The 72,089-nt window shown below is 40.0% G+C and overlaps 1 protein-coding gene and 1 long non-coding RNA gene across 7 annotated transcripts in view; one reads left to right on the forward strand and one right to left on the reverse strand.

Annotated features, from left to right (window-relative positions):
- The first annotated feature begins 13,292 nt into the window (after positions 1–13,292).
- Positions 13,293–47,393, forward strand: LOC121933209. 3 transcript variants are annotated; one of them, XR_006104481.1, is made up of 4 exons: positions 14,173–14,292; positions 14,660–14,717; positions 35,169–35,338; positions 47,020–47,393. It is a non-coding gene; the product is annotated as an uncharacterized LOC121933209 (long non-coding RNA). The 3 variants fall into 3 exon arrangements; XR_006104482.1 differs by lacking the exons at positions 14,173–14,292; positions 14,660–14,717 and adding an exon at positions 13,293–13,389; XR_006104483.1 differs by lacking the exon at positions 14,660–14,717.
- Positions 47,394–63,594: 16,201 nt separating this feature from the next.
- The window catches only part of EIF1B (eukaryotic translation initiation factor 1B), a 12,658-nt gene continuing 4,163 nt past the window's right edge, over positions 63,595–72,089 (reverse strand). Inside the window, exons 2-5 of one of the 4 annotated variants that reach the window (XR_006104480.1) lie at positions 71,725–71,888; positions 69,882–69,983; positions 64,288–64,494; positions 63,595–63,843 (exon numbers count right to left, since the gene is read on the reverse strand). Coding sequence is in view for 2 of the 4 variants with exons in the window: in XM_042472620.1 (XP_042328554.1) it covers positions 68,785–68,829; positions 69,882–69,983; positions 71,725–71,888 (311 nt within the window). In the remaining 2 variants the exon portion in view is untranslated. Of the gene's footprint in view, positions 64,495–67,849; positions 68,830–69,881; positions 69,984–71,724; positions 71,889–72,089 lie in introns of those variants that run through there. The other 3 variants (XR_006104479.1, XM_042472621.1, XM_042472620.1) reach the window with 3 other exon arrangements.

Below are 72,089 nucleotides of genomic sequence, written 5' to 3' on the forward strand. Positions count from 1 at the left end.
TGGAGTCAAAGGTTAAGGAAGAAATTGTTGTGCTTTTTGTGGTAAAGGTGAGGCTATGGTTCTAAATGCTCTTATTTGATTGACTGCTACGGATGTAATTAATCTCCACATACTCTTATCAGTCTGTACAATCCAATTTATGAGACTTGAGAGAAACAGAAAACATACAGTGGAATATGATAAAAACACATTTGGCTGTAATGATAATGCTGATGACAATGATGATAATCTTTTCTCAGACTATATAAAACAAGAGCAATAATGGAATCTGCTACATTTTAAAGGGCTGATGGTTTATATACTTCTTCACAATTGTATTAAGAATGTAGATTTCTTTAATCATTGCACATGCGGGTTCAGATATGACATGTTAGATTAGATTCATCTTACTTTAGCTCAGCTTTCTCAAATAAATGCAGGAGGCAAATCTAGACTTGTCACAGGCAATTAACTTGCTATTGGTCATTTATAGCTCTGCATTTAATTTCTTATTGGATATATCATTGATAGGTTCATTTCCTGAATACATTTGCCCTGCCATTGTGAGGCAAAATTAGCAAAGGGCCCAACAGTCCAAGCTGTTACAGTCCAAGCTTACGTTAGCAAACACTGCCTCTGAATTTTCTTTGATTCTCCTATCTCTGGGCTCCTTCAGACAGCGCAAATGTACCTGGAGGTTGTGGTATTTGTTGTTTTAGTTCTTGTGTGTATAGTATTTTAACACACCCACCCATCCACCCACACACAACCCACACACAATATTGCTGTTGTCCCAGGCAATTTTTGGGAAATTCCTGGCACCAGCTGCATGCAATATTTTATTCTTATCCTCAAGTGGGTTTCTTTTGAGACACAGTGGAATAATATATTCAGTTCTCTCCTCCTCCTTTTATTTTAAAATATTTTAAAGAGTTATAGTGGAGCAGTAAAATATTACTTTTGCACTATAACTCGACGACGCTTTGAAAAAAATCCAGAGAGGAAAACAATTGTGAAGGGTTGCCATTTGCCCCAGTGCAGATCTAAGAAGTTGCTACAAACAGCCCCTGGAAAGAATGGAATGATTGCATGCAAGTTTATAAAACAAACAAATGCAAAATGCAAGGATCTTTATTGTAAGAACTCACACTTCTTTAGACCAATTTGTTTAATTTGCTTTGATGCCATAGTGGCACTAATTAGGCAGATTTCTCATGGAGCTTTCATTAACTTGGCTGATTTGATTTCATTAAGATGCTTGCAAGGTTTGACCAGAGAATAACTGTAGGTAGTGAATTATTGAGAGTGTGGTCCTGGAGTGCAGAATGTGTTGATTGCTCTCATCCCAACAGTTCTAAGCAGCGTAGCCTATGGTATCACAGGATGGGAGCTATATTTTAGTACTCTCTGCCTTAGATTTTGAACAATTAGGTCTATGAAGAATATGGTTAAATGAATATCCTTATCTCTGAGTTGCTATTTAAAAATAAATAAGTTTAAAGTGTCTTGAAATAATACTTTGTTTGCATGGCATAGTGGGACGAGTGTTGGACTACGATTCTGGGAGATTAGGGCCTTGTTCACACTATGTTATAAACCAGTTTGCAAACCAGTTTTAAAAAGGGTCATTCACACTTGCACCAGTTTTTCCTCACCCAAATTCCAAATTCATGAGATGGACATGAAAAATCTTTCTTTGGTGGATACCTGAAACATATACCTCTGTCAAGGTAGCACATCACATAATCATGATACTTTACCTCTGCTGGCACTCTTAGGGCTGTGGGCCCAAATTTTCCATCAATACTAGCAGCAAACAGCTCAGCAATACTTTTCTAAGATGGGATAGCTTGACACTTCGGATATATGTTGAGAGCCTCAAATTCATTGGCTGCTAGTATCTCCAGAAAAGAATCTCAGAAACTATAAGGTTGCTTATGCTTGAAACTTTGGAGGCCTGTTGCCAGTTTCAATGGCATGATTTCTGTATACTGCAGTTCATCTGTATTCTACCTGTCTAACCTGCACAGTTTATTATTCCATCTAATTACAGAGCCAGATACCATACATCCTTTTCTGCTGTTCATCTCTTTCTTGTTCTACAGCGTTGAGATGGTGTTTGGACCACAGGCAGGGAAGCCTTTAGGGAGGCTGAAGCAGTCACCTCAGGTTGTAGGTGCTAGGAGGCAGCAGCTAGGTTTTTGGGGGGAGAGCTGGGCTTCCATTTCCCAAGCCAGCTTGCTGTCCTCCAGTACAAGGAAGTATTCTGTCCCATTCCCAGTGTTGCATTTGTTGTTACTATTGTGTGCCTTCAAGTCATTTCCAACTTACAGTGACCATAAGGAGACCCTAAGAGAGATAAAGAAAGTATACGCTGAAAAAGGTGGAAAGGCCTGATCTGTCTTGTGATAACCCTTCAAGAGGGTTACCACAGGGGTTTTTGGGGCTGAGAGTGTGCAACTTGCACAAGGTCATCCAGTGAGTTCCCATGGCCAAATGGGAAATCAAACCTTGATCTCCAGAGTTGCAGCCCAGTGCTCAAACCACTGCACTACACTGGCTCTCACGCTGTCAGTGTTTCATTCCCTCCAATATTTCACTGAAGGAAACTGGGATGTGTGTGCCCAAGCAACATCAGAATGTGGCAAAGATGGCAAAGGTTAGCAGTGAAAAAGAACACAAGAGCTGAGACAGCCTGCAGTAGTCTGCTTTTGCCTGAGCCTCCCCACCTTGCTAAGTTAAATGAGCACAAACTACTTTTGCATACTGAACTCAGTCTGCAGCAATTGAAGTAAGCTGAAGACAAAGAGGGAAAGTGGGAGGAGGAGAGAAGAAACTGGGGCATTTTAAAAGCAGTTGAAAAAATGGGACGGCAGAGGATTAATTGTGACTGTCCCTGACATATCAGGACAGTTTAGAGGTTATGATATTGGCTTCAGGGGTCATCGTGCAATTCTTCTAGAGCTGGCATCTATGTCAGTACAACTGATTATTCACCACTGTCTTCCAATGGCAGTCATACTTAATCAGTGTCTGTTACCCTAAAAGAGGTGGAGAAAGTACATAAATATGTGCTGAAAAGGGGGGGAAGACCAGATTTGTCTTTTTCCTGCATTTTGCCTGACTGATTATTCAGGCTTAAGATACAGACCCCTCTTCTGGTTACTGTTGGAGGAGGAATGGAGTGTAAGCCATCACAATGTGAAGCAGATTTTCATAACTATGTGCAAAACTAGTCCCAAGTGCTCCCTTCATGTTTCTGCAGTGTTCCTGCTACAAGCTAGCAATGAAATATCTGGTCAATAGAAAATGCTAATATTGTTAAAAATTAATAGGGCAGGCTACCTGCAGCAAAGCTGTTTGCAGAGAGCCATCTGGATTCACTAAAATAAAATCATCCTTTGCATCCAAAATACTGCTTTACATTGCTTCAGTGCAGCACAAGTACCTTCAGAACTTTTAAACTGTAGTTGCTTTTTTGGTTTGTTCTTACCTTGTAGGAAATTATTCCAAGAATAATGTTTCCATTGTACTCAGCAGTGTAAGACACAAGGCTTTTCATGCAAATTAGGTGTGAACAGAATCCTTGGCACTTGGTACAATTTCGAAGTTGAATTATTTCAATAATACATGAGGGTCAGGGAGTATAGTCAAATGAACCTCACTCCATCCCTCATTCCAAGAGGACATGCATTACATTTGTGGGTATATGTAGTTATCTATTAGTCTTAGTTGTCAATCTCTCTACAGACTTCTACTCATTGTAAGGATGGAATATTTTCCACTTTATTTTTGTCTTGTGGGAAAATGTCTTTGCTCAGACACTTTGCTGCCTGAGGTGAAACAAAAAATGACACCTCATTTACACACCCAAGTAAATTATTCTGAAGTGGAAGAGCCCACATGTACCTCTCCCTGCCCTGCACCATGCATCGGAAAACAAAAATAACAAATTAAACAACCAGCCATGACACACCTGAGTTGGCTATTTTATTCTGTTTAATTCCTATTAATTCCACTGCTAGGCCTCATTCTCACAGTGCTTAAGCCAGCATTCCTACAATGCTGAAGCTCATACAAATACAATCAATGTCTGCTGGTGGCTTTCGTGTCACAGGGGAGATGTGAGTCCACCCTGGGTTTAAATCTGAATTTTTAATTTCATCCAAGGAGCTGAACATTTGGGAGACAGTGTTTAGCATCTTGGAAAACTAAAAACTAAAATATTCACAAGCTCACTGCCATGGAAGCCAACATCTACTAGTGCCTATTGTGTATCATGGTAGAAGGGCCTAGTGTTGCAATTCATTCCCACACTAATATTATTTTCCTAAACAGAGCAACTCTGGGAAGGTGAAAATAATGTCACAGTGGCCCTTAATCTTATTTGTATAATGCTGAAGGTAGTTTTTAAAAAAATATATTGAGCCTCATGGTGGACTGGGAAAACCTGAAGGTAACCTGACTTTTTCTGTCAGTGTAGATGCACCTTTAAAAAAACAATCAAATTAAGTCAGTGTAGTATCACATTAAATGTTAAGGGGATTGTGTCTTCCCTGAAATAAATCCATCTGTTCTCTCATAGTAGAAATTCCTAGGAGGTATTTGTCCCATTCATGAGTCTGACAAATTAAGCATATGTTTAACATGAAGTGACCAATTGCAAAATAAAGCAGGCTAATAGACTGGAGAAGGTGACCACACATTATGACAAATGTCTTTCACCACTTGAGGGAGTACCTCCTCTAAAATCAGGTTAAGCATATCATCTAATTTGACCCCAAGGTGCTGTAGAATTTGGTGGAAATTCAACACCAGAGGAACACAAGATAGGCCACTGCCACCATGACAAAAACAAATGTGGAATTGCCCAGATCTGATGATAGGACACTCTGACACCATTCTACTGTTGCATGGCAAGAAAATTAAACTGGGGCAGAGTTGTTGCCTGCATTGGATTGGCATAGGAGGGCAGCATACACATCTCCTTTCCTACACTCTTTTGATCATGCCTGAGAAAATAGTACAGCTTTAGCTTAGCGCTGGACCTATCAGTGAGACTTCCTCCTGAAATTCCCTTTGCTTTTGGGGACTATATCTAGATCTTAGGGTAGAAGAAGAGAAAACATTCAGTGATATACCTCATGCATATCAGACATAGCTGTGTACATCTATGGTATGGCAACTCTTTTATCTGTATAATGGCATTGCATTGTTTCCTCACCCCCCCCCCCCCCCACTTCTAATAAAATTGACATTTTGAGTTTCTTTGCAGTTCTTTGCAGTGATCCAGAGGACTCAAACATTCCAGTCCAGGACGTGCTGAACAAGAATTTTCCTTTGGTATTAATCAGAGAAGAAGAGGGCCTGACACTTTCTAGTTTGCCACGTTGCAAAAGTGTTGTACAAAAAGAAGAATGGAAACATAATTGATTTTGCAATTCATGCCATAAGCATCTCATACACTTTCAGGGATACGTGGATGAGAAAGAGTTCCCCTTTCAAGTGTTCTTTCTGAACCCCATTATCAAGTCTTAAGAATGGAGGCCCCATGGCACTCCTGTTTGGCTGAGTGATGAATCTTGTGAACATGCTTGACAGAACAGAATAGCTGAGCCATGTTCTTATATGTTTTTCTCCTTCCAGTACAATCCCTCTTTTTACAAAGAAACACGTAGGCGGCACCACAGGGCACGAGGGAGAGCAAACACATACATATACACTTTCTTGCACCAGCTGGCACTAACTCTGCAGTTTTTTAAATAAAAGTTAGTCAGGCTTTTAACATCATGAATATTATAAGCCTGCTTCTAACACTGCAGGTATCAACAAAGAGATCAGTTCTAAAATATATTGTTCTCAATGACTTGAACACGCTATCTTAAAGCTAAACTACATGCTATATTGAAGAAGGATCTCTTGCTTTGTTGTTGTTGTTGTTGTTGTTAACTGCCTTCAAGCTGACTTTGACTCATGGGAATCCCATGGATGAGACACCTCCAAGACTCTCTGTTCTCTATCGCTCTGCACAGATCCTCCAGGATCATAGCTGTAGTGTATCCATCTGGTATGTGGTCTTCCTCTCTTTCTACTACCTTTGACCTTTCCAAGCATTATTGTCTTTTTAAATGAGTCATGACTTCTTATGATGTGGTCAAAGTACAACAGTCTCAATTAGTTCATCCTGGGTTCTAGGGAGTGTTCAGGCTTGATGTGTTCAAATACCCATTTGTTTGCCTTTTTGGCTGTCCATGGTATCCTCAGCACTCTTCTCCAGCGCCACTTCTCAAAGGAGTTAATTTTCATTCTGTCAGCTTTTTTCACTGTTCACCTCTCATATCCGTACATGGTAAAAGGAAATATAATGGACTGGACTATTCTTACTTCAGTATTCAGTGTTATATCTTTGCTTTGTATGCTCTTGTCTAGCTCTTTCATACCTGCCCTTCCCAGTCTTACTCTTCTTCTGATTTCTTCACTGCTATCTGTTCTGATCAGTGATTGATCCAAGGAATGGGAAGTCTTTGACTATTTCAATTTCATCATGTCAAGTTAAAAGGGGAGGGAAACAATGGGAGGGGAGGTTCCATTTGTTGTTATATCAAAGTATTTTCTGGGGATTAGCAACTGCTTCTAGGCCTAAGTGAAGTCAAACTCCAGGCCATATATTTGACAGCAGAGTTGTGTCATTCTGTGCAGAGAAAGGGAAAAAAAGAAGCATGGATGAGCTTGAAGTAACACAGGAACCATTAGTGAATAATAATAATAATAATGATAATAATAATAATAACAACAACAACAACAACAACAACAACAACTTACGTCTATCCCATCTCTTCAATAAAGATTGAGGCAGTTTACAACAATATAAAACCATATACACTGTAAATAAATTGCACTATCCCCTCCTTCCTTAAAACAATCCACATAATTACAATACAGCAAACAATAATAAAATACAGTTAAAATCATTAAAACAATTATAACAAGAGCAGGACATCAAGGGCAAGTATTGGGACTGTCCATATCAGTGGGGGCGGTTGGGTCATTCAGTCAGGGAAGGCCTGTCAGAAAAGATCCATCTTCACAGCCTTTTTAGAGCTGTCGAGTTTGGTGATATGTCAGATCTCCTTCGGCATGCCATTCCATAATTCGGGAATGGCAGATGAACAGGCCCTCTGGGCAACTGCAGCCAGCCTGGTCTTTGTTGGCTGTTGTAAATTTTTCCCAGAGGACCTAAATTCACATGGCAGATTATATGGAAGAAGGTGATCCTGCCAGTAAGCTGGACCCAAGCCATGAAGAGCTTTAAAGCCCAGAAACTACTAAGCAGCCAGTGAAGAGATTTTAAAATCAGTGTTACAAGGTCACCTCTAGATTTCCCAGTGACTAATCTGGCTGCCATATTTTGGGTTAATTGAAGTTTCCGAATTTGGCATAATGGTAGCCCCGTGTAGAGCGCATTACAGAAGTCAAGCTATCCAAGGTCCTGAACCTCTTTTGGAATCAGCACCTTAAAAAGTTCATGTTTGGAATAAAATTTGTAAATTCTTTGTATCCTCCTGCACTCAAGATGAAATTTCCTCCTGTCACCTCAGTTTATTGCCTTCTACCCTCAGATCTTTTAAAAAAATCATGATTGTTCTGGTGAATTAGGGATGCTAGGGAATTCTACTCTCTTCTCTTCTCTTCTTTATACTCCACCTTTGCCAAAGCTGGGACTCAAAACTGGAACATTTGTTAGAATACCCAACACCTCCTGCACTATATATGGGTTTTCATATTTTCAAATTTTGATATCTAGAGGCAGGCATGTTTTAAGAGGTAATGATGACTTTTGGAACACTAGGATGTTTCACATGGGAAAGCCACATTAGCCTGAAGAAATGTGGAGGATCTTGCTAATATCCTAATAAAAGCATAATGGGTTGCTGATCACTCTGTTCTCTCTCTAGGCTTTCTGCATATCCTCTTGCACTGGAGACAAAGGTGATCCCATTGCACTAAGTTGAGTATTACTGTAACTTCTACTTTACCTCCTGCCAGGTTCCCAGCCACTCTTCTTGCCCAACTATCTTGGAACTGTCCCAGATCCAATCATGGTTTTGCTAATCTGGAGTTAAGACCATCAATCGTAATTGGCCCCTTTTTGTAGTCCTGTGGGAACTCTTTGTGTTTCATGTGGCCATGTTAAGATATCCTTCCGGAATAATTAACAGGATATAAATATCCACCCTACACATGCCCAATTTGCAAGCGAATGCTGGAGCTTTATCAAACAATCCAAAACTATTTCCTTCTATGTAATCCTCAGATGTTGTCAGTACCACAGTCCACTTTTTGTGGATTCCTCTTCAGGACTGGTAAACATCACCCCTCTACCGTAAACCTCCACTATCCAATATTCCATACATCTGTTTCATTCAGCCTTGTTGGTGTTTCTGACTGAATTGCTATTGTGTGTGTTGTTTGCACTTTTGCATAATTAAAACCACCTTGATTCACCAAATTTGGAGTTCTCTCATAGTTAGTAGTTGTATACATAGGTGAATCGATCCCTTAGTTACCCACTTTTTGCAGGCCTCCTTTGAGCTAAGCAATTTCCCCAGAATTTAAGGAGACAATGACATGATTGGTGGGGACCCCAAGTCCCCCTACCTTTTGGGGTAACACATTCCAACCACACTTTCTTGGATGTAAATCTAATTAAAATCAACATTATATCTGAGGAAATATGTTCTGAATTGAAGGATTTATATGAAATAAAGATGCTCTTCGCTATATGTAGTTCCCAGTGCCAGGCTTGGAACTAGTCCTGGTCTGCTTATGATATCAAAATGAGAAGATCAAAAGAGTTGGTGCCTGAATACAGTACATCCCACCCCATTTGAACCCAGGAAATTTACATAGTTTTGTAGACCAGTCAAATTATTTTGGCACTGCTTGCAGAAAATCTCACAAGAATGCTGGGTGCTGGTGGCTGCTCTGTAGTAAATAGAAAAGAGGCTTCAGTAATATGTGAGTGGTGAAAGGAGGAACCCAAAGCCAGCTCCTTGGTGGAGCTGGTTCAAGTCATGTTTCTATGAAGCAAACCCTGAGCAACTCTTGGGATTAAATTAAAATGGCACCTCCTTTAAATCACAAAGCACATTGTCTAAGGCAAGCCAAGTGACTTTGGCACCAAAGGCCGACAGTATCACAACTGCAGTTTGCCTTTCTTGGTGGAAAAAATACATTAAGAAATGCTTAAATAACAATGTACCCTTTCATGATGTCTACCGCTAGCTGTCTGGGTTGGCTCTGTCTCACTCATGATAGGGCCAGCCTTGACAACAATCCTCATGAAACGCATGGTATGAAATATAACTAACTGGCTATTTAAATCCCATTCTCAGTATTTCCCTTTTTAAGAAAAGGATGATTTATGACTTGTGTGACATTTGTTGACAGGATGAGAATGTCTCTACAGTATTTTTAAAATATCTTTCATTGCTTCCTACAAAGAGTAAGATGGACACTTGATTGTTGGAGGTGCAGGTCTGACAGTGACCACATTATCACTCCCTTACACTATGTATATTTTTTAATCCCAAGAGTTGCTCATGGTTAAATACTAACATTGCCATGGAATCTCATTATAACCAGGTGGTTTTCTGGAGCAATCTGGTCATTCTGCTTGCCCTTTCATAAATATTCTATTGCAGAGCACCAAAGAAAATGCTGCAGAATTGCAAATAGATTCTGAGCAATTATACATAATTGAGAGCTACAAAAACCAGAGGAACTAAGAGAGGGATGCATTCCAAGAACCATGTATAAACAGCAAAAACAGCAACAATAATAACAACAACCCATTATAAACAATCTGTTCCTTCTTGTCTATATCACCTGCTTTACCAGATACTTATATATGCGTAAATTCCATTAAACTCAACAGCTCTTACTTCTGAGTAGGTATGTCTGAAGATCTGGACCCAAGTTATACTTCCCAGACAAATGTACAGACTTGGAATGCAGTTATCCTTTGCATTTTGCTCAACTTCCAAATTTTACACACTGTTTTCTATTCAAGTGGACTATTAAAATGTACATAAACTACATATTTTAGGAGATATGCAAAAAGTCAAACTTCAGGAGTAATGCAGACAAAATGCATATGGGAGGGAACTGCATTCTGCAATACCATTTAAATACAAAGTTAAATGCAAATTTTGAACAATTGAAATAATTACAGATTGACGCAGAACAGGGCCAGAACATATGCATGAATTAATGTATGCAAAACTGGCATGGCCTAGAAACAGACTGATCTGTCCATCCTTATTAGATATGCAGAGGACTGCACTGTTAATAGGCAAGAGCTAGCTGCTCACATAAGGAAATGTGTATTCAGTCCAAATGCTTGCACTGAGCTGGAGGAATGCTCTGAATGAGAAATGAGAAATGGGGTATTCTTGCTGCTTGTGTTGTTTTCAAAAATCCTAAAGCCCTAATAGCACAATCATATCATCAGTCTATACTGAATGGAGAGCTTTAAGATACCAAGAGGATTGTTCCTCTTGAATAATCAGATTTTGGAGATGGACCATTAGCAGAGCGTCTTTGTCATACATTCAGCAATACATCATCATGCATAGAAGCGGTTTGCATAGAGATAGCTGTTTTAGTCTGTCACAGCAGAAAAGGGCAAAAGAAAGGGAGAGGAGAAATATAGCAGCACATTTAAGGCTAAATTATTTATTATAGTGTGAAGTGAACTTCTATGTGTATCAATCCACATCCTAAAATGAACTGATAGAATTCTGATGACCTGCCAGTGCATTTCTATCAACGATGCACTCTCTTTTTCTTTTTGTGGAACCATGCATGTTACACTGATTTAACTTCATTACTGGCACAGATCGGCTGTAACAGGGGCCAAAAACAGGTGCAGGAGTGAGGAGTGAGAAATAGCTGAGGTTCTACTCCTCAGAGCCTGCCCTTGATCCCAAAACTGGTGCAATTGTACACCTGTGAAAAATGTATATTCCCATTGAATTGAATGGACAGCCAAACTACACTTCTTCCATCACCTCCCCTCTTATCCACACAGGCTAGACAGAATTTGTTGCTGCTGTGTGCCTTCAAGACATTTCCAACTTACAGTGACTCTATCACAGTTTGTTCTTGGGAAGATTAGTTCAGAGAAGGTTTGTCATTGCCTTCCTCTCTCTCTCTCTCTCTCTCTCTCTCTCTCTGTGTGTGTGTGTGTGTGTGTGTGTATGTGTGTGAGTGACTTGCCCAATAACACTCTATGGGTTTTCATGGCCTAGCAGAGATTCAAATCTTGGTCTCCTGGTGTCCATATCCAACACACAAACTACTACATCATGCTGGCTTTCTGCCAGACAGAATATAGGATTATTACTAAATGTGTGCCCAGCAGTGCACCTAAATAGTGTATCATCTCGGGATCCCATAATTTTAGACCAAGATTTTAAAGGTTTACATCTTTTACACACCGCAAAGTATATAATGTGGGGCTTCTGGGAATTTACATCTTTAATACCTGGCCCTTGCAGTCTCTTCCGACTCTATGATTCTATGGTCTTTGCTATTGTTATTATTGTTATTGTCCCACTTTTCTCACAAAATTGGGACTCAAGAACACTTACAATTTAAAAACACAATACAGCTAAAAATTTATAAAATAATGAGTATTAAAATGAGCTTTAACTAGTGACTATATTAAATGATTTAAAATGACATTTGAAAAGATAAAATACAATTAAAAGATAAAAAGCAACTCATTCAGTTCAGTCTAAAACAATACAGCACCATCAGTCAATTCTTTAAAAGCGTTCCATCCTAAAAGCACATCAGAATAAAAAGGTCTTTGCGTGGTGACAGAGGGACAGTGGAGAGGTGACCATTCTGGCATCTCTGGGAAGGGACTTCCACAGTCTAGGGAAAGCCACCAACAAGGCCCTCTCTTGAATCCCCTACAACTGTGCTTGTGATGGTGATGGGACCAAAAGAAGAGCCTCTCTTGATGATCTCATGGCCTAAGTAGCCAAACAGGAGCAGTATCTATGCCCTCCCCAGCACCTTGTTTTCCACCTTTCCCAGTGAAAAGCAGAAATATGAGTAAAGTAAAATCACTTGTCTCTTCCCTCCCTCTGAAAAAAGAAAGAACCTCTGTGGATGTACCAAGTTACCAAAAGCACCCTGAGGCTAACAGAGTTTAAGAAAGTTTTATTACAAATAAGAAGGATTACATCAGGTTTCTGAGGCGCGTTACAGATGGCGCAAAAGCGCCGTGCTCGCACCATGCTAGGGTTATGGGACCGCACAGCAGCCGCATGGTCCCTAACCCTAGCATGTACTGGCGGTGGAATAATGGCGGTGCCCCGTGCACACAGGGTGCCGGCATTATGACATAATGGACACATAGCGTCTGCACGTCGTGTTGTGTCAGTTATATCACGAGTGTGCCATTGGTGCATTCGGACATAACTGGCGCAGCAGAAAAAGAACCCGCTTTTTGTGGGTTCTTTTTCCTCCGCAGGGAATCTGCACGGTTTGGCAGCTGCGGCTTCCCTGCAGGGCAAAAAATGCCACTTCCACTCCGGACCTTCATGCAGGTATGTACCTGGCCTAGTAATTTTTTTTAAATTGATAGAAGATTTGATTCATTGGTTTTGCAACCAGTTGTCTCACTGATTGTAAGTAGTTGCAAAATCAATCAATCAATCAATCAATCGAATCTGTGCCATTGGCGCATTCGGACATAACTGGCACAGCAGAAAAAGAACCCGCTTTTTGTGGGTTCTTTTTCCTCTGCAGGGAATCTGCACAGTTTGGCGGCTGCGGCTTCCCTGCAGGGCAAAAAATGCCACTGCCGCTCCAGACCTTCAAGAAGGTATTACCTGGCCTTAGTAAAAAAAAAAAAATTAATTGATGGAAGATTTGATTCATTGGTTTTGCAACCAGTTGTCTCACTGATTGCAAGTAGTTGCAAAATCAATCAATCAATCAATCAAACAAATCTGCTATCAATTTATTTTTAAAAAATTGGTAAGAGATTCACTTAATTGTTTTTGCAGCTACTTGCCTCACTGATTGCAAGTACTGTAGCTGCAAAATCAATTAACTGAATCTTCTATCAATTTTTAAAAAAATATATGTGCCCATATGTCACACCACAAGCATAGAGTCAGCACTGAGGGTGGTGGTGGTGGTGTATCTGCCAAAACTGAGGATGGATGGTAAACACCCCTCTGCCATTAGTCCCTCCCCTCCAGAATGATGAGATTTCAGATCCATCGTTCCCACTTGTTGAACACGTTTCAGAATCAATTCTTTTCAACTGCTAGAAAACTAGTATCTGGAAAAACCGGGTTTTTATTTTATTTTATTTATTTATTTACGGTATTTATACCCCGCTCTTCAGCCCTAAAGGCTATCAGAGAGGCTTACAATTATTATTATTTTTAATTAGACAGTTCCCTGCCCTCAGGCTTACAATCTAAAAAGACATGACACAAAAGGAGAAGGGAATGGTGTTGGGGAAGGGGACCAGGTTTTGAGAATACCTGCTCCCTTTTGTCATTTGCATTGTTTCTCTGCCAAATGCTCCAAAACACACAACAGGGATTTCAAAAGAAACAAAATATTTGTGAATGCATAAAACTGTTCCATTGCATTTAAATATCTTCCCTTTCTGAAGATAATGCATTCGCTTCAATGCATTCAGTGCATATCTAAACAGATACCTGTTTTTCCCACTGGGGTTGCTACTCAGAATATACATGTCAATCTGCATTCTATTTCATTAATATTAAAATACTGTTTGGTGTGGATTTTCAATCTGACACACAACCTGAGCACACATGCCTCCTGGCTCTAAGCAGAGAATGGAGATCTGTTTACTTTAAATATTTTTTCTTGCTTGCATTCATTTGGTTTCCTCCATTTCCCAAAAAGGATTACTTTGGACCATTGGGTACTTTTCCAGACAGGGCATAAGTGGAGATTTTCTTTCTTCCCCCCCCCCCCCCCCCCCCCCGAGTCATAGTGTTATAGTACATTTGTACATCAGTGAAATGGCACATTTGTATTATAGTACGATAGCTTTAAGGAAGAAAAAAACAGCAAACCACACCTTGGTTTTTAAAAGCCTTTGGAAGTGCCCTAGCACAAAACAAAGTAATTGTTACAAACAGCCCATGCATCCCACAAAAACAGAATGAGCAAATGCAGAGGGGGAAAAGAACCAGAAAAACTTAGCAAATCCCAAGGAACTACTCACACTTCCAAGACTGGAAGAGCCCAGTATGTCATTTTGTGTTTCCCGTGCATTCATGCTTAGGTTCACAAAGGGAAAAGTACAAGATTTGGGAGGAGACCTTTGGTAGACAATGTAAACACAGCTTGGCATTTTGTTTTGCAGTTACATAATCGTAACCTACAGATCTGTAATTGCTCTTTATTCAGTAATACCATGTGGTCACCATTGTGCTACTATTGGCATTATTGTAAATGCCCTCCAAACCCACCTTGACAGCCAGATGCAGCTTTAAACAAAAGAGCTGGCTATCAGGGCAAAAGGAAGATGACATTTCCAGTCCCTTCCAAGTCATGTAGCCAATGTGGGGTATCAGTGACAGTTTTTTAAAAAAGTGTTTTGATCTTTTGCCAGATGTGAGGTGCTGCAAGCGGATTTACAAGTCATCGACTGGCTGCCTTACCATGTCAAGGTAGTATTTCTTGTCCTACCAATAATCCTCTTTTTGACTACATAGATCATAGCACAAACATATTCAGCATCAGAACTAGGAGGAGTTATAATTATGATGATTCTGACAATTATTAGGGAAAGATCTATTCCAGCTAACTTTTTTGGGAGGGATGATTTTGGAACATTTTTCTGTCTCCAGTGATAATTCTTTTTGCGCAGTAAAGAAAAAAGAGAAAATTGAATATCACCTTTCCCAGAAGAAATATCTGAACCAACTGAACAAAGCCAGAATGGCATTTTGTGATGTTCTGAGTATGTCATCACTATGCAGCAGGACTGGCCCAAGATGTTTTGCTGCTTGAAGCAAAGATGGCATTCCCACACACCCATGCAATGTACAATAAACTGGCACTTGACAATTAAGGCAGAAGGCTAACACAGCAGATGGGAATATGGGCAGGCTGTGTGATCCAGAGCTTGCTTTTGCAATCTCTTCTAATTGCCAACCAAAATCTGTTACCTATGGTGACCACAGGTGCATCTACATTACAGAAATAATGCAGTTTGATACCACTTTAATTGCTGTTCCATCATATGCAATCCTGGGGTTTGTAAAGGACTTTAGGCTTCTCTGTCAATGAGTGCTGGTGCCTCACAAAACCACAAATCCCAGGATTCTGTGGGATGGAGCCATGTCAGTTAAAGTGGTGTCAAACCGCATTATTTCTACAGTGTAGATGCATCCCACTTCAGCTTGTCTAATGGTAGGGCCAGCCTTGTAGAGTGGATTTTTCAAAGGACCCAGAAAGAACCAGGGTTTGGGGCTGAGCCATGGCGTATTGAGCTGCACTGCAGACCATACGGGGCTTGCAACAGAATGGAACAACACACACCACAGCAAAAATAGTGCAGCGTGGAGTGGATTACATTCCATTTCACTTTTTCCCATTTTTCTGTCCCCCTGTAAATCACAATTCTTTTGCTGATGAGTTTGCTCTCTGTTTCTTAGGTTGTTATGGGTCCTATCTGGAGGCAAGGGTTTGCTAAATATTTTTGAGTATTTATTCCTGTAAACCTTTCCCTGACTTTCCCTGAAATTCCTAATACCTCTTTTTTGTGCATAAGTAAGTTACTGGTAGTAACTTACCAAAGGATTTTCTTTTTTTTTTTCTTTTCCTTACCTGGAACTGCCAGTGATCCACAGATCAGTTCTTCCAGCACACCCAGCTATTGCCACAAATCAGGAAGAACTGCTTTAGTTTATTTTGCTTTTTTCTTTACTATTTGGTTGTTATTATTATTAATTTTTTGTACTTTGGATTGCCTTTATCCCCCTCTGAGCACTGTTGAGTGCATTATATTGAAGGAGAAAAGCAGAATAAAAATGTTTTAATAAATAAATAATCAAGTTACCAGACTTAAATATGGGTATAGCCTGGCTGAGACATAGAGAGCAGGCTTTGCTGTAGTATAAATAATGCAAACTTTCTCATTCTCTAAGACTGCTCCAAAAGTAAATAAATTCCAAAGGCATTTCATACACATCTGGTTGTTGTAGAGCTATGGGTTTACCAACCATGGTTATTGCATATATTACAATAGAAATAAATACATACAGCAGATATGAAGAAATTGTCACATAGTCCAGGTTCATCATTTCATATAGTGTCAGAAATTATGTGCAAACAACTAATTCTAATTTACCATCATGGGTGGCATTTATCTTAAAGCAGGAAAACAAGGGTGGCCCTCCAGATGTTTGGGGGCTACATCTCCATTTGGTTATGGATGGTGTACAGCATCTGGGGCTGAAATTTTCTGTACCCCTAAATTTAAAACAAAGCAAGTAAGCTCATTCCATCCAATTGTCCCAATTTGGCAGAGACAGTTCCAGTTAACTCCTTGCCATCCCACTTTTTCAGCTGTACTCGCCTGTAGACTCAGGGCAAAGCAAACTGCTGCAGCATCTCGTAACTTGTGGGTTCTTCCTTATTAAAAACTTTGGTCCTCTTGACCACAGTCTGAGGTCACTGAGTCACAAATGTCTCAGTTTTCAACTGTGAAATATTGGAGTGTATTTAAGTTACCAGACTTGTGGTCCCTTTCATCCCATCAGTCTGATTCCTCATGTCATAATTTGTATGTGGTGCAGAAAACCACATTTTGCATCTATCACTAGTAAACTACAATTGGTGGTGATTGACTGTTTGATTATTGGATAAAAAACACAATTTTAAGCCATTTCAGCTTCTGAGATGTTAAAGGTGAAGTCCTGAACAACTTAAACACACACTCAGTAACATGTGTATCTTTGCATAATCAATATGCTAACATTTGCTTTGTTCTCAAGCACAAGAAGTGTGTTGATATAAGGCTGCTATAAACTATGGATGATAGGCCATTGGATTAAAGAGCTGAGGGAAAACGTCCAGGTCCTAGATTTAATCCTTGGCTTGATCAATTGTTCTTTGTGGTGAATAGGAAAGTTCAATAATAAAGGGTATTTACATGCTTCACTAATCTGACTGTGATGTTTTAGTTAGACAGATAGGCAGACTGCTTTATTTTTATCAGTTTGGTCATTCATCTTAGTACTTACTCTGACATCATAATGTTCTCCAGACTTCTGATTGGATTGGTCAAAATAAGACTATATCATGCCTGGTAATATTTTACAACATCTAGAACATCTCATTCATGTAGTTTAGGTTGCATATGCAAGTAAAGGTAAATGAATTCAAAATGGGGGCTAAATAATCCTGGAAGAACAAAGCATTACAAAATTCATAGAAATAGACCAAAAACTGAGCATAGTAGCAACAGGTCAATAAATTGAGATTCTCCTTCTCTGCCTGACAATTGTCAAAGGAATTGTTGTTGTTTTTGTTGTTAACTGCCTTTGTATTAACTTCAACTCATAGCAACTCTGTGGATGAGACATCTTCAAGAAATGCCTGTATGAATTTTCCTAGGCAGAAGATTCTAAAGGTCAAATACTCCCCTAAATTCTATCCAAACAAGTACTTGGAGAAGTTACTTTTGGGGATTATAACTCTGAGAATCTCCCAAGCAGCATGATCACTGACTATGTTTGTTGGCAAATTCTGGGAACTGCACTCAGTTAAAATAACCTTTTCAAGCTCTGGTCCTGATCAATTTCATATGCATGAGAGAACATGGAGCCAAAGCTCAGCTTTAAATATGATGCTGTTTAATATCTACTTATACAGAAATATTTTGTCAAATTCAAGGAAAAACACTTCTTTCAAAATGCACAATAGCGCAAACTCTAGTGAAATTCAAGTGTATTGGATTCCATAATGGGCGGGAAACTTCCTTTTTTGACCCAGGGCCAAATTTCAATTGGGGAATGTATTGGAGGGCTTCGTTCCAGCACTGGGTAGATAGAGAACATGGGAGTGGAGTTGCATCTATACTGCAGAAATAATGCAGTTTGGCACTGCTTTAACTACCAGGTAAAATGCTATGGAATTGTAGGATTTGTAGTTTTGTGAGCTATTTAGCCCTTTCCAATTATTATGCTATTATACTATTATTTCTTAGATTGTACAGCATGAGCAGGTTTACTCTTATCTGTTTTATTGTTTGTATGTACAGCGCTGTGCAAATCTACAGCATTATATAAATAAAGCATAATAAATAATAATAATAATAATCTAAGAGCTCTGCTGCCACAATAATCTACAAAGACCAGTATTCCATAGGAAGATGCCATGACAGTTAAAGGGATGTCAAGCTGCATTAATTCTGAAGTGTGGCAGCAACCTCGGTGGGTTTAAGGACAAAACAAAATGGGCATCATAGATTCTTCAGTCTATTGTTAGAAATGACATTTAAGAAGCTTTATAATAATATTCTTGTTATCCATAATTCTGCAGTCCTTTATCAGGTAAATCTGAGAGAGCCATCAAATACTCTGTCTTTCATTGGGCATCTGAGAGCAATGTCAGGGGCTAGAAGAGAGGCAAGCAAGGGCCTGTTGAAGGAAGACATATTGGCACAAGAAAGGGACGGTCAGAGGCACGGCTGCGGCAACAATCCGGATCAAAAAGCTTTGAAACGCATCTCCTTTTCACGGCATCATAATGATGCCGTTTCCTGGTAGAGCTCTGACACCCTTACATCACCAGGCTGTGCCTCGTGCAGATGGGGCCGCAGCCTTATGACATAACGGCACCGCTATAAGCACTTGGCGAATGTGGACACTGAGCCCTTATTTCGCCACCAACCGCCATCACATCGCTTCGTGTCAGTATGTACTGGCCCATTGCCATGCTAGCTGGTTCCATTTTCTCAAGCATCCATGTTTATGCAAAAGCTATGGGGCACAACTGTGAGTCAGAAGCAACAGGCAATTACAGTGGGATCCATCAGGAGTTGGTTCTAGCACCCCCCTGTGGATACTAAAATCCATGGATGCTCAAGACCCTTTATATACAGTGGCATAGTAAGGAAGCGTTCCTTATATAAAATGACAAAATCAAGGTTTGCTTTTTGAAATTTATATGTTTTTAAAATATTTTAAAAACTGTGAATTCATGGATAAAACAATTTGTGGATAGGAAGGGCTGACTGTATTCCAGAATATCATTGTTTACAAGGCATAATGTGAACTCCCAAAAATAAATAGCCATAGAAGAGTCTGGCTAGTACCAGTTTATAAACCTCCCATTTTCTAAAGTAAATCAAATTATTAAAACAGATTTTTCTGGCTACTCTTTCTGTCACTTTTTTTTTCTAATTTCATGTTATAATTAATGCCAGCCTGTCTTCTTATTTTAATACATGCCTTCATTGTTTATATAACCCCCCAAAGAAAGTAATGTAATAAATGAATAAACCACCTAAAAACATTCAGAGTCTGAAAAAATATACATTCTTTTGAATTATCTCCCCATGTATTGCCTATAGCAAGGTCACCCAATGAACTGTGAGCTTCTTCCTGAAATGATTTCATTTTAAACTATGAACAGGGCCATAGTAGGTCTAAAATGGCAAGGCAAATAATACCTGTCTGTCAAACGACAAATTCTGTGTGACACAGTTTAGCAGTAGGAAAACAGAAGCAATCCTCTGGGACCTTAGTGCTTTTCTGACAGGCCTTGACAAGTACAAATATTTAGTAATAGATTTGCTGTCTCATCCTATTAAATTGAATTTTGCTTGGCAGCTTCTGAATTTAAGATTGTGCACCTGAAGCACTTGCAGAAGGAAGAAGAACTTATCTGAAAGATGATAATAAAAACAAGAGCCGTTTGGCTCCAGCTAGGGAATACTCTAAACAGTTATACTCCTGGTCACTTCTGTCTTTTGGAAGTCAGAGCCTGTCTTGGGTCCTATCTCCCCTCTTCTCTTCCATTATAACCATGAGGAAGTGTGTTGAAACTTTCTCTACCACATTTGATTAAACTTCAGTTTTTCTGGCTTGACAGACTGTAATGTTAACTATGGTTTGTTTGAAGCAAGCTAACTTCACACTCTGAAATATGAAGATGGCTTGTCTACAAACCATAATTAACCCAGATGGCTGTTTAGAGTTCAGGCGGCATGATAAACTTAGGTTAATGGGAAACAGAAACAAAAGTTTTAATCTCTTCTTTATAGTTACACTAGAAGTGTTCTTGCCATGATAAACTATGGTTTAGTGTAACACCTGAATGTGTTTACTCCATTATCACTTGTGTGAGTCTGTCAGATTTTCTAGCTTTTGCACTATTTTCCTCAAAGCTAACAAGTCAGTCTAAATTTAAGTATGATTCACTTCAATAGAATGAATTATTGCTTTTGCCCAGATAGCTGTCAGTTTGGGAAGGTGATGTTTATATTTTCACTGGTAGCATATTTCTGTTTTTGTCTTCATACACTCTTCATTGCTTATAATAATTCCTTTGATCTGCTGCCTTTCTCATGATTTACTCTTTTTCATGCAATCTGTTCTTTTTGTGTCAGAATTTTCTGTTGTCTTTGTTCATCTCTTGTGATATTTCCGTTGCAGCTTTTTGACATTTTCTGTTGTAGTTTTCATTTGGACTAAAGGATTTGTAGCTAGGAAAAACTTTAAACTTTACTTTTCATCAGTCGAAGAGGAATTTAATCATAGAACCATAGAACTGTAGAGGCAGAAAGGAATCATTTAGTGTTATTTAGGACCTTATCCTGTGGGGAAATAAGCCGGCTTACCTCTTCTAGCTTCAATTCTGGATCCGTGATGCCCCCGAATGTTATCATAACTAAATCGCCATCGGTCTAGCCGCAATGCATCCTGGGTCAAAGCCTCACTCAGCTGGCCATTTTTTTGAAGTTAGAAGCTCCCTGACTTTGAAAAAGTGCGGGCTGAGAAAGGCTTTGACCAGGGATGAAACCGGGCATTCGCATCATGGCTAGATCAGTGGCGATTTAGTTATGACAACATCCGGGAGCATCCCAGATCCAGAATTGAAGCCAGAATAGGTGAGCCAGTTTATTTCCTCATGGGATAAACTCCTTAGTCCTAAGTGTCATTTAGTCCAAGCCGCTGCCAAGAGGAATTTGAAGCTAACACATCCCTTACAGGTAGCCATCCAATCTCTATTTAAAAACTTGCGATGAAGGAGAGTCCATCACCTTTCAAGGTAGCCTACCGTTGAACAGCAGTTGCCAGGAAGCTGTTGCTATCAAGTTCTTCCTAATATTTACCTGGAGACTCTCTCTCTTTTTTGTTTTTTGTAGAAGAAAGATAATCAAATAGTTCTTTCTAAAGTCAAGCAAATAAATGAGCAAATAAAGTCTGGGAAATACAGTAATTTCCTTTGGGTGGGAAGTAGCTCTGCACAGGTTCTTCAGATAAACATTGCGTGCTCTGTACAGTTTTGTCTCACACAGTATTGAGCAATTATGTGCTCTTGTAAAAATCCATTGAATGATTTGTCCTAGCTTTGTAATGCTATTTAGAATAATTGCTTGCCTGTGCAATGCGATGGCATAATGACCGTGTGCTTGTTAATATTTTATCAAATAATTGCTTGAATTGCACAGCAATTCTTTTCAAAACTGTTATTTCTGTTGTGTTTCACTGAACTCTTTCGAGGACTTTTTGAGATATTCATTCAGGAGATGGGGAGAAAATAGGGCACAAGATTGCTGATTTACAACAATCGTTTATTTTATTTTATTGCTCTTATATCCTACCGTTCTCTCAAACTGGGATCCAAGGTGGCTTTTAGGTTTCTTGAAATTTTACTATTTTCTTGAAGACTTGCAGACTTTGCATCTCTAACAGAAACTCCTCTAAGGGCCACCTATCTATACAAAATCATCCTATTGTCGGTCCAGTTGTGGTTCCACTTAGTCATAGCCCAGTTTAAAATGATAAGTCTGTTTTGGAAAATACAAGCAACATCTTTGATCCTCTCCTCTCTTCTCCTTCATCTTTGCAATGTCTTCAACAAATTACTCAACACATTGATCTCATTTCACTCGGTCATCACTTCTGTTTTGAAAGTAACCACAGTTCTTGTAATACATAAACACAGGGAACTTTTATTGGTTCACACTCTTTTTAGGGATAACATATTGAGATTAGTTCCAGATTTTAGGTTCTTCACTCACAACAGTTATAACAAACTAAAGTCCCCAAAGTTCAGATTCAACAGGATTTATCTAAAATCAGAACCAGAAGGTTGTGAAAGAGGAAGAAGGGGGTGTGTAAATCCAAGGTTGGCTGCAGCTTATTCATTCTTATTTTTATTTATTGAAATTAGCCTTACCAGGCAGTTTCATAGTAAGTATTTAAATTAAACATGTAGGCCAGAATCTTGTATGGGAGATAGGTGTACTGAGCATTATAGTTGCGGTGCTATGTAATGAATCTCAGCCTGACCACCACCACAGTTCCTGCTTGCCTGGGGTCAAACTGCCTTATTTCTACAGTGTAAATAGCAGCTTGAGATAGAAAATTTCAGAAGCATCTCTCCTTGTCTCAGGTAGGAAAAATGCAATAGCAAATACCTATATCTATCTATATAGTCTGTATCCTTTCTTGATACTTCTATGAAGGTCAGCTGGCTGAGCTGGTCTACTGTAATTCTCTTTAGTTCATATAAAGCCTTCTTCTAACTTTGCCTGCTTTCTTTAGCTTCTCCTCATGTGGATGTATTGGGCAGATGCCGTGTTTTTATTCCCTATACAGCTGCTTCTGTGGGAGTTTGAGGAACAGAACTCTACATATTTAATAGCTAACTTTAAGAATTGAAAGCACGCTAGGAACAAAGGTTTAACAAATGTATAGACAGAACTGAAAGTCATCATCATAAATTGTCAGTGGCATTATGCTCGTGTTCAGTAGTGTTCCTTGCTTAGCAAGGCAGAGAGATGAAAAGATGGAACTCCATATAGCAACAGGCAGAGCAAGGCAACAACTTCACATGGCAGAGGCTTGGCAGTTGGGCAGTGCTGGCATCACTTCTCTTCTCCTCTGAATCTCCTCACTCAACATTTATGCACTCTTAACATTAGCAAGTTTTGCTCTGATTTGGTAGAGGTCAGTGGCATCAATAGGGTCAGAGTCACCCAGTGCGGTTACTCATGGTGTCACTCCCCACGTTGAATTCCTCCCACACCACGCAATACAGAATCCTTAGTAATGCACAGACAACTAGTAAAACTAAAATTATACCTTCAAATTACATTATAGTATACACAGCCTAAATGCATTGACATATACATAGTTTCATATGTCTGAAGGAAAAATTTGGTGAAAGGTGATGTCTTTAGAGAAAAATTTAAAAGAATAAAAATTTAAATTTTATATTATTTTTTAAAAAAAATAAAAGTTAACAAGTAAATTTTTATAAACTTTAAATTTTTAAAAAATTACCTGGAGCCTCTCCTTTCTCTTCCCACTGAGCCTCGCCCCATTCACACCATCTCTTCAGCATTTTAAAGGGACACAGGTGAATGCCACAGCTTATTTCTGTCAAAAGGAAGATGTTTGTGGAGCAGTAGTGTCACCCCACCCATAGGATGTCACCTGGTGCGCTCCGCACTCCCTGCACCTGCCTTGTGACACCATTGGTAGAGGTCACTGTCCTCTAAAATAGATGTCTGGTCTAATTCTGATACATGGAGTGAAAGCAGGGTTATCTTCTTCTGTGCCTCAGGCAGAGAAGCATCTTGGGCCAATTTGGCCCCTGGACTACAGTTTTACTAATATAAAGACTATCACATTTCTCTTTATGTCTGCTCTCTGCTGTTAAAAACAAACACCTGTGTGTTCTTCTTACTGCAAATGACACAACTGGTCAGCTGCAAGGTTTTGTTTTATTAAAACTGAGGAAATGGCCACTATCCCTTTTTTGCCCCAATAGCCTTTGGTGCAATCTGTAATTTGGTTTAGCACCCACAAGAAGTGATTGTAAGAAAGGGCTCTTTCAGACAAGGCTTTTCAGATCCAACCATCCTTCCTCCTCTTGCACAATTTTATTGGGTGGTGATGGTGAGCCAAGTGATGTTGTTCTCCAGTTACAATCAGCCCATGTTTCTTCAATACAATTCTTATTACTGCAAAAAAAATCCACAGGCAGTAAAGAGCAGAAGAGAAGCATAGCTTCCTCAGTGATGTGAACAAGGAAAGTGGGAAAAATGTCCCCAGAGAAAGTGGATTATAACGAAGAGGCTGTACAAATTCACCCCTTTCTGTCCCAAATCAGTGCTGCGGCAACTGCATGCTGCAGCACCGATCCGGACTCTGGAGGGAGCAAAAAAATGCTGTGAAAAATGGCTCCTTGTAGCTCCCTCCAAGGGGCATGATAGGCGTGCTGGCATGCCATGATGATGCCCCTTCAGTGCTGCACCATTTAGGCACTGTGCCAGAGGTGCATCATCATGGCATGCCCTGTGTGAATGGACACATGCCAAAATGGTGCCTTGCCGGTGCAGTTAGGGTTTGGAGCATGGGGATGCTCAGCCCACAGCTCACCCACAGGCCGGCACTTTGCACCGGTCTGTACAGGACCTAACTTATGCCTTGTCTTTCCTTATTGCTTATTGTGCATTTCCCATCGCCAAGCCATTGTTGTGCTGCAACAAATTTACTTTTCCCCAAAGTTGTTTTCTTTTTGTTTTCAACTTTGGAAATAGTTTGCTGATTTTTAAAAGTGTATGGATGTGTTTGGTTTGCAGGTCTATGAAAACAGATCCTGCTTCCAACTCTCCATTAATAGCCTCTTGAGTCATTTTCTGAAGTTGTTTTTTTTCAAACAAACAAACAAACAAACAAAACTCCAGCATGTGTCTACCTGCAGCATTGAAAACATCAATTTAATAAGATGGTTCTGCTTTGCAGCTTTCTTGATTTAAAAACTAGATAAATAAATGTGAGTTAGTGCAAATGTACTGTTTTTAAATGAGAGAGAGATGGAAAGATTTTGTCACTGCAAAAAAGCTGTGTTGTTCAAAAGGAAGAGAATGGCTAATTTAAACTTTGATGTTGGTGGAGCATAAGGTTCAGCCAGTGTTTTCACTGAAGTCCAGGAACTGGCATCTGCTAGCTGAGTCATGGCTCAGAAGGAACCATCCTCATGCCACCTGCTGTCTATCAGAGGTTTAGCAGTAGTACATGTGAAAAAGACCTTGGGATTATTCTTCATCAAAAGTTGGATGTGATAAAGCAGTGTAATTTTAATACTATTTTAGCCTGCATTAAGAGAACTATAGTTTCCAAAGCAAAAAAAGTAATCGTCCCACTATATTCTATGCTACTTGGTCTTTATTCAGTACTACATTCAGTTCTGGGCATCTCTTTTTAAGAAGTATATAGACGAGGTGGAGCTGGTTTAGAGACGGGCAACAAAGATGAACAAAGATGACTACCTCCCTGGCCCAATTTAAGAAGGACCTGAAGACCTTCTTATTTCAGCAAGCATTCCCCCCATAAAAATTCCTAAGGGCCTCCCTCCTCTTCCGTGGCCATGAGGATGGGCTAATGGGGTTTTAGCTGTTCTATTTTTACTGTGTAATGTATGGTGTGTTTTGTTTTTAATTCACTGAATGCATATGTATAATGTGTGTAAACCGCCCTGATCTAAGGAAGGTGCGGTATACAAATAAAACTTTTATTATTTATTATTATTATTATGATAAGAGGCTTTGGGGTGAAACAGACAGTCAAATGAAGATGCTTCCAGACACTTTGGAGGCATGCTGTTTAAACGATGCATGCTTCCAAAGCAGCCGGAAGCTGCACCATGTTTCAGTCCTTAAGACTGAAGCAAAAAAGAGCCAGGATAAACTGACTCCTGGTGGCACCGATCAGCCCCTGCGTGCACAACCCAACTTGGGAGTGGGCCTTGCAGTCAGTGGGGTTTGACCTGTTTCCAACTGGAACAGACTCAGGCTGGTCTTCCCTGCCTGTCTGCTCCAGTCCGTGGAGAACATGTGAGGAAAAGTTGAGGAAGGCATATTCAGCTTGAAGAAGAGACATGATTGCAATCTTTAAATATCTGAAGCACTGAGAGCAGGATATAGGGTTGTTCTCTGCTACTCCAGAGCATTTGACCAGGCCAAATATTTTTAAGTTATAGGGGACAAATTTTGATTGAACATGGGAAGGAATTTCTCAACAGTAAGAGCAGTTCAGCAATGGGACGAATTACCTAGAGGGGTGTGGGGCCAATTTCTCTGGACACCTTTGTTAAAGACGGGTGGGCAGCTACTTGCTGTGGATGATACAGTTGGAGTGCCTGCATTGGACAGAGGGTTGGACTCAGCTTATGAGGTTCCTTCCAGCTCTATGATTCTTTGACTCTATTTAACTGGGGGAAAGCAGATTTTCACCAAGCAACATCTGGCTACCATTGCACAGCCATAGTGGATACCTTTTACATAATGTCAGAGAAAGTAGTTAAAATGGTTCAGGATCAATGCTTTGGAACTTGGAGAGCCCCATGCTACAGAGCCTCACTACTCTGATGCTGCAACCATTTTGGTGCATTGGAAGTTACTTTTGCTTTTGTTACTTTCACTTGCAGATTTAAGGTAAATTAAATCTGTTTCAATACACACACACCACCATCTCATTTGCAAAGACCTAATTGGCTCTTATTGAGTGATCATGTCTTTGCGGAAAAATTGAGGGTTTTGCTGAATAAGATGTGGCAGGGCTCTGGGGGCAGAAGTGAGTGTCCAGGAAGGTCACAAGGGCTTCATGGAACAAGAAGCAATTCTGACTCTTTTTTGAGCATAGCACTTGGTTGCACCATTAAGTCACTAAGCAGACTGTGGTCTTTGTGCCCTGACAAGATCCTCCTTCATGTTCTTGCACTGGGACTGAATTCTCTTTGTTTCCAGAACAAAGTGGCAGTGAGGCACCATATGCAGGATAGGGACAGCTGAGATAATTTACTGAGAGCAAATCCCTTAGAACTCCTACCTGTTTAGTTAAAAAAAAAAGGTTGTCCAAAAGTTCTCACAAAACATCAAACTACAGAATGATACCATTAAAAATATTAGAAGCTGAATTAAATAAGTGGCAACAATTAATAAACGTATATTGTAATGGAGGAAAAAGAACTAGAATAAATAAGCAATTTTGGTATAGATCCCAGGGAAAGGGAGGGTTAGGCTTCCCTAATATAAAGAGATATTATGAGGCTAATCAATTAAGATATGTAATAGAAAATTGGATAGAATTAAAAATAGGACGAGAAAACATAAAAACCTAAGGGAATAAAAATGTCATGGTTTCATTACATTCAAATAGAACAATGGTTTGAAAATTGTAAGAAAAAGAATATAGAAAAGGAAAAATATACGCAATTTGAACAAATAATTCAGAAAGGAAAAGAATTAAAGGAAAATGAAAATATGAAAGGAATAACTAGCAAAATTTATAAAATATTAATAGAGAAAAAAAGAAAAAAAATAAACCCAAATTTTTGGAAAGAAATATGGGAAGAAGAACTAGGATGTAAATTTTGTGAAAATGAATGGAATAAAATTTGGGAAATTATTATAAGATGGTACTTTTAATGTCAGTGAGATTACACAATATAGATAAGAATAATTCAAAATACTGTTGGAGAAGATGTAATGAAGTGGGATCATATATAGTACATATGTGGTGGCAATGTAAATATGTAAAAAAAAATTGGGAAATAGTAGTATTAGAAATTGAAAATATTGTGGATATAAGAATAGAAAGAAAACCAAATATAGTATTGCTATTACTATATAATGATGCAAAATGGAAAAAAGAAGAAAGAAGTCTTGTAACAAATTTACTTTCAGCAGTGAGATTAATCATAGTGAGAAGTTGGAAAATGAAAATAAATGTGGAACTGGGGGATTGGTATAAAGAAGTCTGGCAAATAGCGATTAATGATAAATTAACATGTAAATTGAAAGTGAAGAAAGGATTATGGAAAGGAAATGATTTTGATGAAATGTGGGGAAATTTTATTGAAAAAGTAATAAGAAAAGAAGATGGAAAATTACCTTCACAAGATGAATTAAAATTTTGGAGGTTGCACCAAAGCCACACTCCATTCCTAAGCACTGGAGTGCAGCTTTGGTGCAGCTTCCGGATTCTTAGGGTGCATGCATAATTTAAACAGCATACCTCCAAAGAGACCCGAAGCAGCTTTATTTTGGCAGTCTGTAACAGGCCTATGATATGTTCAAAGGACCTGACCTATGTATGGACTGGAGACAGCCCCATGGTAGTTTGATATTCAGTCTCTGCTGACTTAGGCGGGCGAGAGGGAAGAATTAGCTGGGATTAAACAGGGAGATGGGGTAAGTGCTCAATTGAACACATCACCATAAACCCAGAAACCCATTTAGCCAACTTCAGAAGGAACAATTCTTTTCCTACTGCAGCAGAATCCCAGAGAACCAATTTTTTAAAAGGGCAATGTGGTGTAGTGGTTTGAGCATTGGACTACGACTCTGGAGACCAAAGTTCTCCACGCAGACATTATTTACTATGCATGTTCTGTCAACAAGGGAAGAGGGCTGTGATCAATTTGGTCTGAATAGTAAAGCCTCCCCTATGCAAGGTTCAATTTCCTCCTCAGCCATGGAAATTTACTGAGTGTCCTTGGGTGAATCACATACTCTCAGCCCCAGAAAACCCCATGATGGGGTCTCCGTAGGGTCACCATAGGTCGAAATGATTTAAAGCCACACAAGAACAACAGTTGCAGTAGGAAAAGAGCAGATATACATACTATACAATGTCAGAGTCCAAAAATAGATTAAGACTAATATGGATGAAATAAATGACATTTATTTTATAAGCCAAGAAAGCCAGTTGATGAATAACCCCAGGGTAATATTAACAACCAAGAAACAAATGGTTTCCTTGAAAATAGTTAAAACATTTCCTATTTAGAAATGTCCCAGGATGTTTAGTAGGGTTTCTTTCAAGGTAAGTGTCCACTGGGCTGCAGCCATCAAATTCAGAAGTCCATTCCAGACTCTGTATCCATGGGTGATACATTCCCAGACTTGCCATGGAAATGCAGAACTGTGGATAATAGTGAACCATATCAAAATGAATGACTTCTGGAGGACGTTGACCATAGAATAATGCAGTAGGACCTAGAAATTCCTGGGAAAATGACCTCTATAGGTATTTATAGGTCCCTCAGACAACTCTGTGGTCAACTTCTACTGGAAACATAAGACAGAATAATGCTAGAGGACCTAGAAAATGCTTAGAGAAAACTTCTTTCCTTCTCTTCTCTTTTCTTTTTTTGGATGTGGGTAAATGAAACCAGGGTACCAGTTCTATGGATATGGTGTCATACTGTGAGTTTTTACGATTGGTTTGGAACAAAGATGAGAGAACCTAGATAAATCTGGCGATTTCCTTTACGTGATACATTTAACTATTTACTTGACAAATGCTGTCCCCATCCTCCATTGAGAACATTCATGGTTCTTCCCAGCCATTACAGCCCTATGCAGACACCATTTACTATGCATGCTCTGGCAACAAGGAAGGAGGGATGAAATCAGTTTGGTCTGAATGGTAGAGCCTCCCCTATGCAGGGATTTTCCCTATGTGACTGGAGACCCAGTTGTGTAGAGATTATCCATATGCAGAGTAAGCTCCCCTATTCAGATTTGTTGCATTCTTCATGTAGAGAGCAAGGGAACTAAAGAGACAAGGGTCAAGGCTAGGCGACTCCCTTCTCTGCACATTTTTTGGAACATGATTATATAATGATTACTTACAGTAGGGCTTAACGTGTCCTAACATTTTTCACAGCAATGAATTAGGCTTAGCTTCAGCAAATCTGTCCTTTTTTCATAACCACCTCCTTCAGCACTTCTTTCCTTCAGCTCAGAGAACAAGCAGAAGACTTATTCAAAGGAAGGGGCAAAAACAGTAGCTGCAAGGCACACTGTGAGGATATTAAAATATTGAAACCTTCTTGGCTTTAGTGTTTGCTATTCCTTAGCAATATGGCTAAAGTTTTGTTTTGAAAGAAAAAAACTTAGAGCAGTGCAATAATAGCTCTCCATGTTCTGTAGCTGACCTGAAACTAGTGCCATGTATTCATCGCCACAGAATGGCTGAAAACCATGACTTTGGGGGAAAAAATATTAATTCACATTTTTATTTCCTCCTTTCTGCCCTGTGTTTCTTTTTTAGTCTTTCCTTATGTTCTGTGATATTACCTTTTGGCATTGTCATGTATTTTTCTTCTCATATGAGTATCTTAATTTCCATCTTGGAAAAAGTAATTTAATAATTGTCTCACAGATGTTAAGACTATGGCTGGCATAGAAAATCTGACAACAGACAGCTATTTTTAACAGGGCAAGAAACATGAAATCTGGCTGTCAATATCATACTTTCTCCACTCCTGCTCAGATCCATGTGGACTTTCAGCTACACTGGCCCATTCTTCATGCTTGCATTTTCTTTAATGTTGATAGTGATTGCAACCTAAATTATTCAAAACACATGGCATAATTATCTCCCATCTTCATAACAGCCCTGTGAGGTAGATCAGCATGATTAATACCGTCATAAACAGTAACTGAGTAAATAGTAGCTTGCTTAAGACCACGTAATAAGCTCATCTTTGAAGCAAAGTCTGGATGGGCAACTAGTGGTCTGATTCAGACAACAGTCCTATTTATTTGACGATAAGCTGTCGTTGTTGTGTGTCCTGAAGTCATTTCCAACTTACGGCGACTCTAAGGTGAACCTGTCATGGGGTTTCCTTGGCAAGATTTGTTCAGAGGAGGGTTGCCATTGCCTTCTCCTGAGGCTGAGAGAGTGTGATTTGCCTAAGGTCACCCAGTGGGTTTCATAGCCAAGCAATAAACAATAAACACTACTATTAAAACAATGGCACCTATTCCTTAATTTATTTCTGAAATTTAGGTGTCACTTTCCACCACAAGAGCAGTCTTTGAGTTATAAGAAAGGCTAGAATAACCAAAGAAAGTAGAGACCAAAGGCCAGAATCGTACATGGTCATTATGAGTAAGCACCATAGTTACAGTGCTAAGCAATGAATTCCAGCTCAACTTCGCTACCCCCATTTACTGGGCAGCAGCCACTGCAATTAATGGGGGTCTGTTCCCCTATCTTTTGGGATGCAGCTGTCTACTACCTCTTGTGAGCATTCCCCATTGCGACAGGCAGAAACAGGGTTCATGTCACAATTCCCCCCCCCCTCACTGGAGCTTGCTGCACTAAGCCCTCCTTATCCACAGATTTTTTTTATCCATGGATTCACGCATCCACAGTTTGAAAATATTTTTAAAATGTGCAAATTCCAAACAGCAAACTTTAATTTTGCAGTTTTATAGAAGGGACACCATTTTACTATGCCACTGTATTTAATGGGACTTGAGCACCCATGGATTTTGGTATCCACAGAGGGTCATGGAACCAAACCGCAGCAGATACCAGGGACCCAGTGTACCTTAAATGCTGCAAACTGAGTTGAATGTGCAAGAGTACATACAGTTGGCCCTTCATATCTAGAGAGATCCCATTCCGGACCCCTTGCAGATGCCAAAAAGTGCAGGACCTCCCGTTAGTATTGATGGCAGTGCACTGTGCATGTAGCCACAGTGGTACAGCCACATGCATACATTGCCATTGGGGTGAATTGGGAGAGGCCATCTGCAGATGCAGAAATCTGCAGATGGCAAGCTCACGGTTGGGGTGGATGGATTGTACTTTGCACTCAGTTAACTCAGGGGGGCAGGGAGAGGAGCAGAAGATATGGAACCTTGCTCTTCCCAGTAGGATCAGGCAAAAGCAAACTGCTTCAGCTTCATCTAACTTATACGTTCTTCAGGTATGTTCCAAGTGATATGATGGGAAAGTATTATGGGGCTACTACAGGACAGCTCCACCTCAGCTTCTCACAAATAGCCACATCCGGGCAGATTTGTATCAGATGTTTTCCACAGGAGGCTAGGCTGGCCCCCTCCTGACTTTCCTTTCACTGGCAGGCAAATATGTTTTTGTCCAAACAAGCTTTTAATGTGTAATCATTGCCAGGAAGGCTTTTGTATGGGGGGGGGGGGTGTTCCATGTTTTTTAACGTTTGTAATTTTAATATAATTCTATACTGTTTAATGAGATGGTTTTAACTGTTTTTAAATTTTGTATAGTTAAGTTTTCAGCCAATTTTATCTAAGAGTCCCACTCCATGAAAAAAAAATGGCATATAAAAAGAATGGATGGGTGGATGAGTGTTCCTTGTGGTACTGGAATCCTCAGCTATGCAGGACTTTAATAGGTGAAATCCACCAGCAAATTTGAGCAAGAAACACCTGGCAAGTAGGCATGTATTTGGGGCCCAAACACAGGCAAAGATAAAGCTGCTTTGGGTCACTTTGGAGGTATGCTGTTTAAATGGCACATACATCTTAAGAGGCCAGAAGCAGCACCAAAGCTGCGCTCCAATCCTTAGGATTGGAGCATGGTTTTGGCGCAGCTTCTGGCCTCTTAGGATACATGCATCACTTAAATAGCATACCTCCAAAGTGACCCAAAGCAGCTTTATTTTGGCCTGTCTGTTCAGGCCCATAGCCAGTTACTGCTCACACCTAGTGCTTATAGATAGTCCCTATTTTCAAATGTACAAAGTTAAATCTTTTCCTGACCAGCTCTCCCAAATGTAACCGTGACTTGCTTCTTTCACCCTCTGAGTCTCCTGCCCTTTCATGTATGCTTTTGATGAGGCCTTCCAAAAGCAGTGATTTCTCCAGAAACAGTCAACATATTCTGGTAGATCTGAACTGCTATGTCAACATTCACAGCTATCTAAATTTGATTGCAAAATTACTGTTTGTATGAACTGATAAAATAGCTTGTAGTGGCATGGTGTTTTATAAATTGGTAAGAAATGAATTTTGCATTTTTGACCTCAGAATCCTGTTTCTGGTGGCCACTGACAGGCAGGTTTCAGTGTATTTCCTTTCAAAGAGATGAAGCAAGTTTTGAACTTCAAATAAGAACAGATAAACATGGAGGTGTTCAGCTATTACTGTATATATGTTCTATCTCCAAAACATCCTAATTGACATCATACAAAAATTGTCTTCTCAGAATATTCAGTATATAGCAGAATTGTCATATTCATTTGGAAGTATCAGGTACCAATTTTAATACCATTTTTAACAGTCTTAATAAGCTGGTCTTCCAACAGGCAATTTGCTATGGGGTCTTTTTTATTGAAATAGGAGACTGATTGGTAATGGGACCAATCCAAAATTAAAAGTTGTGGGTTTTTCTAAGTAATTTGATCCTGTTACTTGCAGTATTTTAGAAACAATTAAAGAAACCATTTTTTTATCCTTACTCACTGCGGTGTTTAAAAATTAATGGTTGCCTTGTTCGTTGCATTCTCATTACTTTTTAGTTACTCTTGGTTACTATAACCACATTGGATTTTATTCCAAGTGTTAGATGCTGTGTCTTTATAAATATAATTAAGTGGAAGACAACTTCAAGACACATCTTGATATAGGTGACTCTAGCGTGCGGAGGTTTGACAGTAAACTTCAGTCTTGTGCAGCCTTTCCAACTTTGTTGCCCACTAGATATTCTGGAGTTTAACTTCCATAAGCCCCAGGCAGCAGGGTCAAGGGTGAAGTATTAGGGGAGCTGTAATCCAAACCATTTTTTTCTTGTAGCACTTAAAATCAGAGGCAGCATGCCTCTGAACAGTTGCCTTTGGAAGCAACTGGAAGAGAAAGCTCTTGTCTTTATGCCTACTTATGGGCCTTGGATAGCCATATGTCTAGCTCCTGTTAAAAAATGTGACTTACCTTTCCCATTTTGTAGCCTCATTTGGGATGCAGCCAGGTATTATTGCATGGATTTTGCTGCTGTCACTGCCTCCTGACTGCACCCAGGCAAACATCCAGCTAAAATCCACCCTCAGCTGGCCGATTTGCAAAGTGAAAAGAGGCCAGTTGAGGGCGAATTTTAGCTGGATATTTGCCTGGATGCAGTCAGGAGGGGGTGATGGTGGCAAAATCCATGCAATAATACCTGGCTGCACCCTGAATGAGGCTAGAAAATTGGGGAAGGTAAGTAGCATTTTTTAACAATGCGATAATCTCCTTTGGCCTGCCCTTGTAGGGCTCTTCTTGAGGAGAAAATAACATTTATAGAGAATCCACAAAATACAATCAGCCCTTCTTATACACGAATTCAAGCATCCATGGTTTGAAAATGTTCCAAAAAAGTATAAATTTCAAATATCAAACCTTGATTTTCCATTTTTTATAAGAGACACCATTTTCCTATGTCATTATATTTAATGGGACTTGAGCATCCACGGATTTTGTTATCCACGGGGGATCTTGGAACCAAACCCCAGCATATAACAAGGGCCCACTGTATTGCATTGCTTTTAGTAGTACAGTACAGTACTTAGGAAATGGGTCTTTTTTTAAATAAACATGATTTTATTTTATTTTTAAATTATTTGATTAAAAAAGACAATTGCATCTCAACATGGTATGACATAACATGACAATACTCTTTCGCATTCACATAAAACATACATCCTAAACACAGCATAACAAAATAGAAAAAACAAACAAACAAAGAACATAAAAGAAACTAAACAAAATTTTAGACATCTTAACCAATAACTCCACAAAAACATAGACAAAGTAAAAAAAAACAACTTGACTCCCTGAATTCCAATCATGCCATTTTTGAACTTATTTTAAATACCATTTCTACTTTGTTTCCAGTTACTTTGGCCACATTACAGCTTGTTCCTTGAACTGTTATAAGTTTTATCAATTATCACTTTATATCAGTGTCAATTTTCAGTATTTTTCATTTGGCATCCCCTTAACCTCTTGACGCTACATTATATAAATGAACATAATTTTTTAATCAGTTGTTTCAAATTCAAGTTAATGTCCTGATTTTGTTTTGTTTTTCATCTTCCCTGTTTCATCTATTGTTCAGGATGTACCTGCCATGCCCCTCCTTGAGAGTTCAGCTTCTGGGTGAAGCAGATCCATCCATCAAGCCACCCACCCCAAAGTTCAGATTCTGCAGATGAAGCCGACTTGCTACAGATGGGCCCTCCTCCAGCTCAGTCTGACAGCCACTTGAGTGATCCACAGGAGGAGAAGGTAGGAGAGATAACACCTCAAGAAAGGAGGAGGCTTTGGCATCTAGAACAGGCCTATTACCACACTCTGCACACCCTTCACAAATATCTGGCCCATCCAGATGCCCACTTAGTTTTCTAGGCAAAGTATATAGGCATGCCTGACTGCCAACATTGCTCTTCAAGAATTAAGGATCAGTACTCTTAATAGTTAAAACCTTCAAAAATTCAGTTTAGCATTGGTTCATTAAACCCATGTTCAGTTATTCATACTTATCATAAAGGTACTGAGTGTGCTGCTCTAACATCTAAGGATCTGTTCCCGTAGCTATCGTGGGGGTCATAGATCTTCATCTTTTCTTGGAGATATTTTTGCTGCCTGCTTTTTCAAAATGATGCCTCAGGTGGAGAGTTAAGAAGACTGATTCTTTCCCCCCTTTGGAATGAGTCCTTCAGAAGCAGGTCTATTAAAGTGAACATGTATAACTTCATAATTCTATGACCAATGACAGCAGCAAGCATTTTCAAGTTAAGTTATCTGGAAGGTAAGAATTATTTATGTGAGATTTCAAAACACACATTTAATGCACTCTAAACACATAAAATATACGGGAAATTCAAAGTATACTGCATCTAACAATGTGTAGGGAATTGGTTGTACCAATGTCTTTCAGAGACATCAGGGTGGGCGCACGTATGCAGGTTTTGGAGTTAGTAGTTTAATAAGTAATAACATCTTTAAAAATGCTGGTGTGAACATTAACATCTCCAGAGCTTTGAGTTCCATTAAATATTAATGTTTTTTTTATTTCAAGTTTGTGTGTCTGTGTTCTGCTTGTTCTACAGAGTTGCATCACATCCTGTTTTCAATTGATCAGTTTATATTAAGTTTTGCTCTTTTCTGTTTTTTGACTGGGATATATGTTTGTTACTGGAGCAAGATGGAAACTTTGGGCTAATCTACATGTTTAAAATACTTCTCATTCCAGTCAAATAGAATGTGATCGAGCCACAAGCAATTTGCAGGGGTTCTGGCTTTTTGAGCACCCACCCTTCCCTGCAAACAAACAAACAAAACAACAACAACAACAACTTCTTGAACTCCACAGAAAAAGGCTTTGTTTTTACTGGAGTATAAACTTAAATCCACAGAACTGTGCATTATTGCACATATGGCCTTCTGTCTGCTTAATATGCATTCGGACAGCTGCCCATTTTCAGCAGAGAGCAAGTGAACAGATGCAAATAGATGCGAATTTGCACAAGAAAGTGAAGACAAATAGCTGTCAGTGTGAACGTGTGAAAACGTGCATCAATTAACATAGTACAGTACACTTACGTGTAGACTAGCCCTTAAACATCACAGAATCTGAGCTGCTCAGTGGAAGATCCTTGAGAAGTCTCATATGAATATTTTCTACCCAAATGTAATTAAGTGCCAGTGAAAAGGGAATTAACTGCATGGAGAAGGGGAATTGGGAAGAAACTGAACATCACCATTTTATGGAGAAAAGAATTAACCCCTTCCTCTTCCTTGCTCAATGTGACCAGATATTCTCTTTTTATAAGACATATCCTAAATTTCAACCTTCAGTCCAGGAGGAATTCCAAAATGCCCTCCATTTTGAGCGTGACTAAGAAGCCCACTGAATAACACCACGTTTGCTGTTCTCCTTTAAGAAATTCATCTATTTGGCAGCTTGTCCTTGCTGCAAATAGAGGGAAAGGATGGATCCTTCTAAAGTTCTTTTTTCGTAGGAGGAGCAGCAGACAAAACTTGCCTTCTGCGCTCAGGGCACATTTGTTTCTCTGAGAGGGAAAGGACAGCAAACATACTAGGCAATGGGCTGCTTGTAGGACACAGTCCAAATGTTGAAAGCCCCCCCCCCTTAATTTCAGCACAGTGGACAAATGAAAGGGATAACTTAAATGTAGATTCAGTCAAGGGGTTGTTGCTAGCAAAGTACAATATTAAGCATTTGTCTTGCTCAGAATTCTATAAGTATGGGCATGAACAGACAGGCCAAAGTAAAGCTGCTTCAAGTCACTTTGGAGGTATGCTGTTTAACTGATGCATGTGTCCTAAGAGGCTGGAAGCTGCACCAAAGCCACGCTCCAGTCCTAAATACTGGAGTGTAGCTTTGGTGTAGCTTCTGGCCTCTTAAGATGTGTGTGTTATAGATGTGTGTGTTATTTAAACAGCATACCTCCAAAGTGACTTGAAGCAGCTTTATTTTAGCCTGTCTGTTCAGGCCCTATATTGCAAGCCAACAAGGCATTTTAATGAAGATAAGTTCATCAGAAAAAATATGGTTGAGTATATCATGAAATACAGTATATGTAATACAGCTGTAAATAAGCCATATGAAATGAATTTATATTTATATAACTGTTTTGAATATCCCACATTTTGAGGTGCCCTGTCCCTGCTCCAACTCCTGTTCATCCAGAAAGGTGATAAAGGGGTGGGGGATATATACTCATTTCAAGTATACTCATTAATTTCAGTAGTGTCTTGTTTAGCCTGAAGTGCAGGAAGACAGGAGAATACTAGACAATATAGTGTCGTCGTGGTTAGAATGTTTGATTGTAAGATATGGGAGATCCAGCTCCACAGTGCCACTCAGTTATGTCTCTTAGGCCTGAGGTATCTCAACAAGTTCCTGTGATGAAGTGTGGAGGAGGAGAGCTATCCATGTCATGTTAAAGAAAAGCTGGAATAAAGGAAACTATTGAAAGAATAAATAAAATTGGAGGGGGGATCTGCCCTTGTTCTCCCTCAGGTTATGATTTACTTCAGTAATAAATGTGGCACTGAGAGGGGTTAGAGAGGATTAGAGGTAGAATTAGAATTTATCTTTCCTCTCCCATTTATTATACTTCACGTGATCTTTTATGAGTTAAAAAAGCAAACAACCCCTCTCTTCCATACAATTCATTGGGGCATCAGTGTGTTGGGCATGGCTGGACTGAGCTCACATCACAAGACCTAGCAAATTTTGGCTTTGTTTCTGAACATATTATCATCCAGGCAATGTAATCTGAACTTGGAGAAGTTACTCTTTAGACTAGAACTTTTAGAACCATGCTGGGGGGTTATGGAACTTTTCCCAAGCTTTGTCAGTAAGTAGAAATTATTGAAGAAATAATACGGGGATCTGGAGTTGGATAAAGCCAATTGCTTTTTTTTTCTCCAGTAAAGTTTTGAGACTGATGTCATACTTGTCCTTGACTTTTGATGTACCAAAATAATCTTTAAATGCTATCCACTGTGGAATCTGGAAATAGAGAGTGCAGAGTAGTGACATAACAAGGTTTTTGAGCTGACAATTCAATTAAAAATCCCCACAAAATAGCCAGGCTACAAATTGATAAGAGAGGGGAGATGATCGGTAAAAAAAATAGCCAGATCTTTAAAAATAGCATTCATTTATTACAATTTACTGACTCACAATTTAGTTGAAGCCTAATATACTGTGATATTTTACAGGGAATGGCTGCTTTTGTCCTTGCTTATATCATACATTGAGAATTAAACTGACAAGGACACTATTTATTTCATACCAGCCAAAGTTCTCAGTAAGCTGTGCACACAGAAATCTTCCTGAAGCTGGCTATAGGAAAGAAATATTGAAAAGGAGGTATTTCTGGGAGAGTGCAGTATTAAGCTCTGTCTACACTACAGTTTGTTTCAGCCTCATAATAGCAGGGAAGGGAACTCTTGCAAACATATTGTTAGAAACTGCACATTCTTCAAATGGCCACAAAGTTACGCTGGTATAGAACAGCAATGGTGGATCGCTAAAAGTGTTTATCACATTAAATTTAAAAATTCAAAGTCATATCTTTCCAAACTAGTTCCCTTTCTGTCTTGGGGTCTATCAGCTTTTCAAACACAAAGACCACATTATGACTCTCCAAGCGTGACTGGTTTGCAATCATCATTAGCTGTGCTGGCTAGGGCTGATAGGATCAGTAGAGGCTGGGAACTCTGATGTCAGTGGACTGGCAAATCTGCTCTATATTTTATTCTAAACTTTAAAGGAGCTGACAATGCCAAACCCTGTTCACCCAAATAGGTTGGATATCTGAGGTAGCTCCTTTAAAGTTCAGAATAAAACCCAGAGTGCATGCATACAGACACACATACAGACATTGGAGCTACCAACCTCCATAGGGTAGGAGTTACTCCCCAATAACATCTAGAAGGCCCCAGTTTGTGAACTCCTGCCCTAGACCTTTATCCTCTTGAGCTGCTGAGTGAAACAAATCAATAACCAAAAAGCCCTGCTGACATTAGCCTGACTTCTACAGATTGGTTTGTCAGCTTTCTGTTCATTCAGTGGGTCTGTTATAGTTGTGACTACGGAGATTATCAGACAGGGAAAAATCGGGGACAAAAAAGGCATACTCCCAGCAAAGTCATGCGATCGCACTGAAGATTTTCAGACGACGTTGTGCTTATCCAGGACTTAACCCATGAAGACCCAGGAATGCCCCTGCAACAAACCATTCCCAGGACTTAACTTCATGGGTTAAGTCCTGGATAAGCACGATGTATCTGAAAATCTTCAGCACGATTGTACAACTTTGCCAGGAGTATGCCTTTTATTCCCAGTCCCCCCCCCCCCCAGACACAGAAAAGAGTTTAGGAAGGGGGGGGGGGCCAACACAATGGACCCCCTTTATAAGGGGGTTGAATGGGGCGGCGCAGCACCACACACCATTCTTTTTTCAGCAGTGAGGGGGGGCTCAAACCCCCCAAACCCCCCCCCCCGCTACGTCCCTGCCCCCCCTCTAATCTAGTAATTTCATACCAATAGGAGTTAGACCACTGAATGTCATATTTCCCGTATTATGCTGCCCAGTCAACAATATGGCTTGACTAAATGTGCTTTGCTGCAGTAGGATTCCTTCAACAGAACTAAGGAGAAGCTGCAAGTGTAGTAATCTTGATAGACACTTCCCTTAACCTATACCTCTGAGGAAGAAATTTTTGCATAATTTTAAAATGAGGTTAACAATGTCTCATACATGCTTAATTCTTCCATCATAAAAAGGAAATGGCATTAAGTCATGGTATGTTAATCATGATTGTTGTTTATTTTGAACCTCTGTCCAGATTTTATTTTTGTTCAGTTTTTATTTCTCACTTGCCACACATACCCACTTAAATTTAGGTGTGTGCAACTGGGCTGAATGAAACAGACATTCTTGCCCTATCCTTCCAGAAGAGACAAAAACCAGAGAGTACTCAATAGAATCCAAGGGGAAAGGGCGAAACACATGCCCAAGTGCTCTATGGATGGTTGTTTTATTTTGGAAAAAGCCCTGTTTACATTTCAGTGGCCTTCCTCAGGGGCTACAGAAAAACATTAAAATAAATTTAAATATAAGTTTTAAATTAAGCAAACACAGTAAAATGGGCTTATTTCCAAACTCAACCTTAAATCTGGACATTCAGTTGACCACCAGAGCAATAACATTACTCTTTGTTGCCATCTTGGAAGACCCCAAATCTGATCTTTGTAAACTGCTTAAAGCATGTACATACTGATATAAAACATATCTTCAGAAATTTCTGGAGCTGAGAATCTCATTCTGTTTGCTGAACACAAAAGAAACACATGAACTAGGCTCAAGTGGTTTTTTTAGAAAAATATTTTCAGACAGTGGCATCACTAGGTTTGGCATCACCTGGTGCAGTAACTCATGGTGTCACACATACCCATTGACCTCTTCCCATACCACATCATACAGAATCCTTGGTAATGTTTTTTGTAGTTATATTATTCATTTATCGTAATTCCTGTTTATTACTGGATGTATTGGTAATAGTTGTGTCATAAAAAACTAGCATAATTAAAATTATACCTTTAAATTACAATATCACACACACAACACACAGCCTAAATGCATTTACATTTACATAGTTGCATGTGGTCGATGTGAAAATTTGATAAAGTGTGATGTTTATAAAGAATTTTTTTTTTTAGAAAAGTTTAAAATCTGGGGCCTCTCCTTTCTCTTCTCACTGAGCATCTCCCCACTCACACCATCTCTTCAACATTTTAAAGGTTTACAGATGAACACCACAGCTAGTTTCTGCTCAAGGGCAGATGTCTGAGGAGCAGTGGTACCTTGGGGTGTCACCTGGTGCAGTCCACACACTGCACACCCACACCACTATTTGCAGATGGTCAAGAAAAATGTGGAGAGAAAGGGGAGTAAGATGGCCTTCACCAGCCTATCACACACCTGGGCTAGAAAAAGTTCTCAATGAATTCACAAACGTGGGAGGAGACCATGTTTTTCATTTATAATAATAGAATCATACAGTTGGAAGAGACCACGAGGGCCGTTTAGTCCAACCTCCTGCCATTCAAAGCAAACCTAATAGATGGCCATCCAGCCTCTCTGTTTAAAGACTCCAAAGGAGACTCCACTACACTCCGAGGGAGTGTGTTCCACTGTCGAACAGCCCTTACTGTCAGGAAGTTCCTCCTAATGTTGAGGTGGAATCTCTTTTCCTGGAGCTTGCATCCATTGTTCTGGGTCCTGTTCTCTGGAGCAGCAGAAAACAAGCTTGCTCCCTCCTCAATATGACATCCCTTCAAATATTTAAACAGGGCTATCATATCACCTCTTAACCTTCTCTTCTCCAGGCTAAACATCCCCATCTCCCTAAGTCGTTCCTCATAGGGCATGGTTTGAAGACACTTCACCATTTTAGTCACCCTCCTTTGGACACGCTCCAGTTTCTCAACATCCTTTTTGAATTGTGGTGCCCAGAACTGGACACAATATTCCAGGTGGGGCTTGACCAAAGCAGAATAGAGTGGAACTATTACTTCCCTTGATCTAGACACTATACTTCCTAAAATCGCATTGGCCTTGTTAGCTGCTGCATCGCACTGTTGACTCATGTTCAACTTGCGGTCTACTTGGACTCCTAGATCCCTTTCACATGTAGTTCCATTCAGCCAGGTGTCCTCCCATCCTATATCTGTGCATTTCATTTTCCCACCCTAAATGCAGTACCTTACATTTTTCCTTATTGAATTTCATTTTGTTAGCTTTGGCCCAGCTTTCTAATCTATTCAGGTCATTTTGAATTTTGATCCTGTCTTCTGGGGTATTAGCTACTCCTTCTAGTTTGGTGTCATCTGCAAATTTGATAACTATGACGCCAATTCTGCCATCCAAGCCATTGATTTAGTCTTCCAGGAAGCAAAGATTTTAATTTCAAAATCCAACCTGCTTCTTTATTTAAATAAAATCTTCTCATTATTATTTACTTTTTCTATAGCCCAAAATTTGAGGTCTGTTGCAGGATGATGGTATTCTAAAAAAGACTTACCAGGGAGCACTTTTTTATTTTAAATATATATTTATATTTATTTCTATATGGCCCCTGAAGAAGGCCATTGAAATATATATAGGCTGAAACAAGTTGGGTTTCCCCCCAAAATACAAACAGCTATCCATTGAGCACTTAGTTTTTTCCTGTGGATCCTATACTTCTTAGTTCCCTAATGCTACAGAGAGGGCCTTGGACCCCTATTCAGTGGTGTGAACTGTGGGGCGGAGGCACTTTCTATAATAATAAATAACAATAATAGGATTTATTTATATGCCGCCCAATCACTGGGAATCTGGGCGGCTTACAACAGAGGGGATAACAGACGGTTCCCTGCCCTCAGGCTTACAGTCCTTCAACTTATGGAAGCTGGATCCTGAATCCAGCCTCATCCTCCCCCAACAAAATTTAGCCCTTCAAACCACCTTTATTTCTGTCTTTTTCTTTTTCCTTAAGCACTTTCCCACTTCATTTCAAAAGATCTTTTCCTTCTTTAATGTTTAAGGCAATAGTAATAACTTTACTGAAAGTGTAAAGTTATAGGAAAACTAAGCAAGTGGATTTAGAAGGCACCACATAATTGCTTCAAGTTTCTTGTATCTGAAAATTCAAACTCCACTGGGCCACGTTTCCTGCAACTATCTAAAGGAACTGACTAAGCAGTAAAAGGGCAAATCCCTTGCAGCCTTGAAAAAGAAGAGCCCTTTCAAGAAAGGACATATTTCAGTTAATGAGGACTAGAATCCCCCCGAGAGAAAAACATGGCAAGAGAATGCATAAAAGGAGGCCTTTCAGTTATAAGCATTTCCTCTACAAGTGGGAAAGATCAGAATGCTATCTCCAAAAAGATCTCAATTTTGCTGTAACAAAATCGGATATGTGCTCTGAATGAATTTCAATGCACCTGGGACCCAGTTCTTTCGTATGCCCTCTCAGGAGCTTAAAAATTATTTTGTAATGCCACATGAGGCTTTTGAACAGAGCAATCTGAATTCAAGAGTGCTGAGAAAATTGGGGTATTTTTTTCCCTTTCTTGTGTGGTTTATGCTTGCATGTTCTGATCCTAACATATCTACTTGGAAGTAGGACCTAACCAAAATAAATAAATAAATCATACGCATATATGTAAATACATATATTTAGGGTTGGAACTTTGGACTTCATAAGGTTTGTGTTTCTTATATAAACCTATGGTGCAAATATCTGACTATTATTAGTTCCCTGATTAATTGTCCCTGGATTCTCATCTTCCTGCTTCTTCCTGATCTGGGTGAGAGTTCCAGAGATCAGTACCCACCACCAGCACTCACTTATTTGAATTCTCCCTTTATAGCAATGCAATGGGATGTTGCTGGGATTCCATTAGCACTTCCCCGTCTCTAATGCTGCCAGAGACATTTCCTTCCCTCCCTCAACTCTGGGGAAGGGCTAGACTAAGCAAAGGCCTGTGAAAGAATGTGAGAGATACAGTCCTTAAGACCATCTTTCTTCAGCTACAAGATTCATAGTTATAAGTTACAGGCAAATAATTTCAGCCAAGTCGGGGAAAAGTAACCAATAGCCCCTGATGTGAGTAGCTAACGCCTTCGCCTACTCTACTCCCAGATCAGATGGGATTTGTCATCCTTGATGTTCATAAAGCAGTTCGGAGTGTGGACGTCTTTGCCCAGGGCATAGGAGCAACTGTCCCCAAGTTCCCTTTGTTAGAGAATCTTTTATGGAGTTCATCTCATGGCCTTTCTTAGACTTTTTATAACCTCTGCTAAGAAAGATCTTGGAGATCTTCTGCCCGACTGGGGAATTGCTATCTTGACACCTCTCTGATGCTGAGCCTCACTAAAATGTAACTGAGCCTCTTCACCTTACTTAATCCGTTGTTATCTGGGAAGAAGGCTCAGATAACTGGAGGACTCTCATCATCACACCTTCTTTGGCCTTAAATTGTACTCTTACATAGAACATACTGATTGCACAGACTTGTGTTAAGGCTGCAATCTTATGCACGACTAAGCTCCATTAAAATCAGTGGGATTTGTCTATATCTCTAAGTATAAGCATTTCTTTCTTTACTGCCTCTATAGTGTGTATACTGTGCAGTAAACAAATCAATCTCTAAGAAAAATCAGATGGATAGACCAAATTTACAATGGAAAAATCATATGTTTGAACTTAATTCCTGTACAGAAAACTAACTTGGTTCTTTAATTAATCTCTGTTCAAATTCTTGTGTATTTACTATGCCAAAGTCATGGTTTGCTTAGCTTGAACTATATTGAACGAATTATGCCATTAAAAAACAGTTATACTGAATAAACAGAAATCAAGTAATAAAGCATAAAATGCTGAAAAATCTGTATAAAATGTCAAAAAATGCTAGTTATGAGATGAAATTGTTAGGGTTTTTGTGTGCTTATGTACCACCCAGAGCCACCACCAACAAATTAAAACCAGCCATGAAATGTAATACCGTTATACAGCTGTGGACTAAATATTCCTGCCCAAGAAAAAAGCACCACTAAGTTGTGATTGTGAATACAGAACAATTAAAGATAGCTAATTGTTCCATATTCACTATTGCTACCTAGTGATGATTGTGACACTGTTGTCACAATTGTAACTCTCCCCTCCTCCAACCTACTTTACTGGTGAACATCTGCATGGGGAGACGGATCCATTCTATCAGTAACTGGAGTGCAGGTGAATTCACTTCCATCATGTTAAGAGGGTGGGGTGTTGGGCCAGGACAGGTTATTTAGTTAAGTAAAGGGCCCGAACAGACAGGCCAAAATAAAGCTGCTTTTGATCACTTTGGAGGTATGCTGTTTAAATGACGCATGCATCTTAAGAGGCCAGAAGCTGCACCAATGTTTAAGACTTAGGAGTGTGGCTCTGGCGTGGCTTTTAGACTCTTAGGACGCATGCGTCATTTAAACAGCATACCTGCAAAGTGACCCTAACCAGCTTTATTTTGGCATGTCTGTTTGAATCCATACTTAACTAAGTAGCCGTTACAGAATGCAGACCAGTATTAGTATATTGTTCCTCTTAATTTTGTTTTGTTTCGTTCTCCTCATCAAATGACTTCTATTATTGATACAGTCAATAGATGGCTCCAACTGTCCTTTGCTTTTCTAATGGGGTCATTGCATATGCTGCTGCTATGTAGCAAAGCTCACAGGCCACAATTTGACTCCAGATTATTTGAAGAAAACTTAAATGTTCTTAGTAGATCTCCTGGACAACTAGGCCACAGCCCAGTACCACTGAGTGTGTGCCATTATGCCACCATGAAAGACAAAGGGCCTAAGTCTATAGTCAGGTTTTAAGTGGAATGACTGGGAAGTGGAGTCCAAAACACACTGCATAAATCATCCAATTCAAGACTGCTTTAACTGCCCTGGCTGTGGTAGGGAATCCTGGGAAATCTATTTTATTGTGGCACCAGAGCTCTCTGACAGAGAAGGCTCACAAAACTACAGTTCCCAGACTTCCCTAGCATTGAGCCAGGGCAGTTAAAGCAGTGTCAAACTGGATTGTTTCTGCACTGTGTTTTGGACCTGTGTCACAGAAATGAACATTACATTTCTCGTGCAGTTCAGCCTGGTCAAGCTGTATAGATGACTTTTTTTGTTTGTTTTCTATTTCATATCTGTGCATTTATACCTGTTTACTAATTCATCTGCCCTTTGGATTGGACATGGAAATTATAGTTTAATGTCCTCCCTCACCTATATATTCCAGTGGCTGTCCTTGGAGGCATCACTGCCTGTCATGTTGACCTGTATCACAAGGCAACACTTGCCAGAATCCTGTTGATAACCCACACAGGTATAAGTTGTGCTACACATTCAGAGTTAACTTTTTTTCGCACTGTGGAAGAGATGTATCCAGCTGAAAGTGGTGAGAATGGAGTTATGCATCTAGAACCATTGCAGATGTGAAATAGTGTACCTAGAGTAGTGTGTTGTGGTACTTTACATACTGCCTCTGCTCAGTGAGTATTGCACATTGTGCGATAAAACGACAGTGATGCACATTCAGTGTTTCTCAAATGTTGCGCTACAATGGCATTCACAGTACCACATCTTAATATGATATGAATATGGTATTCATATTCACATGGTATCCATACTATGGCATTTGGCATTCATGGTACTGCATAGTGCTAGTGCAGTGTATCTTAGCTGCCAGATATTTACGAGGGGCTGCTGAAGAGTTCTTGGCCCAACCAATTTCCCAAAATCTGAGCATAATTTTGTCACTGTGGCTTGAAAGAGTCTTCTTTTGTATGGTAAACTGTCAATTTACAGGATTGTAATTTTAATTTCTGGTTTTTTTTCCAGATCATTGATAGAAACATGTGAGCAAAAAGTGTGGAATATCCAAGTGCTGAACTCTGGGCCATCATGGTGTTCTTGTTCCTGTAGAAGAAAACTCGAAAGAAAATCCATGAGTGTATGATGCAAATATTGGATAGCAAGTGCCAGATAAAGTCATATGATACAGATTTCCAAATAAGTATCTTGGCAAAACCTTCTGCCAGCAAGAAATAGGATACAGTATCAACGACCATCTGTGAGTTGATCAGAGAGAAATGGTCTGCCTCCTACTATCAGTAACTCGTCTTTGATAATAAGGTTTCCATTATGCCTACAAGTGGTATCAGTCATGCTTTCTTCCTGACTTTAACCCAATTACAAGAAAGATATATAGACAATAGGAGTTTTTTGTTTTCTTGGTTTTTGTTTGGGTTTTTTTTTTGGGGGGGGGGGTAGAGTTGTAAAATGAGATATTAAAATTGTATACAGTCACCATTAGTTTCCTCTGGCTATTAGCTTTTGTTTAGTTGTGTTTTCTTTGCCCATGATGGGAAATGATTACTTTTCTGAGACTCGTTCTTGTATGTTGGAAGGTGTTTTGTTTTTGGCGTGAATTTCCAGGCACCCTTTGGCAAATAATGGAAACTGCATACATTTTTAATGTCTCATTTTGCACTTACACACACACACACACACACACACACACACACACACATCAGACTCAAACTGGAACAAAACATCTTTAAATATGGGGACACCACTTTTTTTAAAAGAGTGTGCATATTAGACAAAAATCTTATAATAGGAGATATACACACAATAATGCATACTATTTTTATGTGGATCCTTTTATTAAAAAAAAAAAGAAAAGCAAACTGTCATGGAAGTGGGAAGAAAGAAAAAAGCAAAGGGTGGCAAAATGAGAAACGGACAGAAAGAAATGATGACATATTTGGCCCAACCCTAAAAACGACTTATTGCCTAGTTATTTATCCAACTCTTTTAAACGTTTTCAGAAACAACCCATAAATCTTTAAATATTTTATATTCTAGTGTTGCAACACTTGTTGGCTGCCATCCCCAGTGCCCAGCAATTTCTTTTTAAGCATGAAGGAAAAAGAAAAATTTTGCCATGATGAAACAAACAAAAAAAACCACCACTTGCTGAATGTAATTTCAATGAACAGTGACAAGGTACAAGATATAATAATACACCTTCTTAATCTAAAGGCAACCGATTACCACATTATGACATTTTCATTATCCAGGCTGTCAAGACTAATCTGGAAGGGGAATAGAAAATTCTTATTGAAAAGGACCTACTTAACCCTTTTGTAATCCAGTAATTCATATTTCAAAGCAGAGTTGAAATTATGGTGATTACACATACTATAATAATTTCATCACTTGTTACAGGGATTTCTTGTGCTGTAAAAACAATGCGAGTATAAGGAATAATTCCTTTCGAGAACAGACAGCAACCTTTGCATTGGTCTTTTTCTCTGGTTATGTTTTTGGATGGAAAAAAAGATGTTCGTGATGGAGAAATAGGATATTTTTTCTTGCTTTTACATACACTATGGGATTTAATGAGCACCCAGTATGACATAGTGGTTTGAACAATAGACTACAACTCTGGAGACCAGGGTTTGATTCCCACTTGGCCATGAAATACATGGGTAATGTTGAGCAAGTCACATGCTCTCAGCCTCAGGAGAAGGCAATGGCAAACCTCCTCTGGACAAATCTTGCCAAGAAAAACCCATTATGGGGTTGTCTGAGGATCGCCATAAGTCAAAAACAACTTGAAGGTACAGAATTCACACATGGAATTTAATGCCACAAGAAGTGGTGATTTCCATCATTACAAATGTATTGAAAAGAATGTGGGGCCAATTCATAAATCTATTAGTTTTGTTGATGTTGTTGTTGTGTGATTTCAAATCCTTAGTGTCTCTTGCAAACTTAACATAGAGCTCTCTTGGCAAGATGTGTTCAGTGAAAGTTTGACCTTGAGTTTCTCAGATGCTGAGAGAGCATGACTTCCCCATGTGGCAAGGTGACCCAGGGTTTCCATGGCTGCATATAGATTCAAATCCTGACCTCCTTGGTCCAAACTCAAACAACTACACCATGCTGGGAATGCACAACCGCTATGTATATTACCTCCAGGATCAGAAGTCAAGCAGTGTACATCTGCAGAACAGTTGCTGGCGAAAAAACTATTGCCCTTCAATGCTTGGAATACTACTTTTTCAAATTTATCATGTCAAGCCCCCAACCCAGAAGTTTCTGTTATAGCTGCAGTTTTAAAAAGTAACCGTACTATTCATTATTTCCTAATTATCAAATATAATGAAATTATGAGGATTTTAGTTATTTAAAAAAAACACACCTGGATACTACAAGCTACTGGTCTGTGATATAAACCACACTCTCCTCCCCTCCTCCTGTGGGTCACCACCAGACCCACAAGAGAGTACAAGGCAACAGCAAAGGCACAGTATGAGCCAGCACTGGAACCACGTGACAACCCCCCCCCCCCATTTAGCGAGGCCACATCCCCATCACTGTACAAGAAATCAAAAGTTTGTAATGTAAAGTAGGTGTATCTTTGCCATTGAGAAATGAAATACAAGTATTTGTAACTAGATACTCTGGAAGCTCCCCAATGCTGCCCTTGTTATGCCAGCATTGTGTTAATCAAAGTAGAGATATATCTGTACTCCAAGTACATACTTCATCCCTATCTAATGTAATAACAGGAACATGTAGCACTCCAGATATCGGACTGCAATTCCCATTATCTCACTATTGACTAGGCTGCCTTGGGTTTATGGGAATTTCAGTCCATCATATCTTCAGGGCAGGTTTTCCCTTTCCTTGGCCTAACACAGGGTGAAACTAACGTGGCCCTACAGATCTTGTTCAATTGCAACTCCAAGCATCCTTCACCACTGGCTATACTTGCAAAGGACTACTAGAACTTACAGTCAACATGTTCCAAAGGGACCAGTGTGTGATCAGTGCTGTTAAGTGGAGGATACTGATTTATCTATTATAGAAACTCTGTGACCAAAGCAGCAGAGATGCAGCTGGCTGCTACTCTGGGCCTTTTAACAACTTAACAAGGAACGTCTTTTTATTGGTTAGGATATATAAGATGAAGTCTTTCATTTTAAAAAGCTCATTGCAAGCAGATATTCCAATATTGTGCTCCTGCTTTAGAACTATTTCTTTACCTAATTCAATCAGTCCAGGGATCGAATGAGGAAAATGCACTCCAAGGCCCTATCCCAGAATTCAATTTTCTTGGATGAAGTTTGAAAAATATAAGAGCAAATATATAAGTCTGTCCTGTGACTGTCTTCAGAATAGATCTCTTCATGCCATCTCAAAAAACATATTACTGAACTGGAAAAGAGGCAGAACAGAGAAAATGGTGAAGGTGTTGGAGCACACTTGACAACATGAGACTTCACAACCTATACATTTAATTTATGAAATTAATTATCACAAAATGAGGCTGCTAATTGGCCATTGCTTAAGTCAGGGCTAGGCAGACATCAGGCTTATGGGATATACACTCCTTTGTTTCCTTTTAAAAATGAAAACTATACAGATTACTAGTCTATTGCTGTGGCAAAAGACATACACTATAAACAGTGGCATTAATTACTAGGGCTGGTGTCACCTGATGCGGGTGCCTGGCAGAAAGCAATGCTGGGAAGTTGCTGTCCCACCATCCCTCCCTCCTTCCACTGCCTGGGTCACCTGCCCCTCTGGCCTCCTGGCTAACCAGCATAAGGCCAGAGCTGGAAAGGCAGCAGTCAAGGTGGCAGCCTGCTCTGCCTTCCATGTCCTCCCTTCCCACTGGCTCATCCACGCACCACATATCCTGACCTGGAAAGGGCTGCCAGGAGGTGGGCAAGCAAGAGATGCAGTGGGAAGGGACATCACGGGTGTGTGCTACTCCTTCTTCTCCAGTGCCTTGGCTCCAGTGGCATCACTAGGGTATATACAGTGGTGTGGCCTGCATCAGATGACACCCCAGAAGGGGGTGACACCTGATTGGGCTCCCCTTTGTGTGCTCCCCCACCGCACCGTCCTCATGATCCCCACTGCACTCCTCCCTGTGCGCTGTCCAATGCACCCCCGCGTGCCATCCCCACACTCCCCATGTATGCCGTCCCCACACATGCTCTACCCACACACTAGCTCATCCTTTTACTCATCAGGAAAAGAATGGAGTGGCATGGGGGGTGGCACCTTGTGCCACTCCCAGAAACCATGACTCCTGAAAGCCTCACCCCTGCACTGGGTGACAACCAATGTGGGAATGCCACTGCTTGGCTCCCTCAGTCAATATAGCCATGGCACCGGAAAAGCCAGAAGGTATTCATGTTCATCCCTTCCTCTCCATGGCAGCAAAGATGAAGGGGCAACCCCCCAGCACCAACACCACACATCATGGCCACCATAGCAAGAAGAGAGCCCAACCAGGTGTCACCCGTTCTCTGAGGAGTCACCAGAAATAGTCAGCACTCCCTGCTCCACCCCACCCCACAATGATTCTTACCTTGCGGTAAAGAACCATGAGCCCAGTAACTTATTTTTATTACCAGGGGCCCATTCACACCATATAATTGTGGTGCTGTTATTCCACTTAAATTACAATGGTTCCATCATATGGATCCCTGGGGTTTATAGTTTGATGAGGCAAGGAGCTCTCTAACTGAGAATCCATAATGCCCTTCCCTAAACTGCAAATCCCAAGATCCCAAAACCATGACCATTAAAGTGGAATAACAGTGTTATAATTATGCAGTGTGAATGGGCCCCAAGAGAGATGAATGTGACAGAGCTTGGAAATGTTACTTTTGGCGACTCTAGCTCTCAGAACCTCTGAGCTGGCTTTTGCTACTTGCATAATCCACCAACCTGCTGCTGACTGGCTTCTTTTGGAGAAGGAATTTTTGACTGGAACTATTTTCATATAGATCCTGCAGCTGCAAGGCCATTTGAGGGTATCAGAATCAGATCTTTGTATGTTTTCCCCCCTTTGCTGCTAGCCCAGTGGATATTGCTTACCTTGTGGGCTGGGCAGAATTTGTCAGTGTTACTTTCTTGGGGTTACTCCTTTAATAGAGTAAAACATGAAAGGTTTCACTCAGGCATGGGAGATATGTGACACTCCAGTTGTGACTGGTTTGCAACTTACATCATCCCTGAATGTTGATTATTCTGGAAAGGGCTGATAGAAGCTATAGCCCATCAATGTTCAGTTCTCTTCATATGCAAAAGCTTGTCCACATTTTTAATATGGGGGAGAGGGGCGAGCACATGGGACACTGGCTGTAACTGTTGGAGTTACATCAGAGTAGTTCTCAATTACTCAGTCTCTCTTTTGCAATGAAAAATATCCCAAAATTCTTTACTACTTGCTGCTCCATTTTAATAAAGACTTGAGAAGAAGACATCTCTTTTCCTGTACCAGCTTTTAAAAATCTCAACAATGACCTCTCTTATTTATTTATTTATTTATGAAATTATGGATCTGTTTGGCCTTTTGGTCCAAATAGCACAGTACAGAAATAGAATCAAAGAATAACTAATATCCTGAGGATTTAAGGCCTCAAAACAGTATGCTTCCTGCACTGTTCAAGAAAGAACATTATGTTCCTACATCAAAATCTAAGGTGAAAAGGAAGGACTCTACTGCGAAAGAACAGCACTACGCAGTCAAGGATGCAAAATAAAATGAGAGAAAATAATTTAAAAATCCAAAGGTATTATTGTAAAAATCAAATGTAATATACATTCCTTTCAAGATTTATGGAGCTGTTCCTTGAAAAAATAGAAACAAAGATCTGGAGCAATTATTTAAGAAGGTCAGGGAGGAAAGTGCCACGGTCAGATTGATGCTGAACTCTCTCTCTCTCTCTCTCTCTCTCTCTCTCTCTATATATATATATATATATATTATAAAAATAATGACTACAGAAGATCTACAAGAATTCACTTTAGACAATGAGAAAACTGAAACAGTCAAAGAGTTCCCATACCATGGTTCAAATATTGATCAGAATGGAGATCGAAGTCAAGAAATTGGAAGACCAAGATTGGGAAGGACAGCTATGAAAGAACTGGACATAACGTGAAAAGATGTAACTCTGAACACTACATTGAGGATTATCCAAGCCATTGTATTCCCTATCTCCATGTATGGATGTGACAGCTAGAGAGTGAAAAGTGCTGACTGGAAGAAAATAAACTCATTTGAAATGTGGTGCTGGAAAACCATCAATGGCCAAGAAGACAAACAAATGGGTCTTAGAACACATCAAACCATAACTCTCTCTGGAAGCTAAGATGACTTAATTGAGGCTGTTGTACTTTGGCAACATCAGCCCTATACAGACTGGCACTTTGTGCCGGCCTGTGAACAAAGTTAGGGCTCAGCGTCTGCACGTTGGACTCCCTAACTCTGTGACCAGGACGCTATTTTGGCATGCACCGGTCCATATGGCGCACTCCATCATGACGCCTCTCCAGGGCTGCATCCACATGATGCAGCACCAATGGGGCATCATAAAGCCAAGCCACTGCAGCTAAGGCGCCCCTTGGAGGGTGCAAAAAGGAGCTGGATCAGGGCTGCAGCCACCTCACGCCAATAAAGGGGCGGCTGCATGCTGCCCTCTGTACAGCCCGATCATGAGGGGAAATGAATCATTAGACAAGATAATGATGCTAGGAAAGGTGAAAGGCAGTAGAAAGAGAGGAAGACCACATGACAGATGGTTGATCAGGGAAGACATAGGCCTGGGCTTGCAGGACCTGAGCAGAGAGGTTGAGGACAAGGAGATGTCTCATCCACAGTCACCATCAGGCAAAGTCGACTCAAGGGCAGTTAACAACAACAAAAACCCTATTGAGAGAGCCAGAGCTTGGAAAAATTACTCTTTTGAACTAAAGCTCCCAGATGCCTCCAGCCTTTATAGTCAATGGCCATAATGGCTAGAGGATCTGGGAATTGTAATCCCAAAGAGTAACCTTGCCATGCTTTGGTGGCATTCAGGAAACAATGGAAAAGTAGCAAGGGGAACAGTTGTCTTGGACCTGGTCTCAACAACAGGAAAGTACTAGTCAACAAGGAGAAAGCAATGGGAACCTTATGTAGAAGTGATCTACTATCCTTGGGATTTGTTGTCCTGAAATGTAAAGTTAAGTGTAGTGAAACATGCATTCTGGACTTTAAGAAACTCAGTTTCAGTGAACTTATAGAAATACGGAAATATGTGGGACTGGGTGCAGTGGATTGGCCTCATTTTCCCTTAGTACCCTATCCACCAGAAGAAAAAATGTGCCCAAATTGGAGCAGGTGGCTGTGAGTGTACTCAAAAGTACACACTTGTGCATATATAGTTTTGTTTCCCTTTCTGAGCTTTTCAAGGTAAGCATAAGGTGGGTGGGTGTATGCCAGCTTGGACAATAGACAGCTTTAATATTTGTGGCACAAAAAACATGTTGTTGTGGCTTCTGCTTTTTCCCCCCCACACAGAACCTTTTTTTTTCTTTCGCAAAAGAGAAGTAACGTTTATTTTGTTCACAGCACCCAAACTGGAATCTGCCATTTGGTTCACTTGGCTCAAATTCAGCAGCGTTGTATTCAGCTGCTTCCGTGGTTGCCTGTGTTTTCCTATGGAGTGTTTAACCTTCTTGCTTATGCAGCAGATGGGTTGAAATCTCTTTTGGGAATGTGCGTGATATTTACTGCCAGATTAGCTAGAATACAAGAACAGCTCAATCCATATGAGATAAGTTATGGACACCAGCAGATGTTAGCTCAACCACTGAAATTAGAAGTGGAAAACTACGGGGGCATCATTAGTGATTGTGGGAAAAGGCAAAGTATGTATCTGATGCTAAATGGTACACTATTTACTAGAGAGTTGACATCTGGTGAACTTGTCACCTCTTTTATGGTGGATCTATCCATAGGGGTGTCTGCATTGAGTAGACTATGGCGGGATACAAACCGCCATATAGTACATATAGGATACGTACTAGGGTTAGGAAGGGGCGGTGCTTCCGCACCCCCCTAACCCTAGTACGTATCTTATACGTACAAGATGGCGGTGCCCCTTCTACATGGGCGCCGCCATCTTTACGTACTGGACGCATAGCGTCCAGACGTGTCGCAGCGCCTATGATGTCATGAATGCGCCGGTGGCGCTTCGCGACGTCATCAGTGCGCCGCAAGAAGAAGTTCCGAAATGGAGCTTCTTTTTTGCTCCGCGCGGGAGCCGCGCGGTTTGGCAAACGGCGGCGGCGGGGAATCACCGCAAAGCGGCGGTTTGTATCCCGCCTATGTGTACTACATTACACTCTGCTATCTGAAAGGAGGACATATTCCACTGTGGGAGAAAAATGAACAATTCTCTGAAGTATTCTCCCCATGTTTGAACATCCCAAAGTGTTGTGGAGGAATTATTCTGAGTGGGAAAACACCTAGGTTTTTTTGGGTACAAAAACATTTGGGTTTTTTTTGCACAGGAAACATGCTTTCTGCACACAAAACAGGTTTTTGCACAAAAGATTCAAAAATGTGGATAATGCCTCCACAACACCTCAAGATGTTTGAATACAGGTAGAAAAGTGCGCAAGATTCACACTAATCTATTATTTTCCCCAACCAGGTTTCCCAATCAGGAATACAGTTTTTCTGGGAACAATTGACAAATATTATTTCCTTCTCTACTACAGTCACTATGGGCAGAGCATTTAACATTCACTATGTAGCACTCACTTGAACTTACAGTTTGCATTTTTATGCAGACAAGGTTTTCTTGGCAAGATTTGTTCATAGGGGGTTTGTAATTGTCCTCCTCTGAGACTGAAAAAGTATGTCTTGCCCAACACCAACCAGTGGGGTTTCATGGTCAAGCAGGCATTTGAACCCTGGTGTCCAGAGTCATAGGAATGTATCAAACGGGAGGAATTTCTCTTAAATTCGAATGAAAAGAAAGTGGGGCCAGAACACATTCACTTAAAGTCGATAGTTTAGCACAATTACGTGAATGTGGATTGCATTTGAACTGGCTTCCCATTGCCCAAAAATAGCATGCCATTGCCCGAATTTGCATGTGGCCGTCTGTCACGCAATAACGTTAAACCCTATGATTGCGTTCAGATTGCCATCGGATTATACTTCCAATTTCCCTTGTCTGATAAACTCCATAGTCCAACCCTTAAACTATTACACCATGCTAATTCTCCCTTAGTATTATGGATCATGGAGACATTGTATATTGTTTTTTGGATATTGATGTAGTACACATGACATTATTTTTGTATATCACTTTGGAAAGCTTAGATGCAATCAGTTCACAAATACCACTAAATAATAAATATATACAGTTATGCATGCATACTTACATCCATACAGATGGAGATCAGAGGCCTTGACGTTATCCATCAGCATTAATCCCCTTGATAGCAAAATAAGCAGGGACACAGGCCTTCCTACCCAACATGTGTCTCTAAACCACAGTGACTGTTTCTAAATTGCATTTATATGTGCAATTTATATGCATTTAAATTACCATATACACATTTTATGCAAATGTTTGCCCCTTTTCAATTAAGAGATGAATTTCCTATCCTTGGACAACGTGTAAGTACCCTAGTTCCAGACCGTTCCCCTGCTGAAACTCTGGCTTTTAACCCCAGAAGAGTTTCTGTTCAGTCAAGATGAAAAAGCATACCATATGGCTCAGTGAGAAGTGTTTTCTGTTGCAAGCAGTCTAGAGAAACAGAAAACGTCCTTTTCCAATGCAAGAGAGAGACATTGAGGTTTTGCTGTCCCACAGCACAATGCCTATGCTCAACTCAAGTTATGATCAACTACCAGGAGAACTGGGCCTAAATCTCACTGTTAGTCCTAATAAGAGTACAGCCACTGACTCAACTGGATTTAGATAGATGTTAACTCAGTGTTCACCAACTGATTCAGTGAATCTAATCCAGTTGGGACTAATTAACATGATTCCAGCCATAGTTTGATATATCAACTACCAACTTGACTCCCAATCCTACACATGTTGTAGAATCATAATTCCTGCTCTTCACACAATCATAACACCTTGTGTGACAAGGACAAGTGCACAGAGCTATCATAAGATGGAAATCAGAATAAACCAAGCTCCACTGTTAAGAGCCACCAGTCACTTTGATTCTGATTTACCAATATGTGAGTCTCTTTTAGCCTAAATTGATTGGTCAGTCATGGCATGAAAAGATCTACTTCTTGTTCTTCAGATGCTTATACTGTAAATCTTCCTGACTTTGAGTAATGATCCCATCACTGTCTGTCTTTTGCACAAAGAGATGATTTTCCCCTCCAAAAACAACCTTTTCATGGAAAATATTCTGGTTCCTCTGAGCCTAAGAGCAATCCAAAAGACTCAAAATAAGCACTTTGGATCAAATGTTCTGTTGCTAAAAGCAGCATGTACCAGAAGAAACTTATTGGAATTTTTGGGGATAAAACATTTTGCTCCCCCCTTTTTTGTTTTTCCTTTTTTCTCTTTTTTTTCTTTGGTTAGAGACCTTGATTAAGTTCAAATCTTGAGTGACTTTATTTGGCTAACAAGGCTATTGTCAAGGCCTAAGGACAAAAAGTCATATGTGCTGATTTGTGGATGGTTTTTAGAAATTACAAAGACTTTGCAATCTTCTATGTTTGAATTGTTGACAGGAGAAAAATCATGTCAAAGTTCAATACAGACTGGGAAAATCAAGGCAAGTTGTTTTGGGGCCCAGGTTGCTTTGCCAGCTCAAGATAACAGGCATCTCAGCAAAATAAATGTGAGGATCAAGGCTTATGCTAAGATGTATTGCAACCCTTGCAATAACAACTAACCATGGGGCTGGAGTGGGGAATACCATTTATTCTCAAAAGGTAACTAGGCACACATAGAGGCTTACTCAGATGAATTGTTATCAAGATTCTAGCATAGTGATTTAGGTATTGGCATGATTAACACAGAATCATTAAAACTGCTAGTAGCAGAGTGAAATATCTTTATGAAGCCATGAAGTGTAAACTCTAGTCTAGAACAACATGTCTCTGAGACCTCTGAAGCATCCGTTGTGTTTACAGATGTGATTCCAATAAATCATTTGTTGTCAGAACATATTCCTGGCGATGCATATTAAGCACATACACTGTATTGGTGTGTTTGGAGGTCTATTTCTCTGTCTTCTTGTATCTGGGCTTTACTACTTTCTTTATATAAACTTTAAAAACTTAAGCTGAACTGTGGGTATTTTCAGGTCCCAGATCAATAGCTGGCATTACAAATCCTGCAAAAATCCTTCTACAGATCACATAATACAGAGGTACCCCGGGTTACGAAATTAATTCGTTCCGCCGCCGCTTTCGTAACCCGAAATACTTCGCAAGCCGAAAAACCCATAGGCGCTAATGGGGAAAAGCCGCGATTTCGTGTGAAATAGCGCCGAAAAGCACCAAAATTTTTTTCGTAACCCGAAAAAACCTTCGTAACCCGGAACAGTTTTTTTAAATGGGTTTTTTTCGTAACCCGGAAATTTCGTAAGGCGGCGCATTCGTATCCCGGGGTACCACTGTACCATTTATTGAGTCAAAATCCAAAACATTGATTTATTGTATATACTCCACTATAAGTTGACCTCATGTATAAGTCAAAGCAGCTTTATTTTGGCCTGTCTGTATGGGCCCAAACACTACATACATTGACCCGTGGATACATCTTTGTGCTTTGGGTCAATTTTTTTGACCTACATTTCTAGACGTATACATGAGTACTGTATATACAGTAATCTCCACTTTTTGCAATATAGAACAGTGACACTGGAATGAATCAAGAGGCTATTCAATCTTCCCTGATTCTGTATGGTTTGAGAAGTAATATCCTCCATATACCAGCTTATCAGCAATCAGAACACAAGTCATACCTAGTATGTCCCAGGTTGGAATAGAGAATGTATGCTGTGATCCCATGTTGGCAAAGCAAGTATGTTCAGATTACATTTGAAGCTACAGACAAAGCTCAAGAACACAATGTGGAATGCTAAGATACCCTCAAATCAATTTTTTTCCAACACATGAGAGAAAAAATGCCTAGTAATGGGGTCAGGTAGATCTCTATTGTTATAATATGAAAAAAATGAACAAAGAATGATAGTTGAGATGATTTAGTATTTAAAAAGCAACATTTTCAGCATGACTATTGCTTACTTTAGATTGTCCACAGTACAACATATAGACCTGACGTCTGTACTGTATTCAAAGGTGATCAAGGTCCAACTGACCTCATATCCCAGACCCTTACAGCCCTCTTCTGATTATACGCAAAGGCTGCAACTATATTCAACCAAACAGTTGGCAGGATGCTTAGCCTAAGAGACTGAGACACATTCTTCCCTAGTACTATGGGATGAATTTATGCAGCCTTAATTCTATTTGCCCCGTGGAATATGCGAACAGCAGGAATGGGCTTGAAAAGCCAGCTGGAATGCTTAAGAAGGCCAAGCAAGTTGTGAGCTCTGAGTCACGCACACAGGCTCACATTTAGCCAGCTAACCAAATGAGCCACACTGAAATAAATGCTGCACAATAAACAAGGCCCATCAGCTAGGAATTAAGTGTAAATACACATGGCCGAAGTATCACATATATGTTGCATAGTCCAGCAAAGATTACCCTATCATTTGGATGCAGTGCTCCAAGAAGATCCTGTCTTGAATGGATTTGAACTATTGTTCATCCTTTGTCTGCAAAAACATTGGTTTCCATTATTGCCAAATTGCTTCCATTTCTTCTTCTTGCATGTTTCATCTCTTGGTTCAGAAGTACTGTATATCAGTGTCCATCATCCTAGCTGGTTCTTGACTAAAGCTGGGAAGTGTGCAGAAGCAATCTTTACTGAAGGATTAACACTGCCTCATTTTAACCTGTCTTTGTGACTCTTCTGATGGTTATTCTAAAAACAGAGCTTGTGCTGCCATCTCGTGGTTGTTGAAAGTGATGGCAAAGATATGTCTGAGAATAAAAAGAGAATGAGCAGTACAGGAAATTATGGGAATCAAAGGCCTGAGACAGATGGGCGGGAAGGGGCATGTCTGTGCCAATTCTAGGGTTCAGGAGCACGCAGCAACTGCACACTCCCGAACCCTAGTTTATATGGATGCTGCCATCATGGTGGCCTCCCATCCATAAGGGGGGCTGCCATACTGATGCAAGTGCAGCGGTTCATATAGAGCTTGGCATGCTACAGACCGTCCTTAAAGGACGGTCTGGCAGCGGTGCTGTTTGTGCCGCTGGCAAGCCACAGCGGATACACTGCGTGGCTTGGCAGCGGCAAGAAATAGAAGCCATAAAAAGCGGCTTCTTTTTCTGGCACGCCAGTGACGCTGCAGTGCACCATTGGCACACTCGTGACATCACCTGGGTGCCGCGACGTGCAGACGCAAGGTGTCCTACACGACAAAATGGCGGTGCCAATGTGTATAGGGCGCAGCCATTTTTACACCCCCGTCACGTGCAAGGGCCGTTTAAAGCGCTGCCCCTCGCACATGACGGGGGCGCTTCATAGTGCCCGTTTAAATCGGGCCTTCATTTCAGACATTGGGAATTGTTCCATATGCTTTTAGCAAATTTCAAATTGTTTAACCTGTACACTTTTTCAAGATCTTATACATAGTGAGATATTTTCATAAAGAAATAAAAGAATATGGTTGGAAAAGCTTACGCACTAAGCACATTTCTGCATTTCTGACACACACACACACCTTTTAAGCTTTGCAGTTGAGAGCTTCAGGTTGTTTAAGGTAAGAGACAATGAATAGTTTCTTATGAGAGTCCAAGCACCACATTTCTATCATAACATAAACCTAATCCCTTTCTCTAAGTGAAGCCTGTCATAAGAGTGGTTTTCTGATCCCTAAAGAGATTACATTGAAACCCGATATCAAAAAACATTATTAGACATTCCCCTTAAATACTTTGGGGGGGGGCATCTTGATAGCAATATCTGGAGGGTTTTATGCAGGAAACTGCAAAAGAGATTAAATTGCTAAAAGTAAACAAAAATAGATAACCAAAACAGTGTTATGAAAAACCTGTACATAAAGGCCTTTTACACATTACATGAGAAATGTTTACAATGATGTGTCTTATTCCTATTCAGTATCTAAAACTGATGAATTAAAAGGAAGGGGAAAAAACCCCCTTCAAACTATAGATTGTTTCAAGAACTGAATAGTCTCTTATGAAATGTATACAAAACTAGCTAGCCAGTTTTTATGGAACCACCTATGGTTTCCTTTTTGAGGGAAGGAGGAATGCATAAGGTTTATACAAAACCTTTTTAAATTTAGAAGGGAGATCATGGCTAATGCTTTGCAAGTGTCTGATACTCTTGGAGGGCTATCAGTGAATACACACACATGCTTTGACATCAGTCAGCAGAGGGAGGAATGAAGCCAAGATCATTTTTAAGTAGTCATCAAGTGGTATAGAGATATTGAACGCTCAGTAAAAGTGTTAAAAAAGCCAAACAGGAATAACAAACAAATACTTTATTTTCTAAATTAATGATGAAGGTTGGAGCCATGCTCAGCGAAGGAAAAAAAAATTGTATTAATGAGCTTCATGTTACTTGAAACAATTTAAGTGGCTCATTTGGGGCAAGCTATTGACCAATGGTGGAGAACTTTTATATTTCCAACAGTCTCCAACATCCCAGGAGGCCTAGCCAGTACGGATGCATGTAAAAGTCCATGGGAACTGATGGCACAGATATTTCAAAGGCTAAAATTTTCCCACCTCTTACCACAGACAAGAAAACATGTACAAAATGTAAAAAAATTTAGGCCTTGTTCTGACTTTGTGCCTCACTGCAACTTCTCCTATGCTTGTATCCTTCAGATCTGTTGGTCTTCCGCTCCCACTGTCCTACTTGTGTGAGGATGGTGAGAGTTGTATAAGCACATATACAACTTTGTAGACATATAAAGGGCATTCATATTTTTGAGAAAGGCTTTGAGGAAGTGAAGTCGAAGGCTTTCATGGTCGGCATCCATAGTTTTTTGTGGGTTTTTCGGGCTGTGTGGCCATGTTCTAGAAGATTTTCTTCCTGACGTTTCGCCAGTATCTGTGGCTGGCATCTATTAAGATGCCAGCCACAGATGCTGGCAAAACGTCAGGAAGAAAATCTTCTAGAACATGGCCACACAGCCCGAAAAACCCACAAAAAAGCTTTGAGGAAGGCTGACCTAGACACTGATCAAGAATATAGTTTCCATTATCTTTGAGAAACTGCAGGGGAACAATATACATTGAACAATTTCTGCAAACTGTTCAGAAGAACAATGTGTGGTAATAGAAAATTTAATATTTAGACTATTTTAAACAAATTACCGAAGAATGAAAGGAAAAAATATGGGAAAGATCCATCTGATATTAAATCCTCCTAAGTCCCACTGTTTCAAAGAAAGACTAGAAGAAATGTACAGATTTACTCAGAAACAAGTCCCAATGTGTGCCAATTCACTGTGTTTACCTCTCTCCTACTGAAGCCAGTGTCTTGTTGATTACATGCTTTTGAATGGTTTTGACTGGCATTTTTTAAATTGTCACATTTTTAATTATTGGATTTTAGCAGTATTGTGTTTTACTCTATGTTACAAGTCATCTTGGATCTCAAGCTAGATGAAAAGTAGGATATCAAATGAGCTATGTAAATACATATAGTTTTATATGCATTAAAATAGTTAATCTTTTACCAGCCAGACACCTTTGGCCATGTTGTTGGTGGTGTCACAGCCCAATAATTTGAAAGACACCAAGCTGGCAAAGGGTGGGAGAAGATACCTCAGGTTTGTATGAAACGGAGGCATTGCTTTCAGTAAGGGGTCTTGCTTGAATTTTTTTCAGAGATCTGCAACACTCTCTAGCGACACTTAAAGAGAACTAATTTTAACATATAAAGTATTTCTGATAAGGCAACTCACAGATTCCAGGATATCCTACCCTGACATGGTTATGATGTCAAGAAATCCATAAGCTTTCCCATATGTTCAGCCATCTGCTGTGAACTAGGGATGAAAAGAATCTTTTGTTTCCTGGCTGAAAAATGGGTTACATTAAGAATTGGGAAACCCAGTCAGGAAAAACAACAAGGATTTTGCCATTTTTGCACACCTGTGTTTCAGGAAATTATTCTGTGCAGAAAACATATGGGGCTTTTGGCATGACAGCTATGAGTGTGTGTGTAAAAACATTGTTTCAAGACAGGCAAACCTGCTTTTGTGCGAGAGTCCTGAGAGGGTTTGTATTATAAAACAATCTTACATAACAAAAATCTTTCACATTCACACAACTTGTACAAGAAAATCAGTACACACATATACATACACACAGTGCCACACAACAGGGCCATCCTTTCTCTTAACACTGCAAGCCTCTTTTGCTGGAAAAATAAAACCCATAGTCTGTGGACACAATAATTGGTATGTGCTTCCCAATTTTAGGATACATGCTATATGCAGCAGTCAAGGAAGATCATGTATTTCACTGACAAGGGATACAGTGTGGGGAGTGGAAGGGTTTGTACTGGGGTTACATGCAGCTTGTAGATCAGTTGTTGTCCACGTCTGTTGTAAGGCGATGCAGATATCATTTTGATATTTCCCGCTTACCGATTTGTATTAATTGCTTTGAAATGTCCTTTTTCCTCCTGGTGCCCTTCATAAATGCTGCAATGCATTAGGCCCATGTTTGCTGGCACTGCAGGTTGGAGTCTAATATTTCAGGAGATACAAGATTGGGGAAGGTGGTTTTAAAGGTTCAAGTAAATGGTTTCCCATTTAGTTTGTCCCTGAAAGAGCAGGTAGCCCTTTAATCCTTTTAGAACATGGACCTATCTATTGCCTGTGTAAGCAAGGTCACTTACATCTACTGTCCAACTCAGTTATTAATCTCTCAGATAAATAAAATGATACACCATAACAAAGGAGCTTGAGAAACATACAATGCAAAGGAATAAATGTAATCTTTCCTCTTGTCTTGAAACAATCATTTTCCAATGACATTTGTTATTTCATCTTTGAAAATAACATTTTGTGGGGTCTTATGCATTCTTGCATACCAGGACTGAGTTTACATGTTATGTATTTCAGCAGAAGCAGAAACAAGATGGCATTAGATAAAAACAAAGGCTTATAGTTGGACAGGTACCTACACACTTTTCTATATAAGACTGCAGAAATTCCTGGAAAGCAGTATCATTTGTGACGTGTAGCTTTAGGAAGAGTCCTCTTGTTGATCATTCTTTGCTGTGAGAGGCAGGATGTCTGACCGAATATCAACATGTTTGCCAGTAGTCTGCAATCAGGAGTTTCTCCAGTTATTAATCTCTGATTCTGGAATCAATTGGGCTAATAAGAGCATATCTGGAAGGAATGAAAGAGAAGTGGCAACCTCTTGCATGAGCCTCAGTATCCTACCACAAACCCATTCCTTTTGAGTCAACAGGAAACATCAGATGTGCAAATGCCTCCTTGGGAGAGGAACATGTTCTGCCAAGGTAAAGGTGGTAAGCCATCGATTAAAAAGGCACCACTGGCTTCCATTTTACTAGGCAATTACCAGCTGGTCTCAATCTTTATTATTACTATCAATGTTACTATTAATGAGCAGCACCGATACCCGATCTCTAAGTTGTCCTTTTTTAATAAGGTCCAGGAACAATTCCAGGTTTTCTGAGATAAAACTAGTTATATAGACTCTTTTCAATTAAGGTTAAGGACTGATATGGTGACATTCATGGTATGTTACCAAGCTAGGAATTAGACAGAGAAATACATCCATGTTGCTTTTTCTGGTGCTCTCCGCAGGACCCAATATAATCATCGGTGAAGTCCTACCATACATACTTTGATTTTGAAACAAGTCATCACCCCACTTTGACTCAGTATAGGACAATTAAAGTAGTTTCTTGAGCTATCAAATGAAAACAGCCACAACATACTTCTTATGTCACCCATCCTGTTAATACTTCTACAGGAGTGACAATCGCCTCTTACAAGGCTGAAATTAATCCTAAATATTTCAAAGTGCAGGAAACCGTTAGAGTACTCACTATCTTTAGAATCATTTTTTGTAAAATCTTGTAAAAACAAGACAAGCATTTCTGAATACAGCTTTTGAATACAGTTTATTCAGTCAGCCTATTTGGAGAGGAAGCAGCCATTATTGAAACAAACCAATTTCACTTCTTCCATGCATATAACTCATTTTGATCAACTGGTGCACATGTTCAGGTAAAAACCACATCATAGGTTTTTGAGGGGCTCCAAGAAATGAATACATTGAATACAGCTCAAAGATGAAATGTGTTATTCTCTAGATCTTGGGTTGCAATTCTCATCATTTCTTACCACGGACTATGTTGGCTATCAACGATGAGACTGACACTCCAATAACATCTATAGGGCCAATTTTCTCATTCCTTGTCTAAGCTAATGTAGTTAATAGTAGTTTCACCATCAAACATTTAGTCTTAAAATCCACTCTACCTGAGCTTTGTCATGTCTCCTATGACATTTCCTCCTCATGCAAAGAACTGCATGGAGGAACAACAGGATCAGCAAATCTTTATTTTCATGATTGTAACTAAAAAGGCAATACAGTGGGCCCTTTTCTTACGAGGGGATCTGCCCCCCTACATAAGGGAAATCCCACATATGCTTGCAACCCATTGCAAACAATGGGGTGCATGCTCGCCATGCGCGCATGCCATTTGTGCGATTGCCATGCGGCTTCAGCGTATGCTTAAAGCCACATATGGTGCGCCTGCGTACAGTGCAGGCGAACTGTACCACCCATATCCAAATAATGCAGCAATGGTGTATACATGCATGCAGGTAAAAAAGGAAGGAAGGAAGGAAGGAAGGAAGGAAGGAAGGAAGGAAGGAAGGAAGGAAGGAAGGACGGACGGAAGGGTCAATCATGATTTAAGCACACAGTCTTTAGAAATAAGTAAACCTGAAGTACCAAAGTCAGATGCCTGGCCTCCTTTGATTGGTACCACATTTTTCTGGTCAAGCTTACCATTCCAGATAAATAGTCCTTGCAACTCTTCTCCACTTTCCTCCCTCTCATCTTCTTCCATCATGAGACATATGGATCTCCCAGAGTGAGAATAATGGCAGTGCTGTCAAACAACTCCTAGCAGTCTCATTAAGGATTAGGATATGAACTGATATGGTCAGAGCAAAGTAGCTCAGACAACTCACGGATATAAGTTCTTGCAATATCCATATAGCATATATACTCATCCATAAGTCAACCTCACATATAAGTCAAGGTCACATTTTAGGGCCAAAATTATGAATTTTTATATGACCTGTGAATAAATCAAGGGTAAAACTCAGGGGGATTTAACAATGGACAGAAATGATGAAGCAAAGGAAAACAATGCCTAGGAACTTAAAAATTCCACCAGGAATAACTGTCTTTGCTCACCCTAGGAACTGGATGAATGAGACAGTAGAGGAGGTCAATCCTTCTTTCAGGTACACTTTTAAGAAGGGATTAAGTTCTCACCTTTCACCAGGGGATAGTTCCTTTTTTTGATAAGAATTAAAGTACAGTATTTACACTGACCCATGGATAAGTTGACCTAGTTTCTTTGGATCTATGTTTTGACTAAAATTTCTAGACTTATACATGAGTATATCCAGTAATCACAATCCTTAAGACTGTATAGTGCACATCTGAAAGCACATTCACCATTCTTGCTTTCTAGTGTGAATTCTATGAAAGGGAAACTACACAGATTAAGCAAGAATATGACTCAATTATCATTATAACCTGAATATATGAAACTGCTAACAATTCAAGAACTTCTTTTATCTTGTTCCCTCAAGATAATATCCCTCTAAAATATATCCATCTGGTTACAAACGGTAAGTATTAACAGATAAACTCATCGAAATTCATTTCTCAGGATAATCATGTCTCACATACATACACTGGTATGTATCCCAAAAATTGTCAGTGAAATACTTTACACCAGTTGCAGTATAAACATTTCATATGTGGCATATACCCAGTATACTTTACAATGCCAGCTCAACCAAGCTGGTTACAAAAGTGTTATATTTCTCTGTTCATGTGAAGACAGATATCTTCCAATATTAAAAATGCATTTAGAAAGGATTTCCAATAGCTGCTGTCTTCAGACACACACAGTACACTTATGCAATTGTGATGCCTTTGAATGACAATCCATCTCTCTAATTATCCCAGATTTATAACCTGGGAGAGGTCATGTACTTGTTCCTCCACATTCGCTGGGTTTAGGGGACAAGACCCCCATAAATGTGGAAAATCTGGAAATAACAAAAACACTATGTTTTTACCTGAGAGAACACCTCTCTAGGAAACTCTAGATCCTCTAGTGCAACTCTGTGGTCAACATCTGCCAAACACTAGCCATAAAATTGAGCTGGAGGAGCTACAAATGCATAATGGAGTGTTCTCTCTAGGAATCTCTAGATCCTTCAGTGCGAGTTTTCGTTAAGTTAACCACAGAGCTAAACTGAAGGACCTAGATATTCCTAGAGAAAATATTAATAAAATCTGTGAATAATCAAATCCACAAAAGTCAAAGCCGCAAATGCAGAGAGACGAGTGTACTAACAATCCAGATTTAAGTTACCACCATGTATTCTTATGAAAATATATTTTTAAAATATATTTTCCAGTAAAATTGGGAAAAAGTTAGAGAAAAGAACCAGCAGATCAATTCCACAGCAGTTTATTGAACAGGAATGTGGAATTCAACTTTCAGCTGTGCATTTTAAGCCTTCCAATGCTCCTTGTTAACTCTCAACAGCCTATATTAAAACATCAGGCACTTCTTCACTGACAAGCTTTGCCCTTCATGAAGTCACAAAGAAATGCCTTCATTAAGCAGCAACTGCTGCCCCAACTAGTCAACTCAATCATATTTCTGCTTATCAAAGACTAAAATTGATATGAATATGCTTATATCATTAGTAACATAAGTCCTAGAGAAGCTTCTAATATTACAGTGTATTTTAAAATTGGCATGAGAAAGCACATCAGATCAAAACTCAGCAACAGAAGTCATTTCCTAGACATGTTACACTTCACTTCATTATGCCCAAGTTTTTTATATAGTCCTGATCATAAGCAAGGAATTGTCAGTTTTTATTACATTCAACCAGACTGCAGTCCTGTGATAACTTCTAATCGATATAGTTGTGCTTATCTTATGTTGAGTATTTTCTTCTGAGGTTTTATCTAGTTTGCCAATAGCCAAAAAACTACTAATGTGATTACATTTTCTTGAAGGCCTTTGGTTAATGGATCCTGAACACTCAAGAGGTTAAGATAAGAGACATTTTATTTACGCTGCAACACACATGGTTTTAATACAACATTTAAATCAGGTGAAAAGTAATACACTGAACTATCAGCTGGAGAACATTTCCATTGGAAATGTGTTAAAATTCTCAAGGATCTTGGGTTACCATCTTACTGCAGTTTTCTTATGTGTTTCTAGCCTACATGCCATATGTTTTCTGTAGTCATGCAAAAGCAAATCAGATTTTGGATGGGAAGTCCATTTACTGCAAAGAATCATATTTCACAGAATATCCAACTTGGGTAAGAACAAAGCCTGCAGAGTTCTTCATATAAGCACTGGCATTTTAGAAGCCATGAACTTTCAGCTGCTCCTCCTTAACAATGCCAACCTGCAGAAGAGAAGTAGATGGCAGTGAGTTTTCCATGGTTAGAACTACCATCTCCACCAAGACAAAACTGCAGCCATGCACTTGATGAGGATTCAGCATCATGATCTACAGCAGCAGAGGTTTTTTAGTTACACTAAGAAAATTAGTAAAGCCTCAAGTACGGCCTTATTTACTGATAATATATTCTGTTACAATCCACCTTTTCAAATATATAAATTTCTTATAAATGTCAACAGGCAAGGTTGCTGAAGTACAGCTTGTTATATCCGCCTGATGACTCAAACAAGAAACGACCCCCAAGTTGCAGGCCGGCAGTGTCTCTGGCCTCCTACAGGCCAAAGTAAGGTGGTCTCACACCAACTTGGAGGGGGCCTCTGTGGAGGCTTGGAAGAAGGGTACCGCGGCCGGGCTCTCTCTCGTTGCCATTGCTGCTGCAAAAAGCGGCGGAGAAGCGGCTCCAGAGCCAGTCGGGCCAAGGGAAAAGGAAAGAGCTGGCCCCTTATTCATTGCCCTTGCCGCAGCTGCCCGGGATACTCTGCTCCTCCAGCGGCGTCCGCGGCTCTAGCAGCGAACTTTTGACACACCACGGAAGCCGCTGGAGGAGCAGAGTATCCTGGGCGGCAGCGGCGAGGGATAAGGGGCCGGCTCTTTTCCTCGGCCCGACCAGCTATGGAGCCACTTCTCCGCCACCTTTTGCAGCAGAAATGGTGGCGAGAGAAAGCCAAGTCGCGGTGCCTTCTGGGAAGGGAACTGCAAGGACCCCAGAGACAGAGAGGTGGCTACACCATTCGCCTGTCTCTGGGGTCAGAAACCAGCGCATAAGAAGTTGTCTTATACGCTGGAAAATACAGTACAGTATTATCAATTCAGGCAAGGCAGCAACATAGCTCATAACAATGTACTGATTTACTTACTCATCAATGTCACTATGAACAGTCAAAAGCACAGCCACCATATCCAAACTCTTGCTTAATTTATATAGGATTCCACAATGAATTTTACCACTCGTGTTAGATGATTTAATTGTTAAATTTTGGGAGAGAGGAATTTACCTCCAGGAGGAACTGGCAAATGTTCTTCCTCTGGTCACCTTGCAACTGGATCACTTCCCCGTATTCTGGATGCTCGATCACAGTACCATTACAGGCAAACTTCTGCAGAAAAAAAAATTCACACATTGCACAGCAGTGAATCAAGTTCTGATTGCTCAAGGAGTTATCATATAGTTATAAGGTGCCCTAGTGGAACAGTGGATAACGTCTGTACTGCAGCCACTCACTCACAAATCAAATTTGTGAGTTCAATACCAGCCAGGGTCTCAAGATCGAATCAGCCTGGTATCCTTTTGAGGTCACTAAAATGAGTACCCAGCTTGTTGGGGACAATTAGCTTACACATTGTAACCCACTCAGAGAGTGCTTAAGTGCACTGACAAGGGGTATAGAAATGTACTTGCTATTACTAAGAAAACACAAAAGCCATCCAGTCCAACCCCTGCCATGCAGGAAAACACAGCCAAACCACTCCTGACAGATGGTCATCCAGCCTCTGTTTAAAGATCTCCTTTCATTCTTCCACTACAAGTTGCACATTACTTCCAGAATCTGAGACTGTAAAGAAACATATTTCTGTTAACAAAGGGGCTGTACAAACTGCTCCGAAGGGGCTGCCTGCAGCCGCTCCATCTTCAGCTGGATTGGGGCTGCGGCAACTGCATGCTGCGCCCCTGATCCAGTCCCATTTGTCTCTGGTTTGGTGTTCTCACAAGCTGAGCAAGGGATCCAGTCTTTCCAGGGTGCAATAGCTGCAGCGCCACAGCTATACGGCACTCCTTCGGCATTGCGTCATATGGGCGCAACGCTGGAGGAGCGTCATGATACTGTGTGAGACAAATGGGAAAAGCAGATTAACCCCAGGAACCACACACCACACACATTAAAATAACACTGATCTAGATATTTGGTCACCAAAATAGAAATCATAAGAAAAGTGGAGGCTTGTGAAAGAAGTAATCCCTGGATGTGTTTAGGAAAAAATTGTCACATGGTCTCCAGAAGTTTAAAAACATTTTTGTTTACTTAAGCAAGGCTTACTTGACCTGCTTGTTTCATTCCACATGGATATATGGTCAGTTTTTAATAAAAAGTCTGATAGAACATGTTAAACTGCTCTAATATTTGTCTATTTGACAGACTGCATCCCCCCATATGAACTGCTAGAGCCCTAAGATCTCCAGGAGAAGGCTTTCTCTTGGTCCCATCACTATCACAAGCCCTCCGCTGGGTGAGGACACGAAAGTCTTCTCGGTGGCTGCTCCCACCCTTTGGAACTCCATTCCACAGGAGGCTAAGCTGGTCCCATTCCTACTTTAAAACCATTTTTATACAGGTAGGCTTTTTAAAATCACAACAGGGTGACTTTTATAGGTTGTGTGGGTTTTAGCTATGTTTTAATTTTTGTATGTTTTTAATCTTAATTTTATACTGTTTTAACAGGATTATTGTAATTGTTTTTAAATTTTTGTAGTGAAGTTTTAAAGTGTTTTTACCTTGTGAGCCACCTTGGGTCTTTTTCTGGGACAAAAGCGGCATAAAAATGAAATAAATAAATAAAATATGGAACCAGTGCCTTTAGTAGCAAAATAGTAATGCCCAGGAAGACATCTACTTCACTAACTGAAGTGTACATGTACTGCCCAAATACCAACTGCTGGGGAACATGCTTTTGTAGGCTTCCCACATCCTGACTGATCATTGTGGGAATAAGTTACCGGAATAGACAAACCTTCAGGCTGATCTCTCAGAATTCTGCATATGTTCTGATGATTGCAATGGCACTCTTTCCTAAGAGTACAGTTTAGGACATAAATATTTCAAATTTCAAACAACCATCTACCTTTTTGAAGGCTTTCACAAGTTTCTTTTTGTCATAGTCATCTGCAATCCCCTGAACAGTAGTTAGTGTCTTTCTGCCGTTTCGTTGCTGGATCCTTATATGGATGTAGTCCTCAGTCCCTGCCGGGAGTAAGTCGTCACCCTTAGTTGCATCAGCAAAGGGGTCTGCAGGGGGGAAATCCACAAGTTAGCCAAATACAGCACCTCAAATATAGCCACGATTCCCCAAATTGACAAATACTGCTACTTATATCAAAAATTAGACTAGAGCAAAGCCTTTACAGACTATAACAAAGCCTTTGACTGCATAGATCAGAAAAAGCTATAGAATGTTCTTAAAGACATAGGAATGCCACTACATTTGAT

This window comes from Sceloporus undulatus, chromosome 6, assembly GCF_019175285.1.
Source record: "Sceloporus undulatus isolate JIND9_A2432 ecotype Alabama chromosome 6, SceUnd_v1.1, whole genome shotgun sequence".
In the NCBI taxonomy this organism is placed as follows: domain Eukaryota; kingdom Metazoa; phylum Chordata; class Lepidosauria; order Squamata; family Phrynosomatidae; genus Sceloporus; species Sceloporus undulatus.